Source organism: Phaseolus vulgaris, chromosome 4, assembly GCF_051622355.1.
Source record: "Phaseolus vulgaris cultivar YP4 chromosome 4, ASM5162235v1, whole genome shotgun sequence".
Lineage (NCBI taxonomy): Eukaryota > Viridiplantae > Streptophyta > Magnoliopsida > Fabales > Fabaceae > Phaseolus > Phaseolus vulgaris.
This window is the reverse complement of record NC_143501.1, coordinates 16,077,157-16,149,245: the sequence shown is the minus strand read 5'-3', so window position 1 is coordinate 16,149,245 and position 72,089 is coordinate 16,077,157. Positions and strand designations below refer to the sequence as shown.

Below are 72,089 nucleotides of genomic sequence, written 5' to 3'. Positions count from 1 at the left end.
CTCTAATTAAACTCTTGTTTAGTTTTTTTAAGAATCTCTTGAGTACTTGATTCAAGTGGTAAAAGATTAAAAACCTTATGAGTAGACGCATGAAGACGATTAAGGTAATCAATAAATTAGTGGACATATGTTTCATTATTGAGATTCGGTTATTTTTGTTGTCACATGTTTGGTTAATTAATTTATGTTTAGATGATAAATGAATGATATATTTATCAACTGATGAAGAATTCATTGTTGGAAAAGCTTGAAAATCAACGTGCTTTCTTTACTGTTTTTTATCGTCTACTTTACTTTTCTTCACAATAATTTAAAACCCTCATTCTGACTTTATTATTATTGTTAATCTTAATGTTTACAGATAGGTTCTGAACATTGTTTGACTGATTTTACTATTAAGTTTTTTTGGAAGACAACTTGTGATCATTTGGCCTTGTGTATATCATCATTTGTTTAGTGTTAAACGATCTAGCACTACATTAAACGGTTTTCACTTAAATCATTTTAATTTAAAAGTTAAACAAAAAATCATCAATATTTAAAATTGATTTACATATTAACTTGAATTTTAATTATTTTTAAATAAAATAGACTCATAATTTATTGATATAATAAAATTTATTTAATTGTTAATTATTTAAATATAAAAAAAATACTAAATATTATTATTGAATTAATTTAAAATATATTAAACACTTAAATGGATGGAATATATTTTTTTTAAATAAAGATTGATATTTTCACAAAAGAAAATCATGAAATAGAAACCAATTTTAGAGACAAAAAATAATTAGTTGCTACAGTGACTAAATGAGAGACCATTTTAGGGACTAAATAAATTTTTGGTTTCTAAATTAGTTTCTATTATTGTTAAATGGTTTCTAAATTGATATCTAATTAGCAACTAAGATTTTTGCTACCAAATTTATACTATTTCACAATAATAGAAACTAATTTAGAAAACCAATTTTATTTTTTTTAGTTTCTAAAATGGTCTCTAATTTAGTTACTATTGCAACTAATTATTTTGATGATCTCTATATATTGATTTCTATTTGATGATTTTGTTGTAGTGTTTATACATTTATGAACTTAATTTGAATATGAGAACATTGTCGAGTATACATTTTAATTATATTTTATGTAGAAGGATTTTTTGTTTAGAAGTAAAGTAGATAATTACTTGCAAATATGTATATATATGATTATAATAACATTACATATTATTATTAAATTGAAAACTTAATATGAAAATCAGTTTCAAATATATTTAAATTAAAAATGTTAAAAACTTAATGGGATGAAGTTTTGTTTTTCTAGTGAACATCTTTAAAATAGTTTATCAATTTATAGTTCACGTGGATTTGTGGTAATTAATGTAACGTGTCATTAATTAATATATATATATAGAGAGAGAGGGTATAATGGTATATTATTATATATAATAAATTATAAGATAATCTTTCTATCTTAAAATATTTGTAGTAGTATGCTGATAAATAATTTATCTCAATTTTTTTTTATGTTAGGATGATTATTTATATTTTTTTTAAAGAAAGTCTTGCAATAAGGATTTTTTTTAACCTTTTACTGTTAGAAGTCTTATTTATATAATTACATCATGAAACATTAAATATATATTTTACTTAATAAGTTTTGTATTTAATATTTCAACCCTCACAATATCATTTTCAATATAAAGGACAATATACACATAAGGGTAACATATCTATAAAGGTCACACCATGAAGAACAACATATGACATAAATTAGGAACGAAAATGGAATGCGGTGTAAATTTCACTTTTTCATCATCATCCTTTCCTCCACCTCATTATTATTTTAAATATTAATTAAATAATTTTTTATGAAAAAATCACAACAGATGAAGAATAATGATATACATTATTAAGGATAATGTCAAATACATTTTCTTTTCTCTAATGTTATATATAAAGAAATAAATTATAATTGCATAAATCTCAAATAAGAGTATCAAATAATAATTGGATAAAGGTAAAATTATATAAACGAGTAAAAATGATGAAATGCGTACCCTAAAAATAGGTTATGAAACTAAGAACAAAAGAAAAATCAGTATAAGTTTTTTCAAGTTACCTAATAAGCTAAAGATATTTTAGTAATTTAAAATAACGACATGTATAAGAACGGGGATGAGATGGATATAGGGATGGGGCATATATGTATATACTCATTTTCGTTCTCATATCCAATTAAAAAAATCAGGTATTACTCATACTCGTACTTAGTCAATATGGAGATTTCCTGTCAAGATCGAGACGAATTCAGAAAATACTCAAATACTCGTGGAAATAGGTTTATTTTTCATTCCTAATACATTTTTTCCATACAACATACAACAAAATGTATATCTTACAAATGAATTCATCTTATTATCATCAATAAGCATACCATATCACAACACACCAATCACATATATAAATATATATCATCACATGTTCATCATCATCATAGTTTGATAATCTTGAGTAAGTTTATCTTATTTGAGTGGTCTTACTCTAAATTGAGGAAGACTTTTCCACTTGAGTGGCCTCCTACCGCTTAAGTGATACATTAATTTCTCCTCTCTTTCTCTCTATGGGTAATTCGGCCAAGTGTATTTAATCAAGATAAACATGACTTATTTTCTATTTCATTTATCTTTTTTTGTCTTGCTAAAAGATTGTAGAGAGAAAAGTCATGGAATCCAATAACCAGGCCAAGATGGATTGATCCTGGCAATCATAGAAAATATATTTTGGATTAACAAAAGGAGAAGAATCATCATCAGCAGAGAAGAGGCTCGGTGGGATACATGAGCCATCCAAGAAGTGAAGAAAACCAAGACTGCTGAGTGCGGCAGTAACTTGTTGCCTCCAAACCAAAAAATTGTTTGGATCAAACTTCAAGGGTATGGGTGTATGAAAAATGTGAGGAAGAAGAGTCTCGGGTTTGGAAGAAAAAATTTCAGACTTATTTGCAGTGGTTGGTGATGAAGCCATAGTTTGCTTTGGATACCATAAAAGGTTGTAGAGAGAAAGAAAGAAATGTATTATTCAATCTCTGAGAGTTACAAAGAACAAAAAAGAGTAGGTATTTATAATACCCAGTTCTGCATAAGATGCACATAAAACAGTTATAACATTTATAACTAACACTTGCTTTTCCTATAAATATGTCTTTCCTTTTTTTTTTATCTTGTTTCGTGACCAAAGAAGGGAATAGCAAAGGTTTTCCATTTCAAGAGTTAGATTAATAAGTTTTCTTAGTTCTAATTTTGCTTTTGCTTCTTTGTTGTTGTTTCCTACTACTGCATCTTCCCTTTATTAATTCAAATTATCTATCTCTTAGATTATTCCTTACACCTCAATTTCCATAGGAAGAATAATATTTTGAGCTTTCTTTTACACTCTTGAACAACAACAAGACTCCTTGAAAGAAATGAGAGCCATCTCTCATAATCTAAATCCTAAATTGGTTAATTTTTCAAAACTTTGTATTGTTGCCCTATTTTTATATATTCTATACGTGTACAATTTTGTAATTTTGAGCCAAGAAATGGATTCATTAGGCATGAAAACCTACATCTATGTTAAAAAAATCATTCAAATTGAACTTATACAGAAAAGGTTAAAAAAGCACGCTTTTATTAAAAATTTCTCTACTGGATTAATGTTTTATAACATTGTGTTGTTTTTAATTTTTTGTATTATTTTTCTATAATTATTGTATTTAATTATTTTGATTCATGGTCACACTACAAAAAAATCATGAAATAGAAACCAATTTTAGAGACCAAAAATAATTAGTTGCTATAGTGACTAAATTAGAGACCATTTTAGGGACTAAATAAATTTGTGGTTTCTAAATTAGTTTCTATTATTGTTAAATGATTTCTAAATTGATATCTAATTAGCAACCAAGGTTTTTGCTACCAAATTTAGAATCTAAATAATTGGTAATTAAAACCTTGGTAGCTAATTAGATACCAATTTAGAAACTATTTAACCATAATAGAAACTAATTTAAAAATCATTTTTTTTTAGTTTCTAAAATGATCTCTATTTTAGTTACTATTGTAACTAATTATTTTGGTCTCTACAAATTGATTTCTATTTGATAATTTTCTTGTAGTGTCAAAAGGATGTAAACTCTAGGAAAGGTGACTTAAATTATAGTTAGTAAATATACAAAAAAAAAAATAGTAGTTTGTAAATATATGAATTGAGTTTTAATTGAATTGAAAAGAATATATTAGATTGTGTATATTTTTTGTATTGTTTATTTGGCTGTTTTTAATTTTTGGGATATTGGTAATACTGTTGTTATGCTACTGAAATGGAATTTTAATTGTTTAAAAGAATAATACTGTGAATGTGATTGCTTGTCATGATGTGTGGTAACCAGGATTGTGACGATACAAAAGTAAAGGAACAATTTGTTTTTTTTTGAAAAGTTTAATATGTGAGCTACTAGAGGTAGTAAAATCTTCCTATGTATGAACTTTCTGCCATCAATAATGTATTATTTATGGAATGTGAATAGTTATAGAGAGATCTATTGTGGTATAAAGTATAGAGACAATTTTGGTAATTTAGAGAAAAAGTAGGATGATGAAAGTTTTTCTCCAAACATTGTACACAATTGGTTGAAAGAGAATAGAATCACATTACCTAAATTATTTAGTTTTTTTTAATATATTTCATCCTTTTTCAATTTATAATTGTTTATTAATTGGTATAAAATTTTATAAACTTAGAAGTGAGTATTATCTAGATTTTGTGGAAATAAGAGTGTGACAAGTGCTTTTAAATGAATTGAAAAAATTATTTAAAAAAGTTGTTGTAATTGTAAATTTACTTATGATTATTTTAAGTTTACCCATCCTAGTCTATCTTAATATTGTTTCTTTCTAAATTATATTACAAACTTTATTTTAAACTTTTAAAATATTACAAAAAATAAATAATAGTAAATAATTTAAGGCATTACAATCTTCATCATCATCTTTCTTATATAAATATTCTTTTAGAAGTTTATATCTCGTCTCTCGTTTGAATGACTTTCTTTTCTTAATCTAGGAAGAATTTGATCACTTAAGTGATACAATTCTAAAGAATCTACCTGTTGGATGTGATTCTACTTGTTGGATCACCCGACAAATTTCAAAATTATTAATATCACATATTAAAGAATCTCATGCACCATTTTCACTACTTGAACAACCTTGAGTTGTTTGGACATAATTCATTCCAGAGGAAAGAAAATTACATTAACATCTCTCTCACTCAAACCTTAAACTATCATTTGAATGTCTCTATTAATAGTTAAATATATCAATCGATTCATATACTCATGACTTACTACTTGAATGTTGCTTGAGCTATAATCCATTACTTTACTTGAGTGACATTAGCTAAAAGAATATAGTTTCACCAGAAAATATATACTCAAAACCAATACAAAATGCTCCTTTATCCTTACATTTTACACTTATGATTGACCAATAATTATCGTATTAACATATACAATGTAATTATATTCTAGTTTATTATCAAAATATACTTTTGAACTTCTAATTTGATAAATTAAATTTTACATTCACCTTGCATTTCACTTTTATAATATATATAAATCAATACTCAATTAAAATAAATACTAAAATTAACTTCACTTACGTCCAGTAGCGTACCAGTGAACATAACTTTCTTACACAATTCCAATAAATCTTATTAAATCATACACCAACATCTTTTATTACCAAATTACCAAAAGAGAAGAAGAAAAAAAATAATTAAATCCTTAGTAGGGATTGAACTACTTAGTCAAATTAAGAATTTGATGAGTCAACTTGATCTTCACATTATTACTTTTTAAGGATTACACTCTATTATCAATAATAGCAATTTTACTTAGATGAGGGATTGCGGTCGGAAGCGCTCTTTGTTGTTTATGTGGGGTAAAAGAGGAAGAGACTAATAATCTATTTTTTTTTTTATTGTAGAATAGTCTGGTTGGTGTCTGTTTTAAGTGGTTAGGCATTTTGTTGGTTACCCCTCATGATTCTTACTCTCATTTTTTGCAGTTCAGAATGTGTAATGTTTTTGAGTCAGTCAATTTAGGGATATGGAGTATTTGGATTGCGGTGGTTAGTGAGATTTAGAGTTACAGAAACAAGATTTTATTCAAATGTAGAGTGTTGGACTATTCTGGAATCTTTTCTTTAGCTCAATTGAAGGTTTGGTCTTGGATTACTTCTAAATTCCCCTCTGTTTGTTTCTCTTATTCTGATTGGTGTCTTGTTCATCTGGATTGCCTTGTTTCGCTTTAGCTGATGTATGATAGTGGTTTTTTGCAGGGCTAGTTTTGAATTGTTGGTAGGGAGGTGTGTTGATAGTGGTTTTATTTGTGTTTGTAGAGTGTGTGATAGCAAATGATATTTGGAATAAATGCTATAGATGGTTAGGTGTTTTGTTTGTTCAGCATATGTAGTTAATGTCGCACTTTAAACAATTTCATCTTCTCCACCTTAATCTAAGACAAAATCTAGTTTGGAAAGGGTTGTGGATTGTCTCGTAATTGAGTATTTTGAACCATAAAAATAGGATTGTATTTAAATAAGGAAAAATTGATGTGGAGGAAGTGTTTCATATGGCCCAATTAAAGACAAAGACATGAGATTGGTTGAAATCGAAATTGTCAAAATTTATTTTTTCTTTTTTCTGATTGGATTATGAACCTACATGTATGTTTGAAATTTGTTAATTGATAATATGAAAATTGCATCCACTTGCTTGGCTTAATCATGTATATTCTTTTGGCACTTCTCAAAATTTGTTATGTTGCTGCTGATCTTGGTATGTGTTTATGGGCTGAAAAGGCATATGAGATCTTGTGTTGGAAGTGGCATGGAATTTATGTTGTTTCATTTGCTATATGTTTTGTTGAGTATGATGTTGATTTTTGGGTTCTTATTTTTTTTATGTGTTACTGGTTTGTGCTAAAAGGAGATGAAAGGTATTTGTTTAGAATTTTGTTTTTTATATTTCTAAAATTAAAAAATATATTTATTATTCAACACTTGATAACACTACTTAATGCATCTTTGGAGTAAAATTACCTTAAAGGAACTAGCTTTTTTGGTAAAAGCAATAGAAGTGTTACTTCTCCTTTAATGATATAATATCAACAAATAAGTATATGTAAAAAAAAAAAAGATTTGTTACTTATTTACCTTATAATAAAAGATAAGTACAAAAGGAATAACTTTAAATTTTGGAAAAAGAAAGTAAAAGAAATTTATTTTGTAAAACTAAAACCAAAATTCATTCATACATAAGAACTGAAAAATGGTGTTTTTCAAAGTTAAAATATAAAGAGAAAAATATATAAAAGTGACTATGTATACTAGTTTCTTTATAAGGAATTCCACGAAAATAAAATAAAAGAGAAAAATATAAAATTAAATTCCCTTCATTGTACGGTTCAACGCTAATTATTATAAAAATTCATGAGAATATTGAAATGAATTACACTAATTAAGCAGTGCTATGTCACTAATAGCTCCTTGATTTATCAGTCAATAACTAGACTTGGCATAAAGCTAAAAGTGATTGTTTTTTTTATCAGTAAAGAATTAATTGAATTAAAAGGATCACTTCAAGGGTGACCCAACCCGTAACCAAGAATGGTTGTGTTCTCAAATCAGATTCACATGCAATATTTTATATAGGTTAAATATAGGACGAATTTAATTTTCATCACTAATTCAAAGTTTAGACATATGTATTTTGTAGTAAAAAAATTTATTGAAATAAGCTTTTATTACTGTTTTTTTAAGTAATAAATGAATTTTTAATGTTCACTTTATTAAAATATCTTAACATCTACTTCAGTAATGAGTTAATTTGAAATATTTTAACATCTTATAATTCACATTGAAAATTTGTTTGTCACATAAAAAAAAACTGACAAAGATTCATCCGAATAGTTTCCTTAATACAAATACTCAGGCGTTCTAAAATTTGGACTAGGGACAAAAATCACTTCTGCATGAGTAGTACATAAAGGAAAAAACATATTTAACCATATATTTATTAACATTAATATGTAATTAAGGTTATTTTATACATATTCTTTGCTGGCACTTGGTCTTGTCAACCATCTAATTGGTGACCCATTTTCTTTAAGTAAGGGTAATGTTATATTTTGTTGAACATACTGAAACAAAAACATGGATACTGTTGGAGGAGGAAAGAACAAGAAGAAAGCAGATGGAGAAAAAGAAAAAGTTGCATCCAAGGAGGAAGAAGAAGAAGCCTTAAGAAAGGATGTAGAAGACCTTAAGTCATGGGTATGTACATGTCTTTTGTGTTTCTTCACCATATAACTTTGCCTTAAATTCTCAAAAGAAATGGGTATGTGTATATATCTTTTTTGTTTCTTCACCCTATAGCTTTGCCCTAAATTCTCAATTTGTTTCTTCACCATATAACTTTGCCTTAAATTCTCAAAAGAAATGGGTATGTGTATATATCTTTTTTGTTTTTTCACCATTTAACTTTGCCCTAAATTCTCAAAATAGTTGTCAACACTTTTGATATTTGTTCATACTAAATGTTTTGATTGTTTCATAGATTGATATGATAGAGAACATGAACGACGAGGAGATAAAGGGGTATCTAGAAAATAATGTTGAAGATGTTAAACTGGCAAAGGTTCCAAAGCCAAAGAAAAAGGTAAGATTTGTTTCATATTGTTTTAAACCTAAAACCCAAACTAGCAAATTTGAAAGAAAACAAATTTTGTGCTGAAGTTATGAGTTTTGATTTTTTTTCCAGTAAATTACTGATTTTGATCCTAGATAATATTATATATTCTTAGTTTTTCATTCGGATTATTTTTAATGGATCTTTTCTTGTAATTATATTTTTTTATAAAATTTGAATACAAAATATTTTTTTTTTCATTTAATGATGTATTTTATTTTATAAAAAACATTTATTATTTTTTATAATAATATTGGAGATTACATCAATTAGAGATAAAATCAATTTTTGTATAGTATATAAATAAATATAGACATTACCTTCTAAGTCAGTTTTATAAAATTAAATTAAAATTAAAATTTACTTTTAAATATAATATTAAAATTATTTAAAATGTATTATAACAATATTAAAATTTATTATAACAATAATTTATTGAGTCTATTATATTATTATATATTTTAAATAATTCTAATATTATATTAAAGAGTTTACTTTAAATTTAACTTAATCTTTTAAAATCATTTTTAATTGTGATATATTATCAAATAATATTATTATCTCTAAAATAATATTATTATCTTTAGTTGAAATTTGTAATAAAAATTATCATATAAATTATAAGAAGATGATATTGGTTGGCATTTTGAATAGGGTAGTTCATAAAAATTAAAATCATTTTTAATAAATTAATACTCAATATTTATGAATTTCATTGTTTGCTTTTATTGTGGGGCACGTGCTCCCAATTTCATTGAACAATTCACAGCTGGCTTTCTGGCAAAGACAAACTATGTTTGAAAACTGGGGCATGTATATCATTTAGGCAGGTAAATAGTTTGAAAATAATAAATGAAAGTAATTAAAGTAATTAATTTTCTTTAAAACTTAGCAAAATATATATTTTAATAAAAAGAATAATACTAATAATGTTAGTTATATTAAAAAAATATTGAATAATTCCACGACAGTTTCTTTTCGTATTTGAATAATTTATTGTATTTTTACCTTTTTAATTTTAAAATATAGTTGAGAGTAAAATAGTAATATTAAACATATTTTTTTTATATATACGAGTGGAAACACAACACGAATGCGTATGTGTATTCAAATTTTTCTCTTTTACTTAATTTTCAAGAGGATAGAAATGCAACATACATACATAACTAATTTTGAATATGTCAAAATTGAAAAATAAAAAATAGAGTGTAGAGAGTAATTAAAAGTGAAGGTTATTTTATTTTATATGTGAGATTTGGTGTAGAAATATGTGAAAGTATGTTCTTTTTGTTACCTTAAAATAAGGAACTAAGGAAAGAGTGGAGGAGTCATATAAAAACTGGACATTAATATTAATTTAAAAAATTAAAAAATAATTTTATTTTTAAAGTAATTCATATGAAATGACAAGATACTTCATTGTATTAATAAAATGATATATATTAAATAAGAGTAGAATCAGAAAAAAAATTATGTACACCAAAAAACGGTTATAATGAAAAATGCCCTTATTTAATATATATATATATATATATATACACGGAACACAGAAAATGACATATAATTATGTTTAATATTAAAAATTAAATAAAAGATGTCATTATTTTCATATTTATAAATTTATAATTTATTATAATAAATACAAATAAATATGAAAAAACAATAATTTCTGAGTACACGTACTAATATAGTAGTTATATATATGGTAAATTTACAAATGTCATGCAAAATCATAACATATATTTTTATATACATATATTTTAAAAAAGAAAACAATAACTTTTTATGTCATTATTTTGTTTTAATATTTTTTTAAAGTGAAATACTAAATAAAGAATAATATTCAGAATGTTAAAAAAAAATTAAAAAATACAAATACATAGGTTGATATTTTGAAAATTAAGGTATATGTACATTATTAAAATTTTCTTTTAATTTTCGAATATAATTAAAATATATATAAATATAATCATTTGATAATTCTTTTTGGTGTTATGTTTTAATTGGACAATTTTATTTTATAAAAAAATAATTTGTTTATTTAATAAAATAAATAAGTGAATAAGTTGTCTTTATTTCAAAATAATTAAATAATTTTAAGAAAATAAAGTTATCTATTTTTTAATATTCTTTTTAAAAACTTATATATTTTTTAAATTATATTATTTTTAAGTTTTAAATTATTTATTTATTATTTATAAAATAAATAAAAACTATTAAATTATAAACATTTTAATATAATAAAATGTGAATATATATATATATATATATATATATATATATATAAACATTATACTTAAAAAAATAAGTTCTATAATATAAAAACACTTATTTTCTTACATTAAAAAGAAAATAGGAATAATCTACACGTCTCCCTCGTCAACTTCTATATTGTTTATTAGTTGAATGTTAAATAATAAATAAAATTAAAAGACTGTGTTTTGGTACTATATTACAGGTCCAAAGAACTAGGAAGCCAAAGCCTTCAACCTCTTCCAATGGGATTCTGGCTTCAGTGTGGAGGTTCCACCAAAAATAGTACCAAAATAATTTCTGATTACTTTCTTAGAATATTTTTCATTAGAACCTGTCACAAAAATGTTTGTTTCATTTTCATTTAGAATTTTTATAAACTGTTGTTAATTTATAAGTCTTTTTCGAATAAAAATATACAGTTTCAATATTAGAAATTCTGAAAATTTTAATTTCAATCAAATTTGAGGTGTTTTATTAATAATTTTAAATATGTATATTAATTGATAACCTTCCTTTTTGTGATACAGTGGACTTGATTGTTTTTCTGGGTGAACGTTTCCATTCAATTTACTTGTGATGTCTGACATGAAATAGTGAATTGGTGTTTTTCATTTGACTTGGTTGGATAGTGTTACAAGTTTCATCTCAAATTACTCTAATTAAAAATATTTTTTTTTTCAAAAATTGAAATAAAATAACATCTAAACAATTTAACATTTTAATTAATTTATTAATTATTTGTGTCTACCTTTTTAATTAATAAATGCAATTGGTACTAACTATTCCAAATCAAAACACACACATGGGCTCTTTCAAAATTTGACGGCTTCTTTGTCATGATCTCTAGCAACAGCTACTTAAGTTTTTTTTTTTTTTAAAGATAAAAAATTAATTATCATTTTGTAACTGTTTATTATTTTATATATTTAAATAATTTAAGAAAAAACGTAGAGTATATTTATGTAGGAAGTCATAAAAGTATTTCTATTGATTTTTGTGTAGGATTAAATATGTTCTTTCGTAATTGTATTAAAATGTGAAATTGATTTTTGTTTTTAATCTAAACTTTAAACATTTTAGATATCTTTATTTAGAAAACTATTGAAATGAATTTTTACTAATATTTTTTTTACATAACAAATGAATTTGTAGTGTTGATTGTATTATAATATTATAACATCCACGTTATGAGTTGACCTGATATGTTAACATCTTAGTTCACACTAAAAATTCGTTTGGCATGTAAAAAAACTGATAGTGACATATTTCAATAATTTTCTTTCTACAATGAGATCTAAAGTTTGAAAAAACATATATAAAAACTAATTTTGTGTGAAAGTATAAGGACAAAAAGAAATATATTTAACATTTTTTATTATAAAACCAATATATTGGTTGTTGTTTTATACACAACAAAAGAAGTGTAACAAGCTGAAAGTAGAATAGGATGTAGTTTGGTTGATTCCATAAATGTGTAAGAAGCTTTTTCATGTGTTAGTTGTGACGTGTAGCGAATTTTATGAGTGATGCAAAGAATTAAAATTTGTTGATTCTTTTTTGGTCATGGTGAATGAATGATGTAATATTCCTCATATGCTGTGACGCATTGTGAATCTTTATGATATAGTGAGGTAAAGAATCAACATTTGTTGATTCTTTAATGGTCGTGATGGATGAATTGTGTTTTATATGTAATCATACAAATTTATTATATATTTTTTTTGAAGAAATTGACAAGAGATGGATTAGTCTAACTTGCAACTTTTACCTCAGAAAATACTTATAGTGTTTGGATGAGAGAGGAGAATTGAGGAAGTGGATTTAGAGTGATTTGAGAGGAATGTGAGATTGTTTGGATTGTGGTATATTAGAATAGATTAGTGAATAAAGTTTATTGAATTTTGTGACTCATGTGATGGTTATGTGCAAGTTTTTAATTTATTTAAAATGTGTTAAATATAACTTTACAAATTTATTCTTACTTTTAAAAATATATGGAAAAAAAATTATATATTTATTTTTTATAATTAATAATAATATTATTATATAAATAATTAGATTTATTTTTATTTTTATTAATTATTATTATTTATTATTTATTCTTTATAATTATTTTAATTATTTGTTATAATTTTTATTTCATAAACTTATTATTCATTATAATTATTATTTTATATATTTAATATTTTTTATTATTTTAATAATAATAATTATTTTTTATATTATATTATACAATTAATTATATTTATTTGATTATAATATAAATACTAATAAATTAATAATATAAAAATATAAACATATATATAATAAAATATAAATTTATATGATTTATTTTCTTCGCAAATCTTCGCTCCTCTTTGAAGAAAAATCTCCCCACAAATTTTTGTCTTAATTCCCATTTTCAAAAAAAATCTATATTTATTAAATTATGTGCATTTATCATTTATTGTCATTCTTTCCTTGCAAAAATTTATCGTAGGGAATAAAGAATACATTAAATTTGTTGACCTGAACTTTTGTCATTTTCTATTTGAAGTCTCAATCTTCAACAAGTACAAACATCCCACTTATTTAGTCAAATCAATCATCCTCATTTATTGCATATCCTACAATTATCAGTTTTCAAATGAAAAAACTTGAAAGAGAATTAGAATTGTGAGAGAGTTTTGACACAAAAACAAGGTTAAAATTGAATTTTAGGAGAAATAATATATTTGTTAAAGTAAGGGCAGGAGATAACACTATTGTACCAACAAAACTTGGCTAATGGTTTATGTACATACACTAGCATGCATTATTCACAATAAGAACAAAGCTTTCTTGAGACACATCTTCAGTTGTTATTGCCTTTGCCTATGCCAAAGTTCTTTCTATTACCATTGGTTTCAACAAACACTTTGGTTTCTGTTCCCGCCGGTTGACCAGATTGTGCTTCGAGCGTAGCTAAGACCCGCGTATCTAGGACTCCTTCGTCTTTGTTCCAAATCTCCTCCCTGTGCCACCGTGAGTACCTGAAACAGAGAGAACAAAGGGGCGCCCTCACGGCCGTTTACACTCCAACGATCAAGTCAACAAGTGAGACACATCAAAGGGGACACACCTCCGTATCAGAGCACCGTGAATGGATGCTCTGAAGGTGGTCGAATATCTGAGTAACAATTTTCTCTCTAATTTCCTGTGCGAACAGTGGGTGCGTGAGCAAGCAACTAAGTGTGTATGTCAAACTGAGTCTGGATCTCTGTCTCAAACGTCTAAAGCCCCTTTTAAACGTCTAAAGCATTCAAAGCGTCTTAAAGCGCACTTAAAGCACTTAGTAACGTTCAACGCGTTTAAAACGTTCAAAGCATTTAAAGCGTTTAAAGTGCTTTAAAGCGTTCAAAACATAAACTGAAATAAAAGCGTACCTTAGCAAACTTTCAGGGAAACTTATACACCTTGATGTTTCAGTACTTACTGCCATGTGTTCTTATGACTTGATCGCTATTCTACGTGGAAGGCCTTACAACACCGTAACCCATTTTAGGGATATTCCATCGTGTAAGTCCTCCTTCCTCGAAGTGCATCCGGCGCAAGGGGTGACTTTTTGGGTGCCAACTCATGCGCCCCAGCCTCTAGTCACTCGCCTTGGGAGCGTACCTACCATCCTCTCGTACTACGCACATGGCTCGACCCCCGGGCGTGGCCCTCTCATGGGTCGTATCTATCCCGGGGGTCTCCCAGAGGTGGCGTGGGTACTTTACGAGTCTGGCTACTCCCTACTGGTACTATACTATGGCCTTGGAGCCACCTTTCTCTTACTGCTCTGAGGTACTGAGGCCCCTCGTGGTGTCGCCCCCTCCATGGTCTTTCCTATCCGTGGGTATCGGGGGGTGACACCGTCGATGCCTTAACCTGGCGACGCCTTAACCTAGCGACGCCTTAACCTGGCGACGCCTTATTCTGGCGACGCCTTAAACGGTCAACCTATTGACTTTCCTCCATGGGCCCCCTGGATGGGTCCCACCATATGTTTGACTTCGCCCTATCGTCCACGTGGCATTCTGATGCTGACTAGACATTTTTGCGCGGTGACGTGACAACTTAAGTTGCGTGCTAATCTCTCGACACGTGGCACGATCCTATGGTTGGGGATGAGTGTCGCTAGCACTTCTCAGGTTAACGTTATAACCTTTCAAAAACGCGCGCTCAAAGCACTGTTTCATCATTTCTGATTTCTCTCTGCACTTTTCATCTTCCCTGCGACCTTTGCGTTCTTCATTCTCGAAAGCTCACACCTTTTCGCCTTCCAACCACAAAATGTATGGTTTTTCTACTTAGATTGCCCTTATTCTTTACTGTATTGCTCTTATAACTACCTGGGACTGTTTATGTTTCCGCATTTCTGTATTCTTCTCGTTCCTTCGTTCCCCCCCCTCCCCCGTTTTTCTCTTCTCACGTGGGTAGGGCTTTTCTAGGGTTTCTCCCCACTTGCTCCTTCAAACCTTCTTTGCTAAGCCTTTGCTTTTTTCTTCCTTCTTCAGCTTTTTCATCAAACCATGGCGCGTACAAAAACAACCGCCAATCCACCACCCCCAAGGATCAAATATAGGGCTCACTACCCCTGTGCCTCTGATGAACTCTTAGCCGAATGTTCGACTCTGACCATCGTTGAAGATGTGGAAAACCATCTGGGTGACCCACATGTATACAACTTCAATGCCTTCTCCAGCAGACACGACTCCCATATCTCCATTCGTCACTGCACCCCCGGGAAGCCGGTCTGCGTGGATGATAGGTCCAACGGTGGGAAACCCTTCTTCTTCCTCTACCAGATGATGTTCAAACGAACCGGTCTGCGCCTACCCTTCTCAGGCTTCGAGAGGGAGTTGCTTACCGAAATCAACATAGCCCCTGCCCAGCTACACCCCGACAGTTGGGAATTCATCAGGGCATTCGAAATTCTGAACACGAGACATCAGTGGACATCTTCCTCCACTTTTTCTAAGTGAAGAAACAAGGGAAGAGCCTCTGGGTGAGCTTCTCTGGAGTTGCTGGAAGGATACTCCTCACCCTCTTCCAGAACTCCTACAAAGGATGGAAGGGCAAGTTCTTCAGGGTGTGTTGCACCAAACACGACCCCACAGCCCTGGATGGCTTCCCCTTGTATTGGGTGAAAGAGCCAAGGCTGATTAAGCCCAAGTCCTTGGACGAACTACCCTTGCTAATAGAGAGGTATGTGTGGCTTTAGCTGGCATGGGAATCGTCTTCAACACCGCAGAGCTCGTAGCTCGTGAGTTTGATGCGGACGCCCTTTCTCAGTACTTTGGTAGGAGAATCTACGCCCATACTTGTCTTTTTTATCTTTGCCCCTTAATGGGCCTTCTCTTATTGTTGTATGTACTGTTTATCTGCTCCAAACTTCTGTGTGTAGCTATGTGTATCTGATGCTTCATGCTTAACTGGTATTGTCTCTAATCCTTTGTTCTTTTGCTTGTCTGGTGTAGCCTCAGTGATGGACTCGTCAAGGCGTCTTGCTCTGGCCAAGGCCTTGAAAGCTCACACCAAGGCGACTTTCGCGAAAGCTGGTGCTTCTGATACCTCTATGACTGAAAAAACCCCTCCAAAACCTCCACAAAGCCCTGCTTCACCGCATACCGCCCAAACAACCAACTCACCCCACACCATCCAAACACCTAATTCACCACATCCAATCGCTGCAGTCCCACTGGCTATGGCCAACACCTCTACCCCAGCCCCCCTTGACAAGGGCAAGGGCGTCCTCATCGTCCCCTCCGATGATGAAGGTTCAGGCGAGGGGCAGGTCTTCAAGAGGAGGAGGACCAACAGAGTCATCTCCTCACGATCTGCATCTCCCCAACGTGGTGGGTCCCTAAGGGACAACCCCCCTAGCGCTACATCTCCATCACACCAACTGGGCCAAGAGGAGGGGGTAGAATCCGCACCGCCATCAACACAAACACCTGCCACACAAGCAACTGCCCCAGAGACCTTAGAAATTCCCCCTCCAATCATACAACTAATGAGGGGCTTCACTGAGAGGTCGTCGGGAAGTTCTTCTGGCGAGGCCAAGAAGGAAGGCATGCCCTACTACATGGGGGCTTCCTTGCCATTGCTCTCGAGTGGCGCGCACAAGCAAAATCCAAAGCCATCGAGATGCAAGCCCTTCAGGCTCTCAAGCGTGAGGTGGCCTCCCTGAAGGAGGAGAAACTGAAGCTGGAAGATGCTTACAAAGCCTCCCTGGCGGAGACCCGGGAGGCGGAGGAGGCAGCCAACATGAGGTGGCACGAGGCTGACCAGAAATGTGCTGACCTTCTGGGCTCTATGATTCCCCTGCAGGCGGAGGTTACTAAACTGAAGGAGGTTGCTGAAAACTTCAAGGCCCTTGAGGGCCGCTGTGTCTCTCAAGAGGCAAAACTGGTTGAGACTGAGGGGGAGCTGGCTGCGAAGATCGAAGCTCTCAACCTTCTCCAAGCTGAAAACGGCACACTCCAGGCTGATTTTAACAAGCTTCAGGTGGAGAAGGAATTTCTGGACAAGCAGCTAGCCACCCAGAACTCCAAGATCGAAGAACTGGAGAAGTCCAACAAAGAACTCCTCGACGACATGGCTGACACCTTTGATGAGGGGTTTAAAGAGGCTCTGGCCCAAGCCACGTGTGAAAACCCAGGGATTGACACCTCAAATTGTGACCCCGGCAACCAAATCGTCGATGGGAAGGTGGTGGCCCTCGACCTTGGGGAATGAGCAGCGCTTAATCGTTTTCCATTTTCTTTGTAAATTTGTATTTACCAACATTTGAACTATCTGTAATTCCGACGCTCGACTTTGTTTATTTAAATATCATTCGACTCTTATCTTTACATTCTTGTTCGCCTTTAACTTCTCTTGCACCTTTATTTGCTTCTGCTTTCTTTACTGTATCAAAGGCGTAACTGGTATTTACCTCCGATGTATCTCTTCGTCGCTTTGCCTTCAACTCTTTAGGTAGCACGTGACTTTCTCTTTTAGTCTTCCTTTCTAAGTCGTGATGCATACCCTTCTCTTGATCTCTTCGCTTCAAGCTTCACTTGGCCTTCGTATCTGCGAGGAATCTACCTTATGAAGGCGTCGCTTGCCTCGTCATCGCCTAAAGACATAGGAGGACTTAACTTCGTGTCTAATCATCACTCAAAGGTGAAGGAGGACTTCTCTTGTCTTTTACGACTTTTGATAACTCGTGCTCTTCACTCTTCTTCTTGTTACTCTCCGATTTTCTTTTGCCTCTTCAACTTGCAAAAGTTTCAACTTGTTCTTTCATTGCCTTTCTATACCCTCACCAGCGCTCGAGGGCAAGGGAGGACTTATCTTTTCCTGCACTGGGTGTCCCACACTCTAGGAGAGACCCGCTGAACGCGAGGTCGTATCGTCCTCAGTGTGGCTAAACACTTGGGACAAAGTCGCGCTTTGGGGCCCACGCCCGTGGAGAGGCCTATTACAACAGCGCCGCATCATCCACGGGGTGTCTAAACACCAAGGCAACTTAGCCCTTATCTCTGCGCGCTTGGTGCCCACGCCTGAGGAGAGGCCTACCTTGGGGTAGTTGATGGCATTTTCATGAAGTTCTTCTTGAATCAATGTAGAGTATGGGGCGGAAGCAATGAATGAGAGTGAGCAAGATCCTCCTAAGAGTGGTGTTGATCTTGTAGGTGCATGATAAGTATGGGTATTGAGTGGTTCGGCCAGCTCAAGGGAAAAGATGAAGGAATTGAAGTTTAGAGCCTAGGATTCTAGGGAGAAGCAAAGTTGAGCACAAATGGGCAGCATAACTTTACTCACAATAAACTTGCAAAATACATGAGATAGCCTCCCTATTTATAGGCTATTTGGGACGTAAAACCTAAGCTAATACATAATGAAATGTAAACCAAATGAAATGCAAGCCTAGGCCATGTGCCATGACCGATCACACCTAGCAAAGTTCTAGAATGTTTCATTCAAATGTGCTTTCTACACTACCCTATCTACTAAGCACCCCTAATGGGCCTTTATGCAACAAAAGCCTTCTCTTCACAAACCATAGCTTGGCCCATGTCTATGTGAAGCTAGACGGTCTAGGACTCTTCATAGATGCTCCTTATGTAGCCGCTCCTCTTCATGGCCTAGACGCTCCTCATCATGGCTAGACGCTCCTTTTGTTGAGGCTAGACGCTCTCATCATGGCTAGACGGTCTTAGTCTTGGAAGCTTGGCTTTCATAGTGTGGTGAGCTTGGGCCCTCCTCCATCATCCCCTCCCTCTTGAAAAGGATTTGTCCTCAAATCCAAGGCTTTTGCTCGGGGGATGGTTGTGGCTGGATGGTGTCCATCATCTCCTCCTTCATGAGAAGATCTATCCTCAGATGTGCATTCTTGATCTCGGATAGCAGCCTCTTGCTTCGTCAAGGTGTATCCTCCCGGATCAAATGTCAATCTATGTGAATCCTGAAACAAAGCAAAGGAGTTATGGTGAGCCTTTGGAAAATAGATAATTGTGTGAAGTTGCCATTCTTGTTTTTCTCTTGTGTTGGCCAACTTCTCACAATATCTCCCTTTTGAGGGTTGTAGGTGCTCTTTAATCCTCTTATATTTTCTAAAATTTTCAAAAGTAGTTACTTTTTCCTTAGGCATAATCCCTTTAGGAAATGGTGACAACTTTAAAAAGGCAAGAGGACTATGGTCACATATAACTTCAAATGGAGAGATATGAGTAATCTTGTGGACTACTCCATTGTATGCATGCATAAAAGGAAAAGGATTCTTATCCCAAGAATTGTGGGTGTCCCTCATGATTTCGTGAAGCATAGAAGGGAGAGCTATGTTTTCAAATTTTGGAGCTCTATTCCTTATTTTTGAAAATAAATCATGGAGGCTTGTCACTTTTCTTAAGAAGAGTTTATCCACTTCCATGAAGAAAGAATCAAGACCTTTTGTCGTCCTAGGAAGCTTTAATTTGAAATGTGTGTCTTCCCATGGATCTTTTACAAAAGGTGAAGGAGTATAGAATTCTTGAGACTTTGCTTTAGGTGTAGTTTGAAAACAAGAGTTGTACCTAAAGTAATGTCTTTGAACCTCTTTTCTCATGGGTGACAAAAGTTTTCCTCTTAAAACCTCTAGAGTTTCATCAATTCTCATTTGCCCCATGAGTTCTCCTTCTTGTAGACTTTTTCTCTTATGTGCAAAGAGAGTCTGGTTGGTACAACCATTGTTTATGAAAATTTGTACATTTTGCAATGGTTGTCTCAATAAGACATGGCAAGTTGTTCTAGGTACTACTTCATACAAAAATTGGTAGGTGCTTATAGATAACTTGTCATTCTTTTGGGGATATCTTAACACATTGGAGAAATAGTCTTGATCTATGCAAGCTTCTTTTAAAGACTTTTCTTTTGTGCTCATGCCTGCAAGTGTTCCTTTACAAAAGGAAAGGCTAGGTTGTTCAACAAGAAGCATGTTTGTAAAGGTAGTGTCATTGTGCTTGACTTGTTGAATGACCTTGTGGGAAGGAACACTATTCTCCCACGCCTTTTGTTTCCCAAAATTTTTCTCGTTTTCTATTTTTTCTTCATCCCTTTTGTGTTTCATTTGTATTTGGTCTTTTACCACTTGGGAATGTGGTAATGGGCTAAGTACAAATCTTTTGTGCTTGTGGATGAAAGAAATCTCGTTAGTTAGACCATTATGCGAGGTTTTCTTATCAAATTGCCATGGTCTACCTAATAAGATGTGGCAAGCTTCCATAGGTACTACATCACATAAAACATTGTCTTTGTAGTTACCTATAGAAAACTCGATTTCCACTTGTTTGTCTACACGTAGTTCTCCATCCTCATTGATCCATTGTAAATTGTACGGTTTTGGATGAGGAACTACTTGTAGTTTTAATTTTTCAATCAATCTAGTGCTACAGCAATTGCAGCATGACCCACCATCCACAATAAGAGAGCATATATTTTCTAAAATATTGCATCTAGTATGAAAAATGTTCTCTCGTTGTGTCTCGTTGGATGAACTAGGTTGATTGTGGAGGATTCTTTGAATCATCAATAAGTCCCCCTCCAAAGGATTTATCCTTTCTCCTTCCCCTTTTTCTTGAGTACTAGGTTCATCCTCACCACTTGTGTACTCATCTTTTCCTTTTAAAAACAAAACCCTTTGGTTTGGACATTGCGCTTGCACATGCCCTCTTCCAAAACATTTAAAACACTTGGTGTCCCTAGCACGGATGTATGGGGTGGAGGCATCTTTCACTAAGGGTTTGGTAGTTTCTTTGGATTCGTCTCTAGGTGTACTACCCTCCCTTTTAAAGTCTTTCTTGGGATAAGAGTTGGAGTAAGAACCCACCCTTAGACTTGAAGTTTTGCGCAAATTTTGTTGTTCAACTTTAATGTAAAGTTGAACCAAATCATTCAAGTCTTGGTAGGGTAATAGTTCTACTTTATCCCTTATCTCAAGGTTGAGCCCACTTAGAAACCTAGATATGGTGGTGGTTTCTTCCTCTCTAATGGATGCTCTCATCATGTAGAGCTCCATTTTCTGCCTATACTCTTCCACACTTAAGTTCTTTTGTTGGAGTCTTTGGAGCTTGTCCATCAACTCCCTATGGTAGTAGGAAGGTATGTGGCGACGTCTTAGGGCTCCCCTAAGGTCATTCCAATATTCTATGGAAGGCTCCCTATGAAGACGTCGGTCTCTTTCTAAAGAGGTCCACCAATACATGGCATTGCTTTGGAAACTAAGGGTTGCTAAGGGTACCTTCCTTTCTTCACTCACCCTATGGCAAGCAAAGAGTTGCTCTACTTTCATCTCCCAATCTAGGTAGGCCTCTACGTCTTCCTTACCATAGAAATGGGGTAGGTCTACCCTTACTTCCTTTGGGCTCTCTTGCTCCCTTTGTCTAGTTCTTCTAGGGGGTGGTTGGTAATAGTCATTAATTCTAAGGCTTCCCTCCCCTAGAGTCTCATTACTTTTAGAATGGGATGCATGAGTTTTTTTTTATTTTTGTGAGTTTTGTGATTTCTCTTCTTGAGCTTTAGCCAACTCATTGATTTTGTTCTCATTCTCCAATTGTCTAAAAGATATCAATTGTACCGCTTGGGATACTTCTTTTAAAAGAGTTTTCAAAGATTTTACTTCACTTTCTATAGACTTTGGAGAGTGATAAGAAGAAGACATGGCTAAAAATTTGTGTATATAGGTGTTTTACTTTGAGAAAGTTTAGGAAAGTTAAAGAAGGTAGTTTTCCAGGTAAGGGAGGTGAGTCACAAAGGACTACTTAAGTACCAAGCCTTTTCCTTGCCAAAAACTATCCCCAATATCTTCACACAAGACTTTCTCTTAGTGAAACACTTAGAACACAAATAAGTTGAGAAATAAATGCAAGAAAACAATGTAAGCTAACTATGCAACAAAGCTAGTCGGTTTAGCACACAAATTAAACAAAATTAAACATGCAAAACGTAGCTATGAAAGCAAAAGAAAAGCAATTACAAACAAGTAACAATTACTAATCAAGAATGCTATACTAGTCGGCCCTAGGTGAGGCTTCTTGGACACTTAGAGCCCTTGAAGACACACTCACCGTCTAAAACTTAATTAAAAAGGTAATTAACAATAAACCAAGTTGCAAAGAAAATAAGAGAACTCCCTTTGTTGATCCTCTTTTTGGTTAGTGCACTTCCTTGTTGTCTTTGCTTGTTGATCTTCCAAGTGTTTGTAGTGTTTTCTCAAGAATGCTTGTTTCGGCTTTGGCCTTGTCTTCTCCTTAGAATGATGGCCTTTAATCCTCCAATTTCCAGCACCTAGCAAAGGGCTAAACCTTAACCAAATCAAGTTCCCATTCACATAAGCACCAAAGAAGAATTAAATTCCAGCACCCAAATTAGAGGTCAAAGAACAAAAGCAAGAAACAAATTTAATTGAATAAAACAGTACCACCAAAAGGATTTAGATTATGACAACTAGAAAGAGAGTCAAGTAATTAAAGCAAACAAATAAAGTTACTCAATTAAAGGTTGGCACACAAAAGAATTCCTAAAGAAAAGCACTAGATTAGATGACCAAATAAAAAAAAAACAGCACCACTGGAAAATGTTGTGGGCCAGAAAACGTGTTTGTTCCCCGATTTATGCTGAGCTGTATTTTTAGAATTTGGCTCTGAAATTTGTTATGCAAGATATTCAGGATCTTATCTAAAATCTGGCTTTGGAATCACTCAAAACGGATGCACCATTTTTTTTAATAAATTTTGCAAATTTGGCGTTCGGTTAGGCCAGCTGGAGCGCTTCAGATTTGCACTCTGATTTTAAAAGATTTATCATTTTTTTTCTGTTGCTTCTTTTGACCTAATTCTTTTTTTGTCCTTTCTATAACACTTTAAACTTGCATTTTCCAGAGAATCAAAATTTTCCTATGAATGGAAATATTTTTCTGGGTTAAAACAGCCAAAACAGAGAAGGTGAAAACAGGGGAATCTGAAAACTGGAAACAAAAACAGCAAGATACCAAAGTTTAGACACAATGGAAATTTGTGAAATAGAATTGTGTAGGATCTAAACACAATATGAACTCAAACTAAAAATTAAAAAGGCACCAAAGGAGCAAAGAACAGCAGATTCAAGCAAATAAAGAGACCCAAAATCAAGAAACAATCAAGCCAAATAAAAGGACTACTATGAATTGTTGACAATATGGATGAACATGACTTGACAAAACATGTATAGATTCAGAAAATTAAAGACTCAAAGCATAAAATGAACCAAATAAGGAAAGCAATAAAGACTCAAAAGCCTAAAAGAAAAATAGCAACACAAAGGTGTATGGAATCCTATCACAAATTGCACAAGAAATTGTTCAAGATCAATTGAACAAGAGTGCTTCGGTTGGATCTTCCACAAAGCACACCAAGAACAAATTAAAATGTAAAAAACAGCAAGACAAGTAAGGAAAGTAAATGACAATATGAAATAAAGAAGAACTAAAATTGAAAAGACAAGGAGCTACTCATCTTGAAGAACCAAAGCTCATGATACCAAATGATGGCATTTTCATGAAGTTCTTCTTGAATCAATGTAGAGTATGGGGCGGAAGCAATGAATGAGAGTGAACAAGATCCTCCTAAGAGTGGTGTTGATCTTGTAGGTGCATGATAAGTATGGGTATTGAGTGGTTCGGCCAGCTCAAGGGAAAAGATGAAGGAATTGAAGTTTAGAGCCTAGGATTCTAGGGAGAAGCAAAGTTGAGCACAAATGGGCAGCATAACTTTACTCACAATAAACTTGCAAAATACATGAGATAGCCTCCCTATTTATAGGCTATTTGGGACGTAAAACCTAAGCTAATACATAATGAAATGTAAACCAAATGAAATGCAAGCCTAGGCCATGTGCCATGACCGGTCACACCTAGCAAAGTTCTAGAATGTTTCATTCAAATGTGCTTTCTACACTACCCTATCTACTAAGCACCCCTAATGGGCCTTTATGCAACAAAAGCCTTCTCTTCACAAACCGTAGCTTGGCCCATGTCTATGTGAAGCTAGACGGTCTAGGACTCTTCATAGATGCTCCTTATGTAGCCGCTCCTCTTCATGGCCTAGACGCTCCTCATCATGGCTAGACGCTCCTTTTGTTGAGGCTAGACGCTCTCATCATGGCTAGACGGTCTTAGTCTTTGAAGCTTGGCTTTCATAGTGTGGTGAGCTTGGGCCCTCCTCCATCAGTAGTGCCGTTTCTTCCTCAGGGTGTCTGAAACACCAAGGCGATCAGTGTTCTTGGTGCCCACGCCCAGGGAGAGGCGTGTCGGAAACATCGTCGTATCGTCCTTGGTGTGTCTAAACACCAGGATGACCAGGTATTTTGGTGATTACGCCTAAGGAGAAGGTTTCCTGAAGGATGTCACTTCTCCTTAATTGCGTGTATCTGCACCAAGTGACCTGGTTCTCCACTGCTCCGAAACTTCTTACTGTTTGACACACACGCTCGAAGGAAACGCCCCCCACCACTTCCTTGCGAGGTGTCTAAACATCAGACACTGGGGCTAGCTATTCCTACCTGAGGAGGGGGCGTCCCGAAGGAATCCCTTAACCCCTGCTCAAGGACTAGACTCTCGGATTTTAACTTATACTAAGCGTACCTTTTGACTTGACGCCCACGCATGAGCGTGTGCTCCCGTTACTTGCTTTGATTTCGATGCCCAGTCCCTTATCTGGCGACGCCTACGCCTGACGACGCTGCTCCCTTTGTTTTTTGTCTTTTACATTGTGTGGGAGGGAAAACTGAGACAAAGTTTTCTTGAACTTCTTTTTACTTGGGTGACCTCATTAAAAAAACCCCGAGAGGGAAAAAGAGTGTCCCCTTTACAACTGTGTGCTTCATAATTTTCAACTGAAATAAAATTTTAAATTGGCTGCATTTCAGCTGCGTGGGATGGGGCCCCCTTCGGTTACTTTGAAGGGTCTGGTCCATTTGGGAGACAACTTGTTCTCCAACTCATAAGGATGAGTCTTCCGCATGACCAAGTCAGCTACTTGGAACTGTCGCGGCTTCACCTTAGAGCTATACTGATGCTCCACTCTCCTCTTCACAGCTTCAGCCTTTATCCTCGCTTCCTCTCTGGCCTCGTCCAATAGATCTAGATTTACCCTTCTTTGCTCGTTGGACTCTTCTATCACAAAGCTCAAAAAGCGGGGTGAGCTCTCGTGAATCTCCACCGAGATCATGGCGTCTGACTCATATACCAAACTGAACGGCATCTCCATGGTGGAAGATTGAGACGTGGTGTGGTAAGCCCACACGATTCTTGGTACTTCTTCTGCCCACGCCCCTTTAGCTTTCTCAAGTCTTCGCTTCAATCCCCTCAGCAAAACTCTATTTGCTGATTCTACCTGCCCATTCGTCTGGGGGTGTTCGACTGATGCAAACACTTGCTTGATTCCTATCTCTGCACACAGCTTCCCCAACTGTTGGCTCGCAAACTGAGTGCCATTATCTGAGATGAGACGCCTTGGCACCCCGAAACGGCACATAATGTTCTTCCAAACAAAGTGTTGTACTTTGTGCGCAGTGATCTGTGCCACTGGTTCTGCCTCTATCCACTTCGTGAAGTACTCGATGGCGACTATCAAATACTTCATCTGCCTTATCGCCAGAGGGAAAGGCCCTAGAATATCGATTCCCCATGTGTGGAAGGGCCACGGGCTGTAAATCAATCTCAGCTCTTCTGGAGGCACCTTGTGCCAATCAGCATGCATCTGACACTGCTTGCATCGCTGGGCGTATCTCACACAGTCGTCTCTCGCCGATGGCCAATAAAACCCTGTGCGAATCACCTTGGAAGCTAGTGATCTTCCCCTTACGTGGCTTCCACAAATCCCCTTGTGAAGCTCTGACATGATCCTTGTAAACTCGTCGCCACTCACGCATGTCAGAATTGGGTGTGTGAACCCATGCCTGAACAACACTCCATCAACGAGGGTGTACCTTGCAGAGTTCTTCTTTATCCTCTTTCCCTCCCCAGGCTCTGCTGGGAGAATCCCATCTGCAATGTATCGCCTATAAGGCGTCATCCACGTGTCGCCTTCCTCCAAAGCGCATACTTGCAGAACCTTCTCTCCCTCGGGCGAGGCCGCATAGGTGCTGATGCGGGGTGTCCTCGCCGTATCTTGAATCAAAGAGCGATGGCTCCTTGGCTTTCCTCTCGTCGTGCTGATGTGAAGAACATCCACCATGTTGTCTGCCACAATCTTTCGCGACGTTTTGAGCGTCTCTTGGATGACTGTCCTCTGCCTTCCCCCCTTGCAAGAGCTGGCCAGCTTGGCGAGCAGCTCAGCTCTGGCATTTTGCTCTCTAGGGACATGCACCAGCTCAAACGTAGCGAAAGCTCCCTTCAACAATTGGACATACTTTAGATATGTTGTCATCTGCGGGTCCTTTGCTTGGTACTCCCCTGCTACTTGCCCTGTGACCAACTGGGAATCACTCTTCGCCAAGAGGCTTTGCGCATCCATCTCCTTGGCCAAGAGCATTCCAACAATTAGTGCCTCGTACTCAGCTTGGTTATTGCTTGCTTTGAAGGCGAAGCATAGGGCTTGCTCGATCAACACCCCGTTAGGCCCTCCAGAACTATTCTCGCGCCACTCCCCTATTGATTGGAGGACCCATCCACTGCCTAACGAACCATCCTTCCAGCTACGTCTGGCCTCTGAAGTACTTTCTGAATGGGGAGGTTCGTCATCACCACCATTGTGAAGCTGTGAAAATAGTGGCGGAGCCTCCTGGCCGAGAACACTACTGCCAACGCCGCCTTCTCCAACGACTGGTATCTCAACTCTGGGCCTTGCAAAGCCTTGCTTACAAAGTAGACGGGCCTCTGCACTTGATCCTGCTCCTGGACCAGCACATAACTGATAGCCCACTCAGTCACAGCGAAGTACAAACGAATGGGGGCGCCTGCCCGTGGCTTGTAAAGCACATGCGGCGTCGCCAAGTACTCCTTTAACTTGAGGAATGCTGCTTCGCACTCATCTGTCCACGCAAAACGGCTATTCCTCTTGAGGCACTGAAAGTAGGGGTGACCCTTCTCACCTCCAGCAGATACGAACCTTGACAAAGCTGCCATCCGCCCAGTCAGTTGCTGCACTTCTTTCATTGAAGTTGGGCTCCTCATGGCAATGATGGTTGTGCACTTATTAGGTTTCGCCTCTATTCCCCTTTCCGTGAGCATAAAGCCTAAGAACTTACCCGCCTCAACCCCGAAGACGCACTTCTCGGGGTTCAGCTTGAGGCAGTACTTTGATATGGTGGCAAACAGCTCTTCCAGATCCGTTGTGTGCCGCCCCCTCTCCTGCGAGGTCACCACCATGTCGTCTACGTAGGCTTGCACGTTCCTTCCTAGCATGGGTGCAAGGACCTTGTCCATTAGTCTCTGGTAGGTGGCGCCTGCGTTCTTCAGCCTAAACGGCATCACCTTGTAACAGTAACTGCACGTTTCCGTCATGAACGCCGTTTTGCTCTCATCCCTTGGATGCATTTTTATCTGATTGTACCCCGAAAATGCGTCTAAGAAGCTCAGCATCTTGCACTCTGAGGCGCTATCCACCAATGCGTCGATGCTAGGTAAGGGGTACGAATCTTTAGGGCACGCCTTGTTTAAGTCCGTGAAGACTACGCACATTCTCCTCTTTCCATTCGTCTTCTTCACTAAGATGACGTTGGCCAGCCACTCAGGGTATTGTATCTCCCTGATGTGTCCAACACTTAGCAATTTCTGTGTTTCTTCCTTCACGACGAGACACCTCTCTTCGTTGAACTTCCTCCTCCTCTGTCGTACAGGGCGAACCTTGGCGTCCATGCTGAGGTGGTGGCACAAAAAATCTGGGTCGATGTCTGGCATGTCTGAGGCGGTCCATGCGAATGCATCTAAGTGGCGCGAGATCACCGCTGCCATTTCGTCTTGTTCTTCCTGGCTCAATAAACGCCCCAGCTTGAATATCTTGCCACCAATCTGCCTCTCCACCACGTTGTCCACTGGTTGGGGTCAGCTATCTCGTACGCTCTCTGCGCGAGTCTCGTTTCTGCGATCTTCTTCTATAGGCGGCGCCTCATCGATTTCTCCCATGGGCGAGGCCCCCGCGGATACCTCCCCTATGGGCGATGCCTCCCCTGGTGTTTTTTCTAAGCGCGCATCTTCCCTTGGCGTCGCCCCTGCGGGTGAGGCCTCGACAGGTGTCGCCTCTTCTGCGGACTCCACCTCCATCGGCGTAGCTGAGATGGGCGATCATTCAAGCACCATGAAAACGTCTCTCTTTGTCTTTAAGCTATTTTCATAGCATTTTCGGGCATCCTCTTGATCAAATTTGATCACAATGACCCTGCCACTAAGATCTGGCAACTTCATCTTCATGTGGCGTGTGGAGGCCACCGCCCTTAGTCTATTCAGCGCAGGCCTTCCCAACAGAATGTTGTAAGCTGAATTAGCATTCACGACTAGATACCGGATGCTCTCGGTACGCGATGTCGTTCCATCAGTAAACGTCATCCTCAGCTCTAGGTAGCCACGCACCTCAACTTGGTCTCCTGTGAACCCATACAAGCATCCAGTGTAGGGCCTCAGCATGTCAGGGGACAACTGCAACTTATTGAACGTCGACCAAAACATGACATCTGCAGAACTACCCTGGTCGACGAGAATCCTATGCACCTTTCTCCCAGCTGTGACAACCGAAATGACCATGGGGCCATTGTCATGTGGGACAACATCTCGTAGGTCAGCCCTTGCGAACACAAGGTCTGATTCCTACTGATCATCTGAACCCTCCTCAGCAACTGAGTTCACTGCACTCACATACCTCTTGCGCTGAGAGGCAGTGGGTCCTCCTCCAGAAAAGTCACCAGAGATGGTGTGCACCCCTCCATGGATTGGCATTTCATGCTTCGTGAAACTCACACCACGAGTCTTTACGAGGTCCCAGCACCTCTGCTGCCCCCTTGCCTGAGGCCTCCTCGCCGCGTATGGCGCTTCTTGCAATCCAAGCCCAAGGGCCACGCACAACAAGATTGTAATATTAAAATAAAATAATATTATTATTTTATTTGGAGTTAGGATTTGAACTCAGGACCAAGTACAGAGTATCAACCTAACCACTGGGACAATGATCATTCTTGAAATATAAGGATTGTAGTATTGTCTTATTTTCTTTTTTTCTATTTCTTCTTTTTTTTCTTTCTGTTTCTGCTTTTTTTTTTAAAAAAAATGAACAGTACCGTGAACAGTACCGTGAACAGTGTCGTGAACAGTGTCGTGAACAGTACCGTGAACAGTAATGAGGGAAAAAAAAAATTCAGGATGCACAATTATATTATGACTTAAACCTTTGCTCTGAATACCAACTGATATGAATCCAAATAGACATGACAATAAAATTGGGAATTTAGGGTTACGGAACGGAATAAATTCAAAACAGTAACAATAAAAACCTGGATAAAGGAAGGCGCCACAAACAAAGTTTGATAAGCCTAAGGATGATCGTCACAAGAATTAGTGGATTCTTGATAAGATCGCAAGATACAGGGAAAAACCCTAGCATAGAAACACTCTCTAAAATTATCAAAATATTCGTTCCCCTAATCTGAGTTCCAATAGTGTATAAATTACAAAGGTCTTTTCTTGTTTGTAAGAAAATAAGACAATACTACAATCCTTATATTTCAAGAATGATCATTGTCCCAGTGGTTAGGTTGATACTCTGTACTTGGTCCTGAGTTCAAATCCTAACTCCAAATAAAATAAAAGAAAAGAAGAGAAAAAAAAAGGAAGAAGAAGAGGAAAACAAAAATAGAAAAAAAAAACAAGAGGAAAACAGAAAAAAAAATAGTTCTTATTCAGTGCATACTTGGTGTTTGTTAAAAGTTCTAAAAGTGTCCTGTCTACATATTTTATTTTCTCTATATATTGTTTTTGCTTGCTGTTTTTTTAATTGTCTTGCTTGTTTGTTGATAGTGAAATTGTTCTTCACTATTTTGTTCTTTACTATTATTTTTAATTGATTGTGATTGCTACTTTTGAAAGTGATTCTGCATTGATTGCTTGATTCTTGTAAGAACCTTAAGTAGAGAAAGAGTGGTAAAAGACAGTGTGATCATTAGAAAAAAAGCCTTATTGTGTGAAACACGAGTGTTGAGTGTAAACACGTGAGAAAGTGGTGTGAGGCCCAAACTTATTGTTATTTGTAATCTGTTTACTTGAGCATGGCAGGGGAACCGTCAGATAGTGGACTGTCTCAACTATAGATGCAAGCCTTAACACAACACTTAGAAAGGATAATGAAACAACAAAGTCATGGACTCTATGAGAGGTTGGATCAAATGGAGCAAGCACAACAAGTAAATCCAGAAAATAGAGGAGGAGATAGGAGGAGGAGAAGAGAAAATGATGGAGAACAAAGAACTCTGAGAATTGATGGAATAAAATTAAATATTCCCACATTCAATGGGAAAAGTGATCCTGATGCTTACTTGGAGTGGGAAATTAAAGTGGAGCATGAGTTTGCTTGCAATGAGTATAATGAGGAGCAGAAGATGAAGTTGGCAGCAGCTGAATTTTCACATTATGCCTTAACTTGGTGGAATAAATACCAAAGGGACAGAACTAGATATGAAGAACCCATGGTAGAATCTTGGACAGAAATGAAAAGGATTATGAGGAAGAGATATATTCCAGCAAGCTACAATAGGGAGTTGCAACTCAAACTCCAGAGAATGACTCAAGGAAATAAAAGTGTGGAAGAGTATTTTAAAGAGATGGAGGTGACCATGATTAGAGCTGGAAAGAATGAAGAAAACGAAGCAATCATGGCAAGATTTTTGAATGGATTGAATCATGATATTAGGGATGTTGTGGAGCTGCAAGAGTATGTTGACATGAAAGAGTTGTTGCACAAGGCTAACCAAGTAGAACAACAACTCAAGAGGAAGGGAATCATGAGGAGTTCTAACAATAATAAAAATTTCAATTGGAAGGATAAGGCGATGAAGGATAAAGGAGTTCCCTCAAGTTCAGTCACATTTTCAAGTGGGAAGTCACCTCATAGATATAGTAACTCACCACCTAAAAGGAAAACAAGTGAGGTAAAATGTTTCAAATGCTTGGGAAGAGGACATTATGCTTCAGAATGTCCAACAAAAAAGAATATGATCAGTTTATCAAAGACACAAATAGTCAGTGAACCTTCAAGTGAAGAAGAGAAGGAAGAGGTAGAGGTGGAGTTGGATACATTGGAGGGTGATTTGTTGATGATTCGAAGGCTTATGGGAAGCAAAATGCAAGCTTTGGACCAAACCCAAAGGGAAAATATTTTCCATACTAGATGTTCCATTCAAGGGAAAATATGTTCACTCATAGTTGATGGAGGAAGTTGCACCAATGTAGCTAGCTCAAGACTAGTTACCAAATTGAATTTGGAGACAAAACCGCACCCAAGGCCATACAAGCTTCAATGGCTTAGTGAAGATGGAGAGATGACAGGGAGTAAACAAGTAGGGGTGAACCTATCCATAGGACAATATAATGACAATGTCTTGTGTGATGTGGTTCCAATGGAGGCAACTCACATTTTGTTAGGGAGGCCGTGGCAGTTTGACACCAAGGCTATTCATGATGGTTTCACCAATAAAATCTCTTTCATGCAGAATAATAAGAAGATCATTCTCAAACCCTTATCTCCTAGAGAGGTGTGTGAGGATCAAATCAAATTGAGAGAAAAGAGAGTCCAAGAGAAAAGAGAGATGAGTGAAACACCTAAACAGAGCAAGAGTGAAACACTTACAAAGAGAGAAACACATGAGAGAAAAATGAGTGGATTACTGAAAGTGAATGAAGTGAAGAAGTTGCTACTTTCTAGCAAACCTCTTTATTTACCTTATTGCACAAACAACACTTTGGTTGATGACCTTTCTAACCAAATTAATTTTCTTCCTAGTGTTGATTCTGTTTTGCAGGAAATCCAAACTCAAGTTGAAGAATTGATGAACACAGGATGGGTACAAGAGACCATGAGCCCATGTGTTGTTCCAGTAATTTTGGTGCCTAAAAATGATGGTTATTGGAGGATGTGCACAGATTACAGAGCACTCAATAACATTACCATTAAGTATAAACACCATATTCCCAGGTTAGATGATTTAATGGATGAATTGTATGGTGGTTGTATATTTTCAAAAATTGACTTAAAAAGTGGTTGCCATGAAATTAGGATTAGGAATGAGAATGAATGGAAAACTGTCTTTACATCAAAATATGGATTGTATGACTGGCGTGAGTTGCTATTTGGGCTAACAAATGCCTCAAGCACTTTTATGAGATTAATGAACTATGTTTTGAGAGAATTTTTGGGCAAATTTGTTGTGGTGTATTTTGATGACATCTTGATCTATAACACTAGTTTGGAATTACATAAGGAACATTTGTGTGCTGTTTTGAATGTTCTTAGAAAGGAAAAGTTGTATGCTAATCTTGATAAATGCAGATTTTGTACTGAACAAATTGCGTTCTTGTGTTTTGTGGTAAGTGCCAAAGGAGTTCATGTAGATTATGAAAAGGTGATGGCTATCCAAGAATTATGTTTACATCATGTTGAGTTTGCTTACAATATGGTTGTTGACAGCACATCGAATTGTGATCCATTTGAAATTTTGTATGGATTAAATCCTTTAACTCCAATATATTTGTTAACTATGCCTAACATTTTTGTTTTAAAGCATAAAGATACACAGGCTAAGATTGACTATGTGAGAAAGCAACATAAAAAGGTTGAAGAACAAGTTGAAGAAAAAGGTGAAGGTTATTCTAAACAAGTTAACAAAGGAAGAAAGAAAGTAATCTTTGATCCTGGAGATGGGGTCTGGGTACACATGAGGAAAGAAATGTTAACTAGACAAAGAAAATCCAAGCTCCAATCTAGACGGGATGGACCTTTTCAAGTGTTAGAAATGATTAATGACAATGCCTACAAGATTGATCTTTCAAGTACGTACAATATGAGTAGCACTTTTAATGTGTCTGATTTGTCTCATTTTATTGGAGGTGATGAAGCTTTGGATTTAACTTCAAGTCTTTTTCAAGAGGGAGGGAATGATGCGGACATCCAAGCCCAAGGGCCACGCACAACAAGATTGGAATATTAAAATAATATTATTATTTTATTTGAAGTTAGGATTTGAACTCATGACCAAGTACAGAGTATCAACCTAACCACTGGGACAATGATCATTCTTGAAATATAAAGATTGTAGTATTGTCTTATTTTCTTACAAACACGAAAAGACCTTTGTAATTTATACACTATTGGAACTCAGATTAGGGGAACGAATATTTTGATAATTTTAGAGAGTGTTTTCTCTGCTAGGGTTTTTCCCTGTATCTTGCGATCTTATCAAGAATCCACCAATTCTTGTGGCGATCATCCTTAGGCTTATCAAACTTTGTTTGTGGCGCCTTCCTTTATCCAGCTTTTTATTGTTACTGTTTTGAATTTATTCCATCCCGTAACCCTAAATTCCCAATTTTATTGTCATGTCTATTTGGATTCATATCATTGAGGGTCTCACCCTGATACTGCTTTACATCGAACAGGTCGTACGAGACCAGCAATGGAGCCCTGTTTGCTAGATACTGCTCCCTAAACAGCTGCGAGAGCTGTGCGAAGAAGGTGATATGGCCATAAGGAAGGCTAATGAACCAGTCCATGGCCATCCCAGTCAAAGTGCTCATGAAGAGCTTGCATCTTACAGCGTCGGAGCCGCCTACCAGCATCATTTGCGTGTGGAACGCAGTGAGATGTGCTTCGGGGTCCTCCATCCCTGTGAACGTTACCTTGGGCCCCACAAACGTGTTGGGGATCACCGTCTCCAGAATCAGCTGCGAGAATGGCGTAGAGAACTCCCTTGGTGGAGTGGAACCCTCAGGCTCATCCCCATCGCGTAGTCTTGAGTTGTTGCGCCACCCACGACACAACTCCTCATTCATGCGACAAAGCTCCTCATTTCTCGCCTGAGATGCCGCGAGATCCTCCTGCATGCGCTCTTGCTCAGCCTTCGACGTTGCCATTGCCTCCTGCAGTCCCTATATCATACCCATGACCTGCTGCATGGTCATCTCTTCGCTCTCAGCGCGCGTCGAACCTTGCGTCGTGGACCTCATCTTCTGCGGTTTCAGGAACTTCTTCTAGCTGTCGTGCAACTCCAAGGGAATGAAGAAAACATTGGGAACTCGAACTCAAACAAACACGATCCAACAGCGAACTGAACCGAAGGCAATCGGTGAAACTGCACCAATTTCACAACGAACGGTGGATCTTGGTATACTCTCGAAGGAACTGAATCGGAAACTGCAACTGGAAAATTGAACACTTGTGGTGGGACTGATGTTTTAGATCGGGGCCCCACGGTGGGCGCCAAATGTTCCCACCGGTTGACTAGATTGTGCTTCGTGCGTAGCTAAGACCCGCGTATCTAGGACTCCTTCGTCTTTGTTCCAAATCTTCTCCCTGTGCCACCGTGAGTACCTGAAACAGAGAGAACAAAGGGGCGCCCTCGCGGCCGTTTGCACTCCGACGATCAAGTCAGCAAGCGAGACACATCAAAGGGGACACACCTCCGTATCGGAGCACCGTGAATGGATGCTTTGAAGGTGGTCGAATATCTGAGTAACAAATTTCTCTCTAATTGCCTGTGCGAACAGTGGGTCCGCGAGCAAGCAATTAGAGTGTGTGTGTCAAACTGAGTCTGGATCTCTGTCTCAAACGTCTAAAGCCCCTTTTAAACGTCTAAAGCATTCAAAGCGTTTTAAAGCGCATTTAAAGCGTCTTAAAGCGCACTTAAAGCACTTAGTAACGTTCAACGCGTTTAAAACGTTCAAAGCATTTAAAGCATTTAAAGTGCTTTAAAGCGTTTAAAACGTAAACTAAAATAAAAACGTACCTTAGCAAACTTTCAGGGAAACTTATACACCTTGATGTTTCAGTACTTACTACCATGTGTTCTTATGACTTGATCCTATTCTACGTGGAAGGCCTTACAACACCGTAATCCAGCTTAGGGATATTCCATCGTGAAAGTCCTCCTTCCTCGTAGTGCATCCGGCAGAAGGGGTGACTTTCTGGGTGCCAACTCATGCGCCCCAACCTCTAGTCACTCACCTTGGGAGCTTACCTACCCTACGCACATGGCTCGACTCCCGGGCGTGGCCCTCTCATGGGTCGTATCTATCCCGGGGGTCTCCCAGAGGTGGCGTGGGTACTTCACGAGTCAGGCTACTCCCTACTGGAACTAAACTATGGCCTTGGAGCCACCTTTCTCTTACTGCTCTGAGGTACTGAGGCCCCTCGTGGTGTCGCCCCCTCCACGGTCTTTCCTACCCGTGGGTATCGGGGGGTGACATCATCGATGCCTTAACCTAGCGACGCCTTAACCTGGCGACGCCTTAAACGGTCAACCTATTGACTTTCCTCCATGGGCACCCTGGATGGGTCCCACCATATGTTTGACTTTGGCTTTGACTTTGACTTTGACTTTGACTCTGGTCAACGCCCGGGGACGGGACGGTACAGTTTCTTCACCAAAACTTAGGTTACCCTGCCTTTCATGTTGAATTATCATGAAAAAGAAACTTTTTTAAGAAGGTAAAAGATCCATCAACAATATATGTGACTTAACAACATTGAAATAATCATTCAAACAATTTAGAAACTAAATCATCGTATCTTGGTGCCTATAATTCCTTACAGTCCTCATTGCTTAGAATTTATTGGACAAGTGCCACATTCAAGCTCTTCCCCAACCCTTTTAGCTTAGTGAAAATTTAGTCATGCCCAAAGTTCCTTGCTTGGAATTATGGAATTCGTACTGAAGTTCTAAAACATGAATAAAATATTCTTACAAGAATCATTCCTTTAAATCAAACCAAATGTTTATATCATGTTCCATTAAAACAACTCTTTCTCTTATTGATGGGAAGACAAATAATAGTATTATCATCCAGGCAAAAAAAAAAAAAACTATATTTACCATGGCGATAAGAATAACCAATGAATTTGTCCTTAACTAGACACCCTCCAATTTTAAGAATTCAAGGTTTGAAGGGCAACCTTTCCATAAATCATAAGTGTTTTATTTAGTTATTTAAGAGGAACTTTATTAAGAATGTAAGATTTCGTCAAGGTTTTTTTTTTCACATATAATTAGACATACCAAAATTAAGAAAGGTTGCATTTATCATATCTTTCAAGGTCTTATTTTTCCTTTGGGCTATACAATTTTGTCTAAGTGAAAAAGGGGGTAATGAACTCATGTATTATATCATTCTTCTCACATAATTCATGACTTGTTGTACAATATTCACCTCCCATATCAAATTTTAATCTCTCAATCTTTTAGTCTAGTTGATTCACCACTTTAGCTTTATATTTTAGGAACATTTCCTTGCTCTTATTCTTTGATTTTAATAGATATATTATTAAAAAAATTCTTGAAGTTTGTTAGATCAGATCAAATAGTTCAAGATGTTTTGTACGCCTATGCACTTAAAAAGTTTTCCTTCTACACATATAGGACATTTAGGGTTATTTTCTATATGCAACATAGGTAACAATTTTGTCGTTATCAGTTTCAACATCTATTTTAAGTCCAATTTTCTTATTAATATGATGAGTTCCAGATTTAAAGTTGTGTAGATAATAGTTTTTATCAAAGGCTTCAATTTGGTTTTAAAAATTGGATACATTTTAGTACAAATTTGTCATTTCACTGATACACACGTATTCTTTTTAAGCTCTCTTTATTCTTCACAAATGGTAAATTTCTATGCATGGATCGTGAAGGGTATATAAAACATTGCTTAAGGAAAGAGTTTTTTCAAAAGTATCACTAAATAAAATATATGTGGTGGCGATTATTTTCGTATACCATGGTGTTTATAACTGCCACAATATATGTGTGTGGGAATCTTCTTTAGGTTTCTCACCATATTCTGTTAATTCAGAAACTCATAAACAAAGTGTCAACATGAAATGTGCAATCTTAAAATCAACTCACACCATAATGTAATCTTTTCAAACTCCTATGTATTGTGGTGATATTTATCTCTAATGTTCTATTCTTATTTGGTATTGGTATTTTCATTTTATGCTTAAATCTTGAATCTTTGGAATTGATTGTGAAGTATTTCTGATGATCTAACCCAAAAGAAAATACTTGACATATTATGATACTAGGAATAGACTGTGATAGCAAATGTTTTATAACATTTTTTTCATAATAAGAAAATTTGTTAAATAGTTAAGGAATCAATTTTTAGGAGAAGATCTTAATAATTTCATATTTGAAGAATCAATGTGAATGACTCTCTTTGTTGCATCAATATCAAATTAGGTCAGAATATTGTATATGTTTATTTATCCAAAATAGAGACGAGTGAGAAGGATTAACTTCAATCTCAATCATTAATTGAATTCTTATAATCATTTACTTTGTTTTTATTTAAATTAGAAGCAAATTTTATTCAAACAATGCTCATATACCTTGAATTGGACCTTTGTACATATTTCAATATTTAGTGAATGTTACACATAAAGATTTTAATAGAATATTTTCTATTGGGTTCGATATCTGTCTTTTGAGATAAATTATTACTGTTGACCGAGTACACTTGCCAAATTATGTCAACATAAGCCTCAACCTATACCTATGTTATGGTATACTCATATTCATCAAAACCATTTTGCTATTGTTTAAGACCCAAAGCTATATCGCTCAGTTGTTGGTGCATTACAATACATTCTCAACACTCATCATAAACTCTCATATGCAGTTAATAGGGTATGTCAATTCATGCATGACCCTCAAGAAGGGCATCCGAAGGTTGTCAAACGAAATTTACACTATCTTGTTGGTTCCACCAATCATGGTCTCTTTATATGTTGCAATACAACCACTTCCATTATTGACTTCAGCGATGTTGATTGGTCCTATGACATTGATAATAGAATATCTATTACAAGGTATTGTGTTTTTTTCTTGGAAACAATATTATATTTTCAAAATCTCATAAATAGAAGACGATTTCCAAGACCATCACGAAGATTGAATATCGTAGCATTGTTGCACTCCTTGCTAAAATTATATGGGTTCACTCTCTTCTTTAAGAACTTCACATCAAAACTTCCATTCCTAAGCTTTACACAAAACACTTTGGCATAGATGTGCATCTTGTTCGAGACTACATTCAGCATAATCGGGTTCAATTGATTCACTTACCAACAAAATATCAAATTGCAAATTTGTTAACTAAGCCCATCACTGATCTACCTTTCATTTGTTTTAGGATAAACTTATGGTTCTGCTCAATCCAACCATAAGTTTAAGGGGGGATAATAGAAGTGTCAAATAGTTCCCGCTTTTGTATATATATCATGTCTTCGTTATGCTTTAGTGTGACTAATATACATTTTCTTTTCTTCTTCTAATGCATCTTTCTCATTCTCACTGCAAGAAAATCATTAAATAGAAACTAATTTTAAAGATAAAAAATAATTAGTTACTTATATATTGATTAAACTAGATACTAATACTAAAAAACTTATTGATATCTAAAGTAGTTTCTATTATTCATAAAAATTTTAATTTAATTTTTAAATTGATATCTAATTAGCTACAAGGTTTTAGCTACAAACTTTAGAATCTAAATTAATTGGTAACTAAAATCTTAGTAGCTAATTAGATACCAATTTAGAAATTATTTTATATACCAATAATTTTTTTATTTTCTAAAATAATAGATAATTTAGTTAATATAATAACTAATTATTTTTTTCTTTAAAATTAATTTTTATTTAATGATTTCTTTTAATGTCTCTTTCTATATATTGATACCGTTACTGAAGCTTTTGCTTCTGTTCAATATATAAAGACTGAAGCTAATTTTGGTTGGTTAATCCGATCAGTTCAACGATGGTTGGCAAGTATGATGGTCTTAATGATGATTCTACACGTATTTCGTGTATATCTTACAGGTGGTTTTAAAAAACCTCGTGAAATCATAATTTTTTTTCTTTATTGTATAGAATATACGCATCAATATTCATGTATGATACCTTTTATTCCATTCCCAGTTCCAATGTATATATTGATCTATCAATTTTTAGTGGAGGCTTTACTTTCCAAAATCTTGTGCGTAATCAATGACTCAAGACCTTAGTGAAATTATAAGATAAATATTATCCTGACTTAGTAAAGATCTTTAGGGAAGTTTTAGTCACAAAGTTATTATTGATGATTACATCTGGATTAACATTGTTGAATTCAAATTAGAGGGTCATTTTGTTCTTGTTCCTTTGAGTATAGAAGATTTCAATAAAAAAATTGTATACTTAGATTGTTTAAGAAATCATCCTTTTGTTCAAGAAACAAATTTCTAAGTATTTTAAAACTGGAAATATGAGGATGGAAGAAAGGCTTTTTTCCTTTGTCATTGCTTGAATTTTTTACTCCAGTAGTGACCAATCATGCACAACTCTCTAAGGGTTACATGCTATTGATTTTTTTTCTTTGTTTTAGTTTTAAAATATTATATTTATTGAAAACGTAAATAAATTATTTTTAAAATAATTACATTTATTGTTATTTTTCATATTTGGCAGAGAAATTTAAACTTAAATTGAAGTTTGTGGGACAAATGAATTACTATTCAACGTCTACTTTATAACTTAAAAAAAGAAAAACAAGTGGAAGCAAAAATAAATAATTCCAAAACGGAAAAATCATAAAGAAGCCGATAATGTATTCAATCAATATATTATTTTATTAAACTTAACTTAATCAATCAATATATAGTGACTAGGTGTATTTGAAAATATAGAGTAATTAACTTGGAAAGAGTTAATGTTGAATAATTAAATTTAATTCAGTAATTGTAAGTTTAACAGTTGTTATAAATTATTTTTTTTAAATTTTAAACTTTAACAAATGTAAATGCTTTGTTTAAAGTTTGAATTGCTAGCATTAAATAATTAAACTCAAATTTAAAATTATTATAAATTTTAAACATTTAAAAAGGTATAAATGTTTCTAAAAAGTGAAAATGGTACGGGATCATATTACTAATTATAAATTTATTAATTTTCAGTATTTAAAAAAAATGAATGCTTAAAAATTTAAAATTATAACAAATATATAAATGATTATTTGTATTTTTCTGTTGTTATAACAACTTTTTCATAGTACTCGTATGAATTATATTAATTTAATAATTTTAGTGTTTCCAATTATTTTTTAATTCACTTTTATAATAATTTAATATAATTTTATATCTCTATTTTTTAAATATATTTGATTAGCATTGTAACACCCCAGAAAATAACATCTAAGTATTACAATACAAGTTCTACGTATTTCTATACAAACTTGGAGTTTTTTCAAAACATTCCTAATACATGATTAGGATTTATAGAAATACAAATATTTACATAAGGCTTTCCTGCACCTGTATGGTCATATGCTCGTGTACATAGTACAGTCATCGCAGTTTAAACACAACACAAAAAACAAGGGTAAGCTAGTGAAAATAAAATTTTATAATATATGAAATTAAATTAAAAGAGAAAATCAAATTACATGGCCAATTTCTCAATTATTCAATCTTGTTCAAATTCCAACATAAATCAATCACATAGATCTCACATGGATCTACACATCCAGAATATTCAACAAACAACGTCTTCCGGAAGACCCATATTAAGTAAGTCCTACCAGAGACTAAGACCTGATCCAAAGATTACCAGCGAATCCAACAGAAATGATCAGGGTAAGTTCAATACAACCCAAGCCGTGCATCTCATATGTCACGGTGTGCATGAACTCCCCCATCAGCTTCTCACCACCTGATATCTTAGTCTATGTGACTTAGATCATCAGTGAAGCTCGGAGATCTCTGTTACCACATAGGCATCAATACTTAATACACAACAAACATCAGTCCATACATTATCCCAAATGTATGAATTCAATTCCATACCATTCCGTCATACAATATCATTCAAAAAGTGATCCAAAATATTCAAAAGTCTATTTGACATAAAAAAAATAACACTTTAATACTAAATCATCAAAACCGAATATTTTCACAAATTTAAATAATATATAAACAAACAACCCAATATATATAAACACACAACATCCCTACAAGAGAAATTGAATATTGGGACCACGTCCCTTCTGCATTCAGATCTTCTATCCTAGGGTGCTATTAAAAATTAAATTTAGCTTCCCTTACCTCAATTGCTTGTTTTCCAAGCAACCTTTAGAATTTTATTCCCCACAGTCTGGATAAGCTTCAAGATTTACGGGCCTAATGCAAGTTATCCAAACAGAACAAAAATTCAGTATATAATAGAATAAGTTGAGAGGATTAAACTTCTCAACTGACCCCACCAAGATTGATGACTAAATCCTAAGTAAAAACAAAGAACAAAGGATATTAACAAAGGATATTTAGAGTAAAAATGAACTTACTCTGTTTAAAAATCTGATCGGGTAGAAATGTTCCTTAACTCGCCATCTACAACATGGTCCGATCAGATTTTAAAATAGATGAAGATTGGGAGAGAAAATTAAGAGAGATGGAGAGAAGAGAATATGGAGAGAGAGAGAGAGAGAAATGGAGATAAGGAAGAAAACAATATATGCGTGCAGGTGCAGGGGGGTTGCTGTTTTGTTTTTTAAAAAAAAGTGCTCTTACATTATCTCCAACTACAAAAAATTTCGTCCTCGAAAATGAACTTACCAATAAAGAGACTAGGGTATGATGCTCGTATCTCCTCTTCAATTTCCTAAGTGGATTCTCTAGAGATGAGATCCCACAATACTTTCACCATGGGAATACTTTTTCCACGAAGTTGTTTCACTTGTGAATCTAAAATTCTGATTGGCTACACTTCAAATGACAGATTTTCTTTCACTTGGATTAAATCAGACTCTATAATGTGGTTGGGATTAGGTACATAATTTCTTAGCTGGGATACATGGAAAATATTGTGAATGTTAGCTAAAGGAGGAGGCAAAGCAATTTCATAAGCCACAAGGCCTATTCTTCGGAGATTTTGATAAGGTCCTATGAACTTAGGAGTCAATTTCTTGGATTTGAGTGTTCTTCCTACAGCAGTGAACGGTGTAACTCTCAAAAAGACATGCTCACCCGCAGAGATCTAAAGGTCTTCTTCTTTGATCTGTATAAGATTTTTGCCTGCTGAGAGATGTTTTCAATCTTTCGTGAATCATTTTGACTTTCTCATTGGTTTGTTGTATTAATTCTGATCCAATTAACACACTCTCACCATCCTGAAACCAACACAAAGGTGTCCTACACTTTCTTCCATACAATGCCTCGAAATGAGCCATTCCTATGCTAGCTTGGTAACTGTTATTATAAGTGAACTCCACCAAAGGTAGAACTTCATTCCAACTGCCCAAATGATCTAACACACAAGTCCTAAGAAAATCCTCTAAGGACTGGATAGTTCTCTCTGATTGTCCATCAATTTGAGGATGGTATGTTGAACTAAGTCTGAGTTTAGTCCCCAAAGCTTCTTGAAATGTTTGCCAGAATCTGGAGGTGAATCTAGGATCTCTATCTGAAACTATGTTGGAGGGTACACCATCAATTTGACTATTTCATCTATGTAAATCTGGGCCAACTTCCGCATAGAGATTCTCAAGTCTATAGGTAGGAAGTGTGCCGTCTTTGTTAGCCTGTCCACTATGACCCAAACAGAGTCATGCTTCCGCAAAGTACGTGGTAAGTGGGTAACAAAATCCATTGAGATATTGTCTCACTTCCACATTGGAATGTCTAACTAAGTTAACATGCCTCCAGGCCGTTGATGTTCAATCTTTGATTTCTGACAAGTCAGGCAAGCAGCTACAAACTTAGCTACATCATTCTTCATGCCATGCCACCAATAAGACTTCTTGAGATCTTGATACATCTTGGTCATTCCTGGATGTAAACTGAGTTTGCTTTTATGACCTTCAGATAACACTGTTTGCTTTAGTTCATTATCTTCTGGTATACATATTCTATTTTTGAATCTCAAAATACCATCCACTCCTAAAGAGAAGTCTTTAGCTTTGTCAGTATTTAATAAGCCCATGAAGTTCTTCAATTTTGAATCTTCCAACTACTTCTCCTTCACCTTCTCCAGAAATTCATTAGTTATAACAAGTGTATTACAACTAATGCAATTTGAAGACATGGAAACCTCCAAATTCATACTTCTGAAATCTTCAATCAATGCTAGCTCTCTAATCATAAGCGACGACATTTGTATCTTTTTACGACTCAACGCATCTGCAACAACATTTGCCTTCCCAGGATGATGTATTAGCTGGAAATCATAGTCTTTTAAAAATTCAATCCATCTCCTCTGCCTCATATTTAACCCCTTCTGATCAAACAAATACTTCAAGCTTTTATGATCACTGAACACATTAAAACTAACTCCGTAAAGAAAATGTCTCCATATTTTTAAAGCAAAGACAACTGCTGCCAATTCTAGATCATGAGTTGGATAATTTCTTTCATGCACCTTTAACTGACGAGAAGCGTAGGCAACAACTTTCTAATTCTGTATCATAACACAACCAAATCCCTGATAGGAAGCATCACAGAAAACTTCAAAAGACTGATTGGTATCAGGGATTGTCAATACAAGAGCATTAGTCAACCTTCTTTTCAACTCTTCAAAGCTTCTCTTACATTGTTCATTCCATGTAAAAGGATGATCCTTTCTAGTTAATTGGGTCAAAGGAGCCACCATTTTAGAAAAACCTTCTATATATCTCCTGTAATATCCTGCTAACCCCACAAAGTTTCTAATTTCTGTAACAGTTTTAGGACGCTCCCACTAAAGTACAACCTCCACTTTAGAAGGGTCTACTAATATTCCTTGTGCAGAGATGACATGTCCTAAAAATTGTATTTCTGACATCCATAACTCACATTTTGAAAGTTTAGCATATAACTGTTTTTCTCTCAAAATGTTCAGGACAATTCTAAGATGTTCTACATGTTCTTCCATTGTACGAGAATAGATCAAGATATCATCTATGAACACTACCACAAACTTATCAAGAAAAGGTCTGAATATCCGATTCATATAATCCATGAAGATAGCTGGAGCATTGGTCACACCAAATGGCATGACCAGAAATTCATAGTGACCATACCTTGATCTAAAAGCAATCTTCTGAACATCTTCCGCTTTCACTAAAATTTGGTGATAACATGAGCGCAGATCTATTTTAGAAAAGATAATTGCCCCATGCAACTGATCCATCAGATCGTCAATTCTAGGAAGAGGATATTTATTCTTTATTGTTAACTTGTTTAATTGTCTGTAATCTATGCATAGACGTGACAAACCATCTTTCTTCTTCACTAAAAGCACTGGAGCTCCCCATGGAGAAACACTAGGTTGAATGAATTGTTTCTCTAATAAGTCTTCTAGTTGTTTCTTCAATTCAGCTAACTCTGCTGGTGCCATTCGGTATGGAGAAATTGACACGGGGCCTGCTCCGAGAATCAAGTCTATTGCAAACTCTATCTCTCTTTTAGGTGGAAGTCCAGGAATCTCATCAGGAAATACATCCATAAACTCCTGAACTACAAACATATCTTTTTGTACTTTATCAGTAACTATAGAACAAGCCAAGAGCATAAAATATTCTGCACCTTCTCGTATCTCTCTCTCAAACTGATGAGTTGAGATAACCTGCATTCCTTCTAATTTAGGGAAAATTAACTTCTTCCGACAACAATCTATAAGGATATGATTAGCAGACAACCAATCAATTCCCAATATAACCTCCAAATCTTTTAGAGGTATACAAATCATGTTGATTTTGTATCTCTGCCCATATATAATTACTAGACACTCAACACACATGAAAGAAGTTACTATAATACCTTCTGTTGGTGTAGATACCACCAACTCAAATTCTAATTCTCAGACTGGCAACTTAAGTTTCTTAGCACAATCAAAAAATATAAAAGAACGGGTTGCCCCAGAATCAAACAATACAGATAAATGTGTTCCAAGGATAAAACAAATACCTCTAACAAGGCTATCAAACTGCGAAGCTTTAGCTCCACTAATGGCAAAAAGTCTACCAGCAGCTCTGGGTTTTTTATTACTATTTTGTTGTACTTGTTGCACTCCGCCAGAATTTGGAGCTCCCAATTGGACACGACAGTCTTTTGTTGCATGACCATACTTGTGACATCTATCACATGTCACATTTGACACTGAATGAGGGAAAAATCTAACAACATGTGGCCCACTGCATCTAAAACATTTCAAACTAGGTGGTGATTGAGAACTGGGTCTTTCGTTGTTATAAGATTGAGGTATGAAATAAGGTTTCTTTCTATCTTCATATTTAGGCATGCTTTTAGAAGGTCCTCCCACTTGAGGCTTAGCAAGTCTGCTACTAATTTTCAAACTCTCCACTACTTTTGCTTTCTCCACTAGAGCAGGAAAATCTCTACTGGACATAAGAATCACCACTTCTTTAAGTTATTGCTTCAATCCAAACTCAAATTTTCTGCATCTCCAATCCTCAATCATGGTCTGGGTGTAGAATCTAGCTAGGTGTTTGAACCTAGTAGCATACTCAGTGACTGAAAGATTTCCTTGTTCCAACTGCATGAATTCGATTTCTTTTGCATACCTGACACTATCAGGAAAATACTCATCCAGGAATCTTACTTTAAAGTTCTCCCAAGTGGCATCTTCTCTTTTGTCTTCCATCATTTGCTTCATGCCTATCCACCAGAATTCAGCTTCTTCAGTTAGTACATAAATGGCATAAAATAACTTTCTCTCTTCAGGACATTGAGTAGCTTCAAAGATTCTTTCTATGTCTCTCACCCACTGGTCTGCTCCATCTGGATTTACCTTGCCATTAAATTTGGGTGGATTGTGCCTCAGAAAATCCTCCAGACTAAAAGTATGGGGTTGTTGATGAAGCCGAGATGCTTCAGCTGCTAATCTAGTAGTTTCTAATTAATGAAGGGCAGGCTGATGTTGTTGTGCCATAATAACACTTTGTTGTTGCAAGGTTGTTGCCATAATCTCTATTGCCCGAGCTAAGTTGGGCATATCTACTGGTGGAGGAGGAGTAGGTGGTCTACGTGCCATCTTCTAAGCACATAAATAATTGGATTAGAAATTACTAAAAATTTCCAACTACTTCTTTAAGACAAATAAACTTCAAAGAAATAATCATACGAAACACGTAAAAAAACCCAATCAAAACTTATCTCTAAAATGTATTCTTGCTACTTAGAATTAAGATAGAAAATAATCTTGATCTAGTCATGAGTGTGCACCCTCACCACTCTATCAAGATTCTTTTCATTCTTAATATTTTCATTTTTATTCATAATATCTACTTTGACTCAAGCACAAACAAGATTTCAAGAAAACAACGTTGTTAAACATCCTATTAGGCACTTTTAGCTAAGCCTTAAAGCTAGACTCACTAGTGCAGAAATGTAAAAAAATGCGGCTATTTTAAATTTACAAATGCGGTCATAGAACCGCATTTGATCAGCACGCATTCGTAAATCTGGCATTTACAAATGCGGTCATAGGACCGCATTCATAAATCACATTTACAAATGCGGTTATTTTAAGTAACCGCATTTGTATATTATTCTGAATGAGGGATGTGGGTTTGGGGTTTAGGATTTATGAATGCGGTCTTGGTAAAAACCGCATTCATAAATCACTATTTACAAATGCGGTCATTTACCAAGACCGCATTTGTAAATAGTGAATTCGCATTTACAAATGCGGTCTTGGTAAATGACCGCATTTGTAAATAGTGAATTCGCATTTACAAATGCGGTCTTGGTAAATGACCGCATTTGTAAATAGTTTTTTTTTTTAAAGTGCAGTTTGTTTTGTGCATAAACCATATATTTTAATAACCTGCATAATGATCAAACCCAGCCAGACAAATATAGAAATATAGTAATCAATTGAAATCATCAAAATGTACATTTACAAGTGATCAAATTACATATAATAAAACCACTATTGTTTACCTATGCTAGAGTTATAAAAATTAATGAAATATGTGGACCAAGAATCTCTAACATATGAAATGCCTTCCTCATTCATTGGTGTTTCTTCTGTGAATAACTGCATTGCAAAGTTGACATAAATTAGTATTTAGATATATATATGTTCAAGAATTATAAAAATGATTTAACATATTTAGTACCTCTTTCCAACCAGTTTTAACACCTAGTCTTATAATGGTAATCATCCATTGCATAATGTAATAGCCAAACTCATAGCTTCCTGCTTGTTTATTACACTATAATTCAATAAAAAGTAATATGTCAGTATATTGATAAACAATGATAATAGAGAAAGAAAAAAAATACAAACCTTTACTCTTATGTAGTTCAAATTATTTAAATCGGATCGACCTTTTAGGATGTTATATCCACGCCATGAACTGGTTAATACAAAAAACCTCGTTAGTAGATGGTTAATTAGTAACATATTTAAAGTTAAGTTTATACTATACTTACGTATCAATGATATCCTTAAATTTTGTGGGAATCTTCTTGTGTAGGGAACAGAACCACACAGCAGTCTTATCAACCATTGATAAGACAAGTAACTGCCAATGATGCCTATATGATCAATGAAAAGAGTTAGTAAATATTTAAAACATAAAATAATAATAATTGATGACATATAATTAAACTTACTCATTAATATAAGGGCATAAATAAATTTGTTTTCCCTCTTTTTCCAGGGTGTTAGTGATGTATGCTTGAGTCTCAGTTGAGTTTGGTCCAATGAGATTAGTATATGCAGGGTCTAAGAATCCATACATATTTTCCTTCCCCTCAGTGATACAGACTCTATGCAAAAACCTACAAGTTTTTAGTTAAAGCATAATCAATAATAATTTAACATAAAGTAAATTGAATAATAGGTAAAGATACTTACATCATAAAAAATTGAATTATACTTATATTGAGCTCTGGTTTCCCATATATAAATTCTGATAAATCTGTGTTGTAAATCATCAGTGGCAGTTCAGTGTTTATTTGAAAAAATGTATTATCCCACAGAACTGGAAAAGGATCATTGCCAATCTGACTAGCAATGAGACGTAGGGAAGCTATAGGATCGTCAACTGGAACCTCACGCTTCTTTTCCGGACTTGGTGGCTGAAAAGGTTTCTACAAGATAAACAACATTTGTATTAAATTATATGTAATATATAAATATAAATAAAAAATAATATAATGAAACGAAATTATTACATGAGGTTCGGGTATAGATCGAATGAGCTATTTGGCCAGGCAACGAATGTCTGAAATGCATCGGCCACAGTGGTTACCTCATCTGAAGGTAGTGGAACACGAGCATCAGGAAATCGTACTTTTTCAACTGTTACCTGCGCCACATCAGGGGAGAGAGGAACGTTATGTAAGGTGGTGGCGTTTTTACAGACTTTTCCAAGTGCCACCACCCGAGGAAGTTTGCCGCCCACTACCAGGAGCTCACAATCCTCTGTCTGTCCATTGATATCATCCCCTGATGTTGGAGGAGCCGCACAACTCCCCTCTGTGCTCTTGGGAGTGGGACTAACAAGGGGTTCAATCGGCTCAGCACAAACTTGTTGCGATAGAAACTCTTGTCGCATTCGATCATTCTCCTTTTTCATCTCCAGCCACATCAAATCAGTCTCCTTTCTCATCTCCTCCATTATTTCTTCAGGTAACTTAGTCTTCATTTGAGTTTCCTTCTTGGAGGAGGAGGATGGCTGTCGTTCTGAAACTCCAAAATAAAGTTTAATTCCGATCCCTTGTCCAGCTGCACGAACACGACCAGAGTGTTCAGGTCGTCCAATTGCTTCAACCAGGATATCGTGACGACCTTCAGCAACAAATTTATCCTGCACCTGTATGGTCATCTGCTCGTGTACATAGTACAGTCATCGCAGTTTAAACACAACACAAAAAACAAGGGTAAGCTAGTGAAAATAAAATTTTATAATATATGAAATTAAATTAAAAGAGAAAATCAAATTACATGGCCAATTTCTCAATTATTCAATCTTGTTCAAATTCCAACATAAATCAATCACATAGATCTCACATGGATCTACACATCCAGAATATTCAACAAACAACGTCTTCCGGAAGACCCGTATTAAGTAAGTCCTACCAGAGACTAACACCTGATCCAAAGATTACCAGCGAATCCAACAGAAAGGATCAGGGTAAGTTCAATACAACCCAAGCCGTGCATCTCATATGTCACGGTGTGCATGAACTCCCCCATCAGCTTCTCACCACCTGATATCTTAGTCTATGTGACTTAGATCATCAGTGAAGCTCGGAGATCTCTGTTACCACATAGGCATCAATACTTAATACACAACAAACATCAGTCCATACATTATCCCAAATGTATGAATTCAATTCCATACCATTCCGTCATACAATATCATTCAAAAAGTGATCCAAAATATTCAAAAGTCTATTTGACATAAAAAAAATAACACTTTAATACTAAATCATCAAAACCGAATATTTTCACAAATTTAAATAATATATAAACAAACAACCCAATATATATAAACACACAACATCCCTACAAGAGAAATTGAATATTGGGACCACGTCCCTTCTGCATTCAGATCTTCTATCCTAGGGTGCTATTAAAAATTAAATTTAGCTTCCCTTACCTCAATTGCTTGTTTTCCAAGCAACTTTTAGAATTTTATTCCCCACAGTCTGGATAAGCTTCAAGATTTACGGGCCTAATGCAAGTTATCCAAACAGAACAAAAATTCAGTATATAATAGAATAAGTTGAGAGGATTAAACTTCTCAACTGACCCCACCAAGATTGATGACTAAATCCTAAGTAAAAACAAAGAACAAAGGATATTTAGAGTAAAAATGAACTTACTCTGTTTAAAAATCTGATCGGGTAGAAATGTTCCTTAACTCGCCACCTACAACATGGTCCGATCAGATTTTAAAATAGATGAAGATTGGGAGAGAAAATTAAGAGAGATGGAGAGAAGAGAATATGGAGAGAGAGAGAAAAAAAATTGGAGATAAGGAAGAAAACAAAATATGTGTGCAGGTGCAGGGGGTTGCTGTTTTGTTTTTTAAAAAAAAGTGCTCTTACAAGCATAATTTTACTCACACTTTAAACCTTTAAATATATATTGTTGAAGTGTAATCATGATAAGTTCACTGTTTTAATTGAAATTCATCTAATTTGGTTTATTTTAGTCTTAACTATTATTTCTGCAAGTATTTAGTCATAGTAGACGGTCTAATACTTCTCATAGTAAACTATACGATCTAATAAAAGCATCTGCTAGATGGTATAAACGAAATGACCATAACTCTGAATGGGTTAACTATTATTTATGTTAGTATTGTGTTTTAGTCGCAGTAGATTGTCTAATACTTCTCAGAGTGGACTATACAGTAATAAAAGCATCTTCTAGATGGTCTAAAGGAACTGTCTACCACGTTGAATGGACTAAATCACGCAAAAGTCGAAGTTGTTTCCTTAAATCAAAACGGAAAATAAAATGAGTTAAAGAATTAGAGAATAAAAATCTACAAAATCTCAAAAACAAAATTGAAAGCAAATCTTTTGCAAATATACAAAAGAATAGGGTTCGCGATAAAACTCAAAACAAAATAAGAGAATTCTAAAAAGTTGGAAACTTATAAGTTCGAAAAACATAGCATTAGAGTTTCCTTAGTTTTCTTTAATTTCTTTGTTTTAATTCTTTTGTTTACCTTCGATAAACTCCTTTGGATTGATTCTCTTGTAATTTGACAATGAATTATGAGATTTTGTGCAATTAAAGTTTTGTTCTGCAAAATCTTATTGTGTTAAATGTCTGATCTTTTTCTGACTTTAATTATTTTTTTGGGAATTATTTTTGAACCTATGTTGATAATTCAATTTTGTCTTTAATTAACTCTTGTTTAGTTTTTTTTAACAATCTCTTGGGTACATGATTCAAGTGGTAAAAGATTAAAAACCTTATGAGTAGATGCATGAAGACGATTAAGGTACTGAATAAATTAGTGGACATATGTTTCATTATTGAGATTCGGTTATTTTTGTTGTCACATGTTTGGTTAATTAATTTATTTTTAGATGATAAATGAATGATATATTTATCAACTGACGAAGAATTCATTGTTAAAAAAACTTGAAAGTCAATGTCCTTTCTTTACTGATTTTTATGGTCTACTTTACTTTTCTTCACAATAATTTAAAACTCTCATTTTGACTTTTATAATTATTGTTAATCTTACTGATTGCAGACAGGTTCTGAACATTGTTTGACTGATTTTGCTGTTGCGTTTTTTTGAGAGACAACTTGTGATTTTTTGGTCTTATCTATATCATCATATGTTTAGTGTTAAATGATTTAGCACTACATTAAACGGCCTTCACTTAAATCATTTTAATTTAAAAGTTAAACAAAAACCATCAATATTTAAAATTGATTTACATATTAACTTGAATTTTAATTATTTTAAAATAAAATAGACTGGTAATTTATTGATATAATAAAATTTATTTAATTGTTAATTATTTAAATATAAAAAACATTAGTAAAGATTATTATTGAATTAATTTAAAATATCTTAAACACTTAAGTGAATGGAATATTTTTTTTAATAAAGATTGATATTTTATACATTTATGAAGTTAATTTGAATCTGAGAACATTGACGGGTATGCATTTTAATTATATTTTATGTACAATGATTTGTTTTTAGAGGTAAAGTAGATAATTACTTGCAAATATAAATATATGATTATAACATTTCATATTATTATTAAATTGAAAATTTAATATGAAAATCAGTTTCAAACATATTTAAATTAAAAATGTTAAAAACTTAATGGGATGAAGTTTTGTTTTTCTAGTGAACATCTTTAAAATAGTTTACCAATTTATAGTTCACGTGGATTTGTGGTAAATAATGTAACGTGTCATTAATTAATATATATAGGGTATAATAGTATATTATTATATATAATAAATTATAAGATAATCTTTCTATCTTAAAATATTTGTAGTACTATGCTGATAAATAATTAATCTCAATTTTTTCATGATAGGATGATTATTTATATTTTTATATAGAAAGTCTTGCAATAAGATTTTTTTTATCTTTTTATTATTCGAAGTGTTATTTATATAATTAGATCATAAATGAAGCATTAGATATATATTTTACTTAATAAGTTTTGTATTTAATATTAGATATATATTTTACTTAATAAATTTTGTATTTAATATTTTAATCATTATGATCACAATATTATTTTAAATATTTTTACTGCACATTTATAAAGGACAACATACGTATAAAGAGTAACATATCTATAAAGGGTCACCATGAAGAACAACATATGATATAAATTAGGGACGAAAATGGGATGCGGGTGCGAATTTCACTTTTTCATCATCATCTCATACTACACGGATATGAAATTTGTGTATTATCCTTATCTTCTGTCTCGTTATTATTTTAAATATTAATTAAATAATTTTTTTTTTAAAAATCACAACAAATGAACAATAATGATATACATTATTAAGGATAATGTCAAAAAAATATACATTTTCTTTTCTCTAATGTTAAATATAAAGAAAGAAATTATAATTGCATAAATCTCAAATCAAAGTATCAAATAATAATTGGATAAAGGTAAAATTATATAAAAGAGTAAAACTTATTAAATGTGTACCTTAAAAATAGGTTATGAAACTAAGAACAAAAGAAAAATCAATATAAGTTTTTTCAAGTTACCTACTAAACTAAAGATATTTTAGTAATTTAAAATGAGGACATGTATAAGAACGACGATGAGATGAATATAGGGATGGGCATACATGTCCATACTCATTTTCGTTCCCATATCCAATTTAAAAAATCGGGTATTACTCATACTCGTACTTAGTCAATTTGGAGATTTCCTGTCAAGATCGAGACGAGTTCAGAAAATACTCGTTGTGGAAACAGGTTTATTTTTCATTCGTAATACAAGTTTTTCATTCAACAAAGTGTTTATCTTACAAATGAATTCATCTTTTTATCATCAATAAGCATACCATACATATCACAACACATCAATCACATATATAAATATATATCATCACATGTTCATCATCAACATTATCATCATCATAGTTAGATAATCTTGAGTAAGTTTATCTTACTTGAGTGGTCGTACTTTGAGAAAGACTTCCTCACTTGAGTGGCCTGATACCACTTAAGTGATATATTAATTTTCTCTTCTCTCTCTATATGGGTAATTCTGCCAAATGTATTTAATCAGGACAAACATAACTTATTTTTTATTTCATTTTTTTTTGTCTTGCATTTCCTATAAATATATCTTTCCTTTTTTTATCTTGTTTCGTGACCAAAGAATGGAAGAGCAAAGGTTTTCCATTTCTAGAGTTAGGTTAGTAAGTTTTCTTATTTCTAATTTTGCTTTTGCTTCTTTGTTGTTGTTTCCTACTTCTGCATCTTCCCTTTATTAATTCAAGTTATCTATCTCTTAGATTATTCCTTACACCTCAATTTCCATAGGAAGAATACTATTTTGAGCTTTCTTTTACACTCTTGAACAACCACAAGACTCTTATTCCTTACACCTCAATTTCCATAGGAAGAATACTATTTTGAGCATTCTTTTACACTCTTGAATAACCAAAAGACTCCTTGTAAGAAATGAGAGTCATCTCATAATCTAAATCCTGAATTGGTTAATTTTCCAAAACTTTGTATTGTTGCCCTATTTTTATATATTCTGTACAATTTTGAAATTTTGAGCCAAGAAATGGATTCATTAGGCATGAAAACCTAGATTTATGTTAAAAAATAATCAAATTGAACTTATGCAGAAATGGTTAAAAAAAACAAGCTTTTATTTAAAATTTCTCTACTGGATTAATGTTTTGTAGCATTGTGTTGTTTTTAATTTTTTGTATTATTTTTCTATAATTATTGTATTTAATTAATTTGATTCATGGTCAAAAGGATGAAAAACTCTAGGAAAGGTGACTTAAATTATAGTTAGTAAATATACAAAAAAAAATAGTAGTTTGTAAATATATGAATTGAGCTAAGTGCAGGGATGTCTAGTCGACAATTTGTTTGAATTGAAAATTGAAAGAATATATTAGATTGTGTATATTTTTTATTTTTTATTTGGTTGTTTTTAATTTTTGGAATATTGGTAATACAGTTGTTATGCTATTGAAATGGAATTTTAATTGTTTATAAGAATAATATTAAATTAATCTTGTTGCATGCAAACTTGTGAATGTGATTGCTTGTCATGTGGTAACGAGGATTGTGATGATACAAAAGTAAAGGAACAATTTGTTTTTTGAAAAGTTTAATAATTGGGCTAATAGAGGTAGAAAAATCTCCCTATGTATGAACTTTTTGCCATCAATAATCTATTATTTGTGGAATGTGGATAGTTATAGAGAGATCTATTGTGGTATAAAATATAGAGACAATTTTGGTAATTTAGAGAAAAAGTAGGGTGATGAAAGTTTTTCTCCAATCATTATACACAATTTGTTCAAAGAGAATAAAATCACATTACCTAAATTATTTAGTTTTTTTTAATATATTTCATCCTTTTTTAATTTATAATTGTGTATTGATTGGTATAAAATTTTATAAACTTAGAAGTGAATATTATCTAGATTTTTTGGAAATAAGAGTGTGACAAGTGCTTTTAAATGAATTGAAAAAGTTATTGTAATTGTAAATTTATTTATAATTATTTTAAGTTTACCCATACTAATATATCAATATTGTTACTTTCTAAACTATATTACAAGCTTTATTTATAGAAAATAAATAATAGTAAATAATTTAAGGCATTACAATGTTTGTCATCATCTTTCTTATATAAATATTCTTTGAGAAGTTCATCTCTCGTTTGAATGACTTTCTTTTCTTAATCTAGGAAGAATTTAATCACTTAAAGTGATACAATTCTAAAGAGAAGAAGAATTGGTTACATCTCTCCAACGACCAGGCTTGGATGTGATTCTACTTGTTGGATCACCCGACAAATTCCAAAATTATTAATATCACATATTAAAGAATCTCATGCACCATTTTCACTACTTGAAACAACCTTGAGTTATTTGGACATAATTCACTCTAGAGGAAAGAAAATTACAGTAGCATCTCTCTCGCTCAAACCTTAAACTATCACTTGAATGTCTCTGTTAAGTTCATCTCTCGTTTGAATGACCTTCTTTTCTTAATTTAGGGAGAATTTCATTACTTAAGTAATACAATTCTAAAGAGAAGAAAAATTGGTTACATCTCTCCAGCGACCATTGCTTGGATGTGATTCTACTTATTGGATCACCTGACAAATTATCACATAGTAAAGAATCTCATGCACCATCACTTCACTACTTGAACAACCTTAGGTTGCTTTTGGGTATAATTCACTCTAGAGGAAAAAAATTACATTAACATCTCTCTCGCTCAAGCCTTAAACTATCACTTGAATGTCTCTGTTAATAGTTAAATATATCAACCAATGCATATAATCCATTGCTTGAGTAATATTTACTCGAAGAATATAGTTTCACCAGAAAACAAATAACATATACTCAAAACCAATACAAAATGTTCCTTTTATTCTTACATTTTACACTTATGATTGACGAATAACTACCTTAGTAAGGATTGAACTACTTAGTCAAATTAAGAATTTGATCGAGTCAACTTGATCTTCACATTATTTCTTTTTAAGGATTATACTCTATTGTTAATAATGGCAATTTTACTTAGATGTGAGATTGCAGTCGGAAGCGCTCATTGTTGTTTATGTGGGGTAAAAGAGGAAGAGACTAATCATGTATTTTTTTATTGTAGAATAGTCTGATTGGTGTGGAACCTCTATTTTAAGTGGTTAGACATTTAGTCGGTTACCCCTCATGATTCTTACTCTAATTTTTTGCAGTTGTGTAATGTTTCTGAGTCGGTCAATTTAGGGATAGAGAGTATTTGGATTGCGGTGGTTAGTGAGATTTGGAGTTACAAGAACAAGATTTTATTCAAAGGTGGAGTGTTGGACTATTCTGAAATCTTTTCTTTGACTCAATTGAAGGTTTGGTCTTTGATTACTTCTAAATTCCCCCCTGTTTGTTTCTCTTATTCTGATTGGTATTTTTTTCCCTCTGGATTGCCTTGTTTCGCTTTAGCTTATGTGCTGTTGTGGTTTTTGGCGGGGCTAGTTTTGAATTGTTGGTAGGAAGGTGTGTGATGTAAGGATGTATCCGTTGTTTTGTATACGGATTGAATCACCCCTGAAGTGATTCTTATGTATATATTTCTTATTGTTGATAAAAAAATCTTCTAATCTTTGAGAGAAACAAACTATTTTTTAATTTAGGTCACGCTGACATGTTAACGATTAAACAAGTTTTCCATAAGGAAGGTATAACTAATGGTTTGTTTTTATTATTATTATCCACGGTTTATGTATCTTTCCCTCAAAATATTTAGCAAAAACATTGTCATCTGTTTGTAGAGTGTGTTAATTTATATAGAAGAGGGGTTATTTCTATTATTACATCTGTGTGTGTTTGTAGAGTGTGTGATAGAAAATGATATTTGGAATAAATGTTATAGATGGTTAGGTATTTTGTTTGTTCTGCATATGGAGTTAATGTCTCACTTTAAACAATTTCATCTTCCCAATCTTAATCTAAGACAAAATCTAGTTTGGAAGGGTTTGTGGATTGTCTTGTAATAGAGTATTTTCAACCATAAAAATAGGATTGTATTTAAATAAGGGAAGATTAATGTGAAGAAAGTGTTTCATATGGCTCAATTAAAGACAAAGACATGAAATTGGTTGAAATCGAAATTGTCAAAATTTAATTTTGCTTTTTTTTATTGAATTATGAACCCACATGTATGTTTGAAATTTGTTAATTAATAATATGAAAAGTGCATCCACTTGCTTGGCTTAATCATGTATATTCTTTTAGCGCTTCTCAAAATTTGTTATGTTGTTGCTGATCTTGGTATGTGTTTATGGGCTGAAAAGGCATATGAGATCTTGTGTTGGAAGTGGCTTGAAATTTATGTTGTTTTATTTGCTATATATTTTGTTGAGTATGATGTTGATTTTTGGGTTCTTTATTTGTTAATGTGTTACTGGTTTGTGGTAAAAGGAGATGAAAGGTATTTGTTTAGAATTTATGCATTTTTGTTTTTGTTTTTTATATTTCTAAAATTAAAAAAAAAATATCTTTAATATTTTTCAACACTTGATAACACTACTTAATGCATCTTTGGAGTAAAGTTACCTTAAAGGAACTATCTTTTTTGGTAAAAGCAATAGAAGTGTTACTTCTCCTTTAATGATATAATATCAACAAATAAGTATATGTAAAAAAAAATAAGATCCGTTACTTATTTACCCTATAATAAATGATAAGAACTGAAAAATGGTGTTTTTCAAAGTTAAATTATAAAGAAAAAAATATATAAAAGTGACTATGTATATAGTTTCTTTATAAGGAATTCCACGAAAATAAAATAAAAGGAAAATATAAAATTAAATTCCATTCATTGAACGGTCCAACGCTAATTATTATAAAAATTCATGGCAATATTGAAATGAATTACACTAATTAAGTAGTGTTATGCCAGTAATAGCTCCTTCATTTATCAGTCAATAACTAGACTTGGCATAGAGCCAAGAATGGTTGTGTTCTCAAATCAGATTCACATGCAATGTTTTATAGAGGTTAAATATAGGACGAATTTAATTTTTGTCTATCAGACATTAGTACTTTTAGTAAAAATGATTATTGGGATGAGTTCTTACCACTGCTTTTTTCTAAGTAATAAATGAAATTTTAATGTTTATTAAAATATCTTAACATCTACCTAAGTAACGAGACAATTTGAAATATTTTAACATCTTATAATTTACATTGAAAATTTGTTTGTCACAAAAAATTGGTAAATATTCGTTTTAATAATTTTCTTAATACAAATGTTCAGGAGTTCTAAAATTTGGAATAGAGATGAAAGCCACTTTCGTGTGAGTACATGAAAGGGAAAAACATATTTAACCATATATTTATTACCATAAATATGTAATTAAGTTTATTGTATACCTATTCTTTGCTGGCACTTGGTCTTGTCAAGCATCTAATTGGTTGACCCATTTTCTTTAAGTAAGGGTAATGTTATATTTTATTCAACATACTAAAACAAAAGCATGGATACTCTTGGAGGAGGAAAGAACAAGAAGAAAGCAGATGGAGAAAAAGAAAAAGTTGCATCCAAGGAGGAAGAAGAAGAAGCCTTAAGAAAGGATGTAGAAGACCTTAAGTCATGGGTATGTTAATATCTTTTGTGTTTCTTCACCATATAACTTTGCCTTAAATTCTCAAAAGAAATAGGTATGTGTATATATCTTTTTTGTTTCTTCACTTTGCCCTAAATTCTCAAAAAGAAATGGGTATATATATAAAATTTTATTCTTTTTGTTTCTTCACCATATAACTTTGCCTTAAATTCTCAAAATAGTTGTCAACACTTTTGATATTTGGTCATACTAAATGTTTTGATTGTTTCATAGATTGATATGATAGAGAACATGAACGACGAGGAGATAAAGGGATATCTAGAAAATAATGTTGAAGATATTAAACTGGCAAAGGTTCCAAAACCAAAGAAAAAGGTAAGATTTGTTTCATCTTGTTTTAAAGATAAAACCCAAACTACCAAATTTGAAAGAAAACAAAATTTGTGCTGAAGTTATGAGTTTTGATTTATTTTTTTCAGTAAATTACTGTTTTTATCCTAGATAATATTATATATTCTTAGTTTTTAACCTTATAGAGTGAGGAACGCTATAAAAAATTTAAAATAATTAAGAAATATTAATGCAGAATATATATTCATTTTAAAGTTGCTGAAATGATTAATAAAGTAAAAAAAAGGACTTTGGAGAAAATTTAAGAAAAAGATAGGGAAATTCAATTTACTCCAAATTTTTATCCTCTCTTTGAAATTTCAAAAAATGGGTCGATTTTAAAATTATCTGACTGAAATACAGTGAAAATGCCAATATTTTCATTCTGATTATTTTTAATGGATCTTTTCTTGTACTTATATTTTTTATAAGAATTGAATACGAAATAATATTTTTTCATTGATGTATTTTATTTTATAAAAAAATATTTATTAATTTTTATAATAATATTGAAGATTATACATTAATTAGAAATAAAATCAATATAGTATAAATAAATACAAACATTACTTTAAGTTAGTTTTATAAAATTAAATTAAGTTTAACATTTACTTAGAATGTATTGTAACAATATTAAAATTATTTAGAATTTATTTTAATAATAATTTCTTGAATTTATTATATTGTTATATATATTAAATAATTCTAATATTATATTAAAAAAATTATTTTAAATTTAACTTAATCTTTTAAAATTGATTTTTAATTGTAATATATTACCAAATAATATTACCTCTAGTTGAAATTTGTAATAAAAATTATCATATAAATTATAAGAAGATGATATTGGTGGCACTTTGAATAGGGTAGTTCATAAAAATTAAAATCATTTTTAAAGAAATTAATACTCAATTATGAATTTCATTGTTTGCTTTTATTGTGGGGCACTTGCTCCCAATTTCATTGAACAATTCACCGCTGGCTTTCTGGCAAAGACAAACTATGTTTGAAAACTGGGGCATGTGTATCATTTAGGCAGGTAAATAATTTGAAAATAATAAATGAAGGTAATTAAAGTAATTAATTTTCTTTAAAACTGAGCAAAATATATATTTTAATAAAAAGAATAATACTAATAATGTTAGTTATATTAAAAAATATTGAGTAATTCCACGACAGTTTCTTTTAATATTTGAATCATTTATTTTATTTTTATCTTTTTAATTTTAAAATATAATTGAGAGTAAAATAGTAATATTAAACATATATTCTTTATATATACTAGTGGAATGCACTTTTACATTTTTCTCTTTTACTCAATTTTAACGATGATAGAAATATAATATACATACAAAAATAATTTTGAATTAGTCGAAATTGAAAAACATAAAATAGAGTGATTAAAAGTAGATGTTACTTTATTTTATATGTGAGATTTGGTATGAAAATATGTGAGAGTATGCTTTTTTTTGTTGCCTTAAAATAAGGAACTAGGGAAAAAGTGACAAATAAAAACTGTACATTAATATTAATTTAAAAAATTAAAAAATACTCTATTGTATTAATAAGATGAGATATATTAAATAAGGATAGAATCGAAAAAAAATTATATACACCAGAAAACGGTTATAATGGAAAATACCCTTTATATATTGATATAGATTATTAAAATTTTCTTTTAATTTTAAAATATAATTAAAAAATATATAAATATAATCATTTGATAATTCTTTTTCGGCAAATTCTTCCTGCACCTTATCAATCTTAACCTCCACCATATCAATTTTTTAAATTTCCAAAACTACCCTTATTCCAAATTAAAAAATCCAAAATAATAATTATAACTGAGAAATAAAAAAATACATGCTGGAAAAAAATTCTGAACACAAAACTAAAAATACAATCTGGATAAAAAATTTCAGAATTCAAAAATACGTTCGGAAAATTGAAATCCAAAATATTTCAGATAAAAGTTTCAAAAATAATTTTTCCATTTTTGTGTAAGGTTATTTTCGTCATTTAGAAGGGGTATTTTTGTCATTTTCTAGAGCTGATTGGGTGCATGTTGAAATTGATATGGTGGAGGGAGAAATTGCCTTCTTTTTCGTGTTACGTTTTAATTGGACAGTTTTATTTTATAAAAAAATATTTTTTTATTTAATAAAATAAATAAGTGAATAAGTTGTCTTTATTTCAAAATAATTAAATAATTTTAAGAAAATAAAGTTATCTATTTTTTAATATTCTTTTTAAAAACTTATATATTTTTTAAATTATATTATTTTTAAGTTTTAAATTATTTATTTATTATTTATAAAATAAATAAAAACTATTAAATTATAAACATTTTAATATAATAAAATGTGAATATATATATATATATATAAACATTATACTTAAAAAAATAAGTTCTATAATATAAAAACACTTATTTTCTTACATTAAAAAGAAAATAGGAATAATCTACACGTCTCCCTCGTCAACTTCTATATTGTTTATTAGTTGAATGTTAAATAATAAATAAAATTAAAAGACTGTGTTTTGGTACTATATTACAGGTCCAAAGAACTAGGAAGCCAAAGCCTTCAACCTCTTCCAATGGGATTCTGGCTTCAGTGTGGAGGTTCCACCAAAAATAGTACCAAAATAATTTCTGATTACTTTCTTAGAATATTTTTCATTAGAACCTGTCACAAAAATGTTTGTTTCATTTTCATTTAGAATTTTTATAAACTGTTGTTAATTTATAAGTCTTTTTCGAATAAAAATATACAGTTTCAATATTAGAAATTCTGAAAATTTTAATTTCAATCAAATTTGAGGTGTTTTATTAATAATTTTAAATATGTATATTAATTGATAACCTTCCTTTTTGTGATACAGTGGACTTGATTGTTTTTCTGGGTGAACGTTTCCATTCAATTTACTTGTGATGTCTGACATGAAATAGTGAATTGGTGTTTTTCATTTGACTTGGTTGGATAGTGTTACAAGTTTCATCTCAAATTACTCTAATTAAAAATATTTTTTTTTTTCAAAAATTGAAATAAAATAACATCTAAACAATTTAACATTTTAATTAATTTATTAATTATTTGTGTCTACCTTTTTAATTAATAAATGCAATTGGTACTAACTATTCCAAATCAAAACACACACATGGGCTCTTTCAAAATTTGACGGCTTCTTTGTCATGATCTCTAGCAACAGCTACTTAAGTTTTTTTTTTTTTTAAAGATAAAAAATTAATTATCATTTTGTAACTGTTTATTATTTTATATATTTAAATAATTTAAGAAAAAACGTAGAGTATATTTATGTAGGAAGTCATAAAAGTATTTCTATTGATTTTTGTGTAGGATTAAATATGTTCTTTCGTAATTGTATTAAAATGTGAAATTGATTTTTGTTTTTAATCTAAACTTTAAACATTTTAGATATCTTTATTTAGAAAACTATTGAAATGAATTTTTACTAATATTTTTTTTACATAACAAATGAATTTGTAGTGTTGATTGTATTATAATATTATAACATCCACGTTATGAGTTGACCTGATATGTTAACATCTTAGTTCACACTAAAAATTCGTTTGGCATGTAAAAAAACTGATAGTGACATATTTCAATAATTTTCTTTCTACAATGAGATCTAAAGTTTGAAAAAACATATATAAAAACTAATTTTGTGTGAAAGTATAAGGACAAAAAGAAATATATTTAACATTTTTTATTATAAAACCAATATATTGGTTGTTGTTTTATACACAACAAAAGAAGTGTAACAAGCTGAAAGTAGAATAGGATGTAGTTTGGTTGATTCCATAAATGTGTAAGAAGCTTTTTCATGTGTTAGTTGTGACGTGTAGCGAATTTTATGAGTGATGCAAAGAATTAAAATTTGTTGATTCTTTTTTGGTCATGGTGAATGAATGATGTAATATTCCTCATATGCTGTGACGCATTGTGAATCTTTATGATATAGTGAGGTAAAGGATCAACATTTGTTGATTCTTTAATGGTCGTGATGGATGAATTGTGTTTTATATGTAATCATACAAATTTATTATATATTTTTTTTGAAGAAATTGACAAGAGATGGATTAGTCTAACAACTTTTACCTCAGAAAATACTTATAGTGTTTGGATGAGAGAGGAGAATTGAGGAAGTGGATTTGGAGTGATTTGAGAGGAATGTGAGGTTGTTTGGATTGTAGTATATTAGAATAGATTAGTGAAGAAAGTTTATTGAATTTTGTGACTCATGTGATGGTTATGTGCAAGTTTTTAATTTATTTAAAATGTGTTAAATATAACTTTACAAATTTATTCTTACTTTTAAAAATATATGGAAAAAAAATTATATATTTATTTTTTATAATTAAATATAATATTATTATATAAATAATTAGATTTATTTTTATTTTTATTAATTATTATTATTTATTATTTATTCTTTATAATTATTTTAATTATTTGTTATAATTGTTATTTCATAAACTTATTATTCATTATAATTATTATTTTATATATTTAATATTTTTTATTATTTTAATAATAATAATTATTTTTTATATTATATTATACAATTAATTATATTTATTTGATTATAATATAAATCCTAATAAATTAATAATATAAACATATATATAATAAAATATAAATTTATATGATTTATTTTCTTCGCAAATCTTCGCTCCTATTTGAAGAAAAAATTCCACACAAATTTTTGTCTTAATTCCCATTTTAAAAAATAATCTATATTTATTAAATTATGTGCATTTATCATTTATTGTCATTCTTTCCTTGCAAAAATTTATCGTAGGGAATAAAGAATACATTAAATTTGTTGACCTGAACTTTTGTCATTTTCTATTTGAAGTCTCAGTCTTCAACAAGTACAAACATCCCACTTATTTAGTCAAATCAATCATCCTCATTTATTGCATATCCTACAATTATCGGTTTTCAAATGAAAAAACTTGAAAGAGAATTAGAATTGTGAGAGAGTTTTGACACAAAAACAAGGTTAAAATTGAATTTTAGGAGAAATAATATATTTGTTAAAGTAAGGGCTGGAGATAACACTATTGTACCAACAAAACTTGGCTAATGGTTTATGTACATACACTAGCATGCATTATTCACAATAGGAACAAAGCTTTCTTGAGACACATCTTCAGTTGTTATTGCCTTTGCCTATGCAAAAGTTCTTTCTATTACCATTGGTTTCAACAAACACTTTGGTTTCTGTTCCCGCCAGTTGACCAGATTGTGCTTCGTGCGTAGCTAAGACCCGCGTATCTAGGACTCCTTTGTCTTTGTTCCAAATCTCCTCCCTGTGCCACCGTGAGTACTTGAAACAAAGAGAACAAAGGGGCGCCCTCGCGGCCGTTTGCACTCCGAACGATCAAGTCAGCAAGTGAGACACATCAAAGGGGACACACCTCCGTATCGGAGCACCGTGAATGGATGCTCTGAAGGTGGTCGAATATCTAAGTAACAAATTTCTCTCTAATTGCCTGTGCGAACAGTGGGTGCGTGAGCAAGCAACTAAGTGTGTGTGTCAAACTGAGTCTGGATCTCTGTCTCAAACGTCTAAAGCCCCTTTTAAACGTCTAAAGCATTCAAAGCGTCTTAAAGTGCACTTAAAGCACTCAGTAACGTTCAACGCGTTTAAAACGTTCAAAGCATTTAAAGCGTTTAAAGTGCTTTAAAGCGTTCAAAACGTAAACTGAAATAAAAGCATACCTTAGCAAACTTTCAGGGAAACTTATACACCTTGATGTTTCAGTACTTACTGCCATGTGTTCTTATGACTTGATCGCTATTCTACGTGGAAGGCCTTACAGCACCGTAACCCAGCTTAGGGATATTCCATCGTGTAAGTCCTCCTTCCTCGAAGTGCATCCGGCGCAAGGGGTGACTTTTTGGGTGCCAACTCATGCGCCCCAGCCTCTAGTCACTCGCCTTGGGAGCGTACCTACCATCCTCTCGTACTACGCACATGGCTTGACCCCCGGGCGTGGCTCTCTCATGGGTCGTATCTATCCCGGGGGTCTCCTAGAGGTGGCGTGGGTACTTCACGAGTCAGGCTACTCCCTACTGGTACTAAACTATGGCCTTGGAGCCACCTTTCTCTTACTGCTCTGAGGTACTGAGGCCCCTCGTGGTGTCGCCCCCTCCACGGTCTTTCCTATCCTTGGGTATCGGGGGGTGACACCGTCGATGCCTTAACCCGGCGACGCCTTAACCTGGCGACGCCTTAACCTGGCGACGCCTTAACCTGGCGACGCCTTATCCTGGCGACGCCTTAAACGGTCAACCTATTGACTTTCCTCCATGGGCCCCCTGGATGGGTCCCACCATATGTTTGACTTCGCCCTATCGTCCACGAGGCATTCTGATGCTGACTAGACATTTTTGCTCGGTGACGTGACAACTTAAGTTGCGTGCTAATCTCTCGACACATGGCACGATCTTATGGCTGGGGATGAGTGTCGCTAGCACTTCTCAGGTTAACGTTATAACCTTTCAAAAACGCGCGCTCAAAGCACTGCTTCATCATTTCTGATTTCTCTCTGCACTTTTCATCTTCCCTGCGACCTTTGCGTTCTTCATTCTCAAAAGCTCACACCTTTTCGCCTTCCAACCACAAAAGGTATGGTTTTTCTACTCAAATTGCCCTTATTCTTTACTGTATTGCTCTTATAACTACCTGGGACTGTTTATGTTTCTGCATTTCTGTATTCTTCTCGTTCCTTCGTCCCCCCCCCTCCCCCCCCCCCCCCCCGTTTTTCTCTTCTCACGTGGGTAGGGCTTTTCTAGGGTTTCTCCCCACTTGCTCCTTCAAACCTTCTTTGTTAAGCCTTTGCTTTTTTCTTCCTTCTTCAGCTTTTTCATCAAACCATGGCGCGTACAAAAACAACAGCCAATCCACCACCCCCAAGGATCAAATATAGGGCTCACTACCCTTGTGCCTCTGATGAACTCTTAGCCGAATGTTCGACTCTGACCACCGTTGAAGACGTGGAGAACCATCTGGGTGACCCACATGTATACAACTTCAATGCCTTCTCCAGCAGACACGACTCCCATATCTCCATTCGTCACTGCACTCCCAGGAAGCCAGTCTGCGTGGATGATAGGTCCAACGGTGGGAAACCCTTCTTCTTCCTCTACCAGATGATGTTCAAACGAACCGGTCTGCGCCTACCCTTCTCAGGCTTCGAGAGGGAGTTGCTTACCGAAATCAACGTAGCCCTTGCCCAGCTACACCCCAACAGTTGGGCATTCATCAGGGCATTCGAAATTCTGAACGGGTACCTAGGCATGCTACCATCAGTGGACATCTTCCTCCACTTTTTCTAAGTGAAGAAACAAGGGAAGAGCCTCTGGGTGAGCTTCTCTGGAGTTGCTGGAAGGATACTCCTCACCCTCTTCCAGAACTCTTACAAAGGATGGAAGGGCAAGTTCTTCAGGGTGTGTTGCACCAAACACGACCCCACAGCCCTGGATGGCTTCCCCTTGTATTGGGTGAAAGAGCCAAGGCTGATTAAGCCCAAGTCCTTAGACGAACTACCCTTGCTAATAGAGAGGTATGTGTGGCTTTAGCTGGCATGGGAATCGTCTTCAACACCGCAGAGCTCATAGCTTGTGAGTTTGATGCGGACGCCCTTTCTCAGTACTTTGGTAGGAGAATCTACGCCCATACTTATCTTTTTTATCTTTGCCCCTTAATGGGCCTTCTCTTATTGTTGTATGTACTGTTTATCTGCTCCAAACTTCTGTGTGTAGCTATGTGTATCTGATGCTTCATGCGTAACTGGTATTGGCTCTAATCCTTTGTTCTTTTGCTTGTCTGGTGTAGCCTCAGTGATGGACTCGTCAAGGCGTCTTGCTCTGGCCAAGGCCTTGAAAGCTCGCACCAAGGCGACTTCCGCGAAAGCTGGTGCTTCTGATACCCCTATGACTGAAAAACCCCCTTCAAAACCTCCACAAAGCCCAGCTTCACCACATACCGCCCAAACAACCAACTCACCCCACACCCTCCAAACACCTAATTCACCCCCTCCAATCGCTGCAGTCCCACTGGCTATGGCCAACACCTCTACCCCAGCCCCCATTGACAAGGGCAAGGGCGTCCTCATCGTCCCCTCCGATGATGAAGGTTCAGGCGAGGGGCAGGTCTTCAAGAGGAGGAGGACCAACAGAGTCATCTCCTCACGATCTGCATCTCCCCAACGTGGTGGGTCCCTAAGGGACAACCCCCCTAGCGCTACATCTCCATCACACCAACTGGGCCAAGAGGACGGGGTAGAATCCGCACCGCCATCAACACAAACACCTGCCACACAAGCAACTGCCCCAGAGACCTTAGAAATTCCCCCTCCAATCATACAACTAATGAGGGGCTTCACTGAGAGGTCGTCGGGAAGTTCTTCTGGCGAGGCCAAGAAGGAAGGCATGCCCTACTACATGGGGGCCTTCCTTGCCATTGCTCTCGAGTGGCGCGCACAAGCAAAATCCAAAGCCATCGAGATGCAAGCCCTTCAGGCTCTCAAGCGTGAGGTGGCCTCCCTGAAGGAGGAGAAACTGAAGCTGGAAGATGCTTACAAAGCCTCCCTGGCGGAGACCCGGGAGGCGGAGGAGGCAGCCAACATGAGGTGGCACGAGGCTGACCAGAAATGTGCTGACCTTCTGGGCTTTATGATTCCCCTGCAGGCGGAGGTTACTAAACTGAAGGAGGTTGCTGAAAACTTTAAGGCCCTTGAGGACCGCTGTGTCTCTCAAGAGGCAAAACTAGTTGAGACTGAGGGGGAGCTGGCTGCGAAGATCGAAGCTCTCAACCTTCTCCAAGCTGAAAACGGCACACTCCAGGCTGATGTTAACAAGCTTCAGGTGGAGAAGGAATTTCTGGACAAGCAGCTAGCCACCCAGAACTCCAAGATCGAAGAACTGGAGAAGTCCAACAAAGAACTCCTCGACGACATGGCTGGCACCTTTGATGAGGGGTTTAAAGAGGATCTGGCCCAAGCCACGTGCGAAAACCCAGGGATTGACACCTCAAATTGTGACCCCGGCAACCAAATCGTCGATGGGAAGGTGGTGCCCCTCGACCTGGGGGAATGAGCAGCGCTTAATCGTTTTCCATTTTCTTTGTAAATTTGTATTTACCAACATTTGAACTATCTGTAATTCCGACGCTCGACTTTGTTTATTTAAATATCATTCGACTCTTATCTTTACATTCTTGTTCGCCTTTAACTTCTCTTGCACCTTTATTTGCTTCTGCTTTCTTTATTATATCAAAGGCGTAACTGGTATTTACCTCCGATGTATCTCTTCGTCGCTTTGCCTTCAACTCTTTAGGTAGCACGTGACTTTCTCTTTTACTCTTCCTTTCTAAGTCGTGATGCATACCCTTCTCTTGATCTCTTCGCTTCAAGCTTCACTTGGCCTTCGTATCTGCGAGGAATCTACCTTATGAAGGCGTCGCTTGCCTCATCAGCACTTAAAGGTGAAGGAGGATTTCTCTTTGTGCCTCATCAACACTCAAAGGTGAAGGAGGACTTCTCTTGTCTTTTACGGCTTTTGATAACTCGTGCTCTTCACTCTTCTTCTTGTTACTCTCCGATTTTCTTTTGCCTCTTCAACTTGCAAAAGTTTCAACTTGTTCTTTCATTGCCTTTCTATACCCTCACCAGCGCTCGAGGGCGAGGGAGGACTTATCTTTTCCTGTACTGGGTGTCCCACACTCTAGGAGAGACCCGCTGAACGCGAGGTCGTATCGTCCTCAATGTGGCTAAACACTTGGGACAAAGTCGTGCTTTGGTGCCCACGCCCGTGGAGAGGCCTATTACAACAGCGCTGCATCATCCACGGGTTGTCTAAACACCAAGGCAACTTAGCCCTTATCTCTGCGCGCTTGGTGCCCACACCTGAGGAGAGGCCTACCCTGGGGTAGTGCCGTTTCGTCCTCAGGGTGTCTGAAACACCAAGGCGATCAGTGTTCTTGGTGCCCACGCCCAGGGAGAGGCGTGTCGGAAACATCGTTGTATCGTCCCTGGTGTGTCTAAACACCAAGATGATCAGGTATTTTGGTGATTACGCCTAAGGAGAAGGTTTCCCGAAGGATGTCACTTCTCCTTAATTGCGTGTATCTGCACCAAGTGACCTGGTTCTCCACTGCTCCGAAAATTCTTACTGTCTGACACATACCCTCGAAGGAAACGCCCCCCGCCACTTCCTTGCGAGGTGTCTAAACATCAGACACCGGGGCTAGCTATTCCTACCTGAGGAGGGGGCGTCCCGAAGGAATCCCTTAACCCCTGCTCAAGGACTAGACTCCCGGATTTTAACTTATACTAAGCGTACCTTTTGACTTGACGCCCACGCATGAGCGTGTGTTCCTGTTACTTGCTTTGATTTCGATGCCCTGTCCCTTATCTGGCGACGCCTACGCCTGACGACGCCGCTCCCTTTGTTTTTTGTCTTTTACATTGAGTGAGAGGGAAAACTGAGACAAAGTTTTCTTGAACTTCTTTTTACTTGGGTGACCTCATTAAAAAAACCCCGAGAGGGAAAAAGAGTGTCCCCTTTACAACTGTGTGCTTCATAATTTTCAACTGAAATAAAATTTTAAATTGGCTGCATTTCAGCTGCGTGGGATGGGGCCCCTTTCTAGAGTCTCTAACTTGTACGAACCATTTCCTTTGGCTTCGGTTACTTTGAAGGGTCTGGTCCATTTGGGAGACAACTTGTTCTCCAACTCATAAGGATGAGCCTTCCGCATGACCAAGTCAGCTACTTGGAACTGTCGTGGCTTCACCTTAGAGCTATACTGATGCTTCACTCTCCTCTTCACAGCTTCAGCCTTTATCCTTGCTTCCTCTCTGGCCTCGTCCAATAGATCTAGATTTACCCTTCTTTGCTCGTTGGACTCTTCTGTCACAAAGCTCAAAAAGCGGGGTGAGCTCTCGTGAATCTCCACTGGGATCATGGCGTCTGACTCATATACCAAACTGAACGGCGTCTCCATGGTGGAAGATTGAGACGTGGTGTGGTAAGCCCACACGATCCTTGGTACTTCTTCTGCCCACGCCCCTTTAGCTTTCTCAAGTCTTCGCTTCAATCCCCTCAGCAAAACTCTATTTGCTGATTCTACCTGCCCATTCGTCTAGGGGTGTTCGACTGATGCAAACACTTGCTTGATTCCTACCTCTGCACACAGCTTCCCCAACTGTTGGCTCGCAAACTGAGTGCCATTATCTGGAGGCGCCTTGTGCCAATCAGCATGCATCTGACACTGCTTGCATCGCTGGGCATATCTCACACAGTCGTCTCTCGCCGATGGCCAATAAAACCCTACGCGAATCACCTTGGAAGCTAGTGATCTTCCCCTTACGTGGCTTCCACAAATCCCCTCGTGAAGCTCTGACATGATCCTTGTAAACTCGTCACCACTCACGCATGTCAGAATTGGGTGTGTGAACCCATGCCTGAACAACACTCCATCAACGAGGGTGTACCTTGCAGAGTTCTTCTTTATCCTCTTTCCCTCCCCGGGCTCTACTGGGAGAATCCCATCTGCAATGTATCGCCTATAAGGCGTCATCCACGTATCGCCTTCCTCCAAAGCGCATACTTGCAGACACTTCTCTCCCTCGGGCGAGGCCGCATAGGTGCTGATGCGGGGTGTCCTCGCCGTATCTTGAATCAAAGAGCGATGACTCCTTGGCTTTCCTCTCGTCGTGCTGATGTGAAGAACATCCACCCTGTTGTCTGCCACAATCTTTCGCGACGTTTTGAGCGTCTCTTGGATGACTGTCCTCTGCTTTCCCCCCTTGCAAGAGCTGGCCAGCTTGGCGAGCAGCTCAGCTCTGGCATTTTGTTCTCTAGGGACATGCACTAGCTCAAACATAGCGAAAGCTCCCTTCAACACTTGGACATACTTTAGAGATGTTGTCATCTGCGGATCCTTTGCTTGGTACTCCCCTGCTACTTGCCCTGTGACTAACTGAGAATCACTCTTCGCCAAGAGGCTTTGCGCATCCATCTCCTTGGCCAAGAGCATTCCAACAATCAGCGTCTCGTACTCAGCTTGGTTATTGCTTGCTTTGAAGGCGAAGCGTAGGGCTTGCTCGATCAACACCCCATTAGGCCTCTCCAGAACTATTCTCGCGCCACTCCCCTATTGATTGGAGGACCCATCCACTGAGAGCATCCACTGTGATCCTAACTCCACCTCTTGAGGGCCTCCTCCTGGTGAGAGCTCTGCGACGAAATCTGCGTAGACTTGCCCTTTGATGGATCCCCTGGGTTCGTACTGGATATCAAACTCTGACAGCTCCACCGCCTAACGAACCATCCTTCCAGCTACGTCTGGCTTCTGAAGTACTTTCTGAATGGGGAGGTTCGTCATCACCACCACTATGAAGTTGTGAAAATAGTGGCGGAGCCTCCTGGTCGAGAACACTACTGCCAATGTCGCCTTCTCCAACGACTGGTATCTCAACTCTGGGCCTTGCAAAGCCTTGCTTACAAAGTAGACGGGCCTCTGCACTTGATCCTGCTCCTGGACCAGCACAGAACTGATAGCCCACTCAGCCACAGCGAAGTACAAACGAA

At 34.9% G+C, this 72,089-nt stretch overlaps 2 protein-coding genes and 1 long non-coding RNA gene across 3 annotated transcripts; all 3 read left to right on the top strand.

Moving 5' to 3' along the window:
- The first annotated feature begins 8,253 nt into the window (after nucleotides 1–8,253).
- Nucleotides 8,254–11,441, top strand: LOC137836456 (uncharacterized). The gene is made up of 3 exons (XM_068645164.2): nucleotides 8,254–8,374; nucleotides 8,658–8,759; nucleotides 11,248–11,441. Exons 1-3 carry the CDS (start codon nucleotides 8,255–8,257, stop codon nucleotides 11,326–11,328), a joined length of 303 nt encoding a protein of 100 aa, XP_068501265.1. The 5' UTR covers nucleotide 8,254; the 3' UTR covers nucleotides 11,329–11,441.
- A 19,708-nt stretch (nucleotides 11,442–31,149) lies between these two features.
- Nucleotides 31,150–39,629, top strand: LOC137838430 (uncharacterized). The gene is made up of 3 exons (XM_068647677.2): nucleotides 31,150–33,393; nucleotides 38,344–38,608; nucleotides 39,620–39,629. Exons 1-3 carry the CDS (start codon nucleotides 31,221–31,223, stop codon nucleotides 39,627–39,629), a joined length of 2,448 nt encoding a protein of 815 aa, XP_068503778.2. The 5' UTR covers nucleotides 31,150–31,220.
- Nucleotides 39,630–58,978: 19,349 nt separating this feature from the next.
- LOC137836455 (uncharacterized) lies at nucleotides 58,979–62,212 on the top strand. The gene is made up of 3 exons (XR_011085283.2): nucleotides 58,979–59,100; nucleotides 59,344–59,445; nucleotides 62,019–62,212. It is a non-coding gene; the product is annotated as an uncharacterized LOC137836455 (long non-coding RNA).
- Nucleotides 62,213–72,089: the final 9,877 nt, after the last annotated feature.

Excerpts from the sequence above, each read along its gene's own strand:
- LOC137836456 (XM_068645164.2), top strand. The coding sequence starts at position 8,255 with ATGGATACTGTTGGAGGAGGAAAGAACAAGAAGAAAGCAGATGGAGAA. Across the intron at positions 8,375-8,657 it reads TAGAAGACCTTAAGTCATGG|ATTGATATGATAGAGAACAT; the intron begins GTATGTACATGT and ends ATTGTTTCATAG. Across the intron at positions 8,760-11,247 it reads TTCCAAAGCCAAAGAAAAAG|GTCCAAAGAACTAGGAAGCC; the intron begins GTAAGATTTGTT and ends ACTATATTACAG.
- LOC137838430 (XM_068647677.2), top strand. The coding sequence starts at position 31,221 with ATGGTAGAATCTTGGACAGAAATGAAAAGGATTATGAGGAAGAGATAT. Across the intron at positions 33,394-38,343 it reads AGTTGAAGAAAAAGGTGAAG|ACCCAAAGCTATATCGCTCA; the intron begins GTTATTCTAAAC and ends CTATTGTTTAAG.